The sequence below is a fragment of the Triticum urartu genome, chromosome 2A (assembly GCF_056163025.1).
Source record: "Triticum urartu cultivar PI428250 chromosome 2A, HENAU_Tu73, whole genome shotgun sequence".
Lineage (NCBI taxonomy): Eukaryota > Viridiplantae > Streptophyta > Magnoliopsida > Poales > Poaceae > Triticum > Triticum urartu.
Window position 1 is genome coordinate 634,655,105 of NC_141874.1, and position 72,089 is coordinate 634,727,193.

Genomic DNA, 72,089 nt, shown 5'->3' on the forward strand with positions numbered 1-72,089 from the left:
ATCAAGCAAAGATTGGCTAAGGACGAGGTGACGATGCGCGTGGGAAATGGTTCCAAAGTCGATGTGATCACGGTCGGCACGCTACCTCTACATCTACCTTCGGGATTAGTATTAGACCTAAATAATTGTTATTTGGTGCCAGTGTTGAGCATGAACATTATATTTGGATCTTGTTTGATGCGAGACGGTTATTCATTTAAATCAGAGAATAATGGTTGTTCTATTTATATGAGTAATATCTTTTATGGTCATGCACCCTTGAAGAGTGGTCTATTTCTGATGAATCTCGATAGTAGTGATACACATATTCATAATGTTGAAATCAAAAGATGCAGAGTTGATAATGATAGTGCAACTTATTTGTGGCACTGCCGTTTAGGTCATATCGGTGTAAAGCGCATGAAGAAACTCCATACTGATGGACTTTTGGAACCACTTGATTATGAATCACTTGGTACTTGCGAACCGTGCCTCATGGGTAAGATGACTAAAACGCCGTTCTCCGGTACTATGGAGAGAGCAACGGATTTGTTGGAAATCATACATACAGATGTATGTGGTCCAATGAATGTTGAGGCTCGTGGCGGATATCATTATTTTCTCACCTTCACAGATGATTTAAGCAGATATGGGTATATCTACTTAATGAAACATAAGTCTGAAACATTTGAAAAGTTTAAAGAATTTCAGAGTGAAGTTGAAAATCATCGTAACAAGAAAATAAAGTTTCTACGATCTGATCGTGGAGGAGAATATTTGAGTTACGAGTTTGGTCTACATTTGAAACAATGCGGAATAGTTTCGCAACTCACGCCACCCAGAACACCATAGCGTAATGGTGTGTCTGAACGTCGTAATCGTACTTTATTAGGTATGGTGCGATCTATGATGTCTCTTACTGATTTACCGTTATTGTTTTGGGGTTATGCTTTAGAGACGGCTGCATTCACGTTAAATAGGACATCATCGAAATCCATTGAGACGACGCCTTATGAACTGTGGTTTGGCAAGAAACCAAAGTTGTCGTTTCTAAAAGTTTGGGGCTGCGATACTTATGTGAAAAAGCTTCAACCTGATAAGCTCGAACCCAAATCGGAGAAATGTGTCTTCATAGGATACCCAAAGGAGACTATTGGGTACGCCTTCTATCACAGATCCGAAGGCAAGACTTTTGTTGCTAAATTCGGAGTTTTTCTAGAGAAGGAGTTTCTCTCGAAAGAAGTGAGTGGGAGAAAAGTAGAACTTGATGAGGTAACTATACCTGCTCCCTTATTGGAAAGTAGTACATCACAGAAACCGGTTTCTGTGACACTTACACCAATTAGTGAGGAAGCTAATGATTATGATCATAAAACTTCAGATCAAGTTACTACCGAACCTCGTAGATCAACCAGAGTAAGATCCGCACCAGAGTGGTACGGTAATCCTGTTCTGGAAGTCATGCTACTAGATCATGATGAACCTACGAACTATGAAGAAGCGATGGTGAGCCCAGATTCTGCAAGATGGCTAGAAGCCATGAAATCTAAGATGGGATCCATGTATGAGAACAAAGTGTGGACTTTGGTTGACTTGCCCGTTGATCGGCAAGCAATTGAGAATAAATGGATCTTCAAGAAGAAGACTGACGCTGACAGTAATGTTACTGTCTATAAAGCTCGACTTGTTGCAAAAGGTTTTCGACAAGTTCAAGGGATTGACTACGATGAGACCTTCTCACCCGTAGCGATGCTTAAGTCTGTCCGAATCATGTTAGCAATTGCCGCATTTTATGATTATGAAATTTGGCAAATGGATGTCAAAACTGCATTCCTGAATGGATTTTTGGAAGAAGAGTTGTATATGATGCAACCAGAAGGTTTTGTTGATCCAAAGGGAGCTAACAAAGTGTGCAAGCTCCAGTGATCCATTTATGGACTGGTGCAAGCCTCTCGGAGTTGGAATAAACGCTTTGATAGTGTGATCAAAGCATTTGGTTTCATACAGACTTTTGGAGAAGCCTGTATTTACAAGAAAGTGAGTGGGAGCTCTGTGGCATTTCTGATATTATATGTGGATGACATATTATTGATTGGAAATAATATAGAATTTCTGGATAGCATAAAGGGATACTTGAATAAGAGTTTTTCAATGAAAGACCTCGGTGAAGCTGCTTACATATTGGGCATTAAGATCTATAGAGATAGATCAAGACGCTTAATTGGACTTTCACAAAGCACATACCTTGAAGGTTTTGAAGAAGTTCAAAATGGATCAAGCAAAGAAAGGGTTCTTGCCTGTGTTACAAGGTGTGAAGTTGAGTAAGACTCAATGTCCGACCACCGCAGAAGATAGAGAGAAAATGAAAGATGTTCCCTATGCTTCAGCCATATGCTCTATCATGTATGCAATGCTGTGTACGAGACCCAGTGTGTGCCTTGCTATAAGTCTAGCAGGGAGGTACCAAAGTAAGCCAGGAGTGGATCACTGGACAGCGGTCAAGAACATCCTGAAATACCTGAAAAGGACTAAGGATATGTTTCTCGTATATGGAGGTGACAAAGAGCTCATCGTAAATGGTTACGTTGATGCAAGCTTTGACACTGATCCGGACGATTCTAAATCGCAAACCGGATACGTATTTTTACTAAACGGAGGAGCTATCAGTTGGTGCAGTTCAAAACAAAGCGTCGTGGCGGGATCTACATGTGAAGCAGAGTACATAGCTGCTTCGGAAGCAGCAAATGAAGGAGTCTGGATGAAGGAGTTCATATCTGATCTAGGTGTCATACCTAGTGCATCGGGTCCAATGAAAATCTTTTGTGACAATACTGGTGCAATTGCCTTGGCAAAGGAATCCAGATTTCACAAGAGAACCAAGCACATCAAGAGACGCTTCAATTCCATTCGGGATTTAGTCCAAGTGGGAGACATAGAAATTTGCAAGATACATACGGATCTGAATGTTGCAGACCCGATGACTAAGCCTCTTCCACGAGCAAAACATGATCAGCACCAAGGCTCCATGCGTGTTAGAATCATTACTGTGTAATCTAGATTATTGACCCTAGTGCAAGTGGGAGACTGAAGGAAATATGCCCTAGAGGCAATAATAAAGTTATTATTTATTTCCTTATATCATGATAAATGTTTATTATTCATGCTAGAATTGTATTAACCGGAAACATAATACATGTGTGAATACATAGACAAACATAGTGTCACTAGTATGCCTCTACTTGACTAGCTCGTTGATCGAAGATGGTTAAGTTTCCTAGCCATAGACATGAGTTGTCATTTGATTAACGGGATCACATCATTAGGAGAATAATGTGATTGACTTGACCCATTTCGTTAGCTTAGCACTTGATCGTTTAGTTTGATGCTATTGCTTTCTTCATGACTTATACATGTTCCTATGCCTATGAGATTATGCAACTCCCGTTTATCGGAGGAACACTTTGTGTGCTACCAAACGTCACAACGTAACTGGGTGATTATAAAGGTGCTCTACAGGTGTCTCCGAAGGTACTTGTTGGGTTGGCGTATTTCGAGATTAGGATTTGTCACTCCGATTGTTGGAGAGGCATCTCTGGGCCCTCTCGGTAATGCACATCACATAAGCCTTGCAAGCATTGCAACTAATAAGTTAGCTGCGGGATGATGTATTACGGAACGAGTAAAGAGACTTGCCGGTAATGAGATTGAACTAGGTATTGAGATACCGACGATCAAATCTCGGGCAAGTAACATACCGATGACAAAGGGAACAACGTATGTTGTTATGCGGTCTGACCAATAAAAGATCTTCGTAGAATATGTAGGAGCCAATATGAGCATCCAGGTTCCGCTATTGGTTATTGATCGGAGACGTGCCTCGGTCATGTCTACATTATTCTCGAACCCGTAGGGTCCGCACGCTTAACGTTACGATGACAGTTTCATTATGAGTTTATATATTTTGATGTACCGAAGATTGTTCGGAGTCTCGGATATGATCACGAACATGACGAGGAGTCTCAAAATGGTCGAGCCATAAAGATTGATATATTGGACGGCTATATTCGGACACCGGAAGTGTTTCGGGTGATTTCGGAGAAAACCGGAGTGCTGGAAGGGTTACCGGAACCCCCCGGGGAAGTATTGGGCCTTAGTGGGCCTGAGGGGAGAGAGAGGGCAGCAGCCCAGGAGGTGGCGTGCCCCCTCCCATGGGGAGTCCGAATTGGACTAGGGTTGGGGGCACGGTGCCTCTTTCCCTCTCCCTCTCCCTCTCTTTCCTTCCCCCTTCTCTCTTCCTAGTTGGACTAGGAAAGGGGAGTCCTACTCCTACTAGGAGGAGGACTCCCCCCTCCTTGGCGTGCCCCAAAGGCCGGCCGGCCTCTCCCCCTTGCTCCTTTATATACAGGGGCAGGGGGCACCTCTAGACACACAAGTTGATCTTCGTGATCGTTCTCTTAGCCGTGTGAGGTGCCCCCCTCCACTATAATCCTCGATAATATTGTAGCGGTGTTGGGGAACGTTGCAGAAAACAAAAAATTTCCTACGGTTTCACCAAGATCCATCTATGAGTTCATCTAGCAATGAGTGATCGGATTGCATCTACATACCTTTGTAGATCACGCGCGGAAGCGTTCAAAGAACGGGAATGAGGAAGTCGTACTCGACGTGATCCAAATCACCGGAGATCCTAGCGCCGAACGGACGGCACCTCCGCGTTCAACACACGTACGGTCAGCGTGACGTCTCCTCCTTCTTGATCTAGCAAGGGGGAAGGAGAGGTTGATGAAGATCCAGCAGCACGACGGCGTGGTGGTGGATGCAGTAGTCACCGCAGCAGGGCTTCGCCGTTCTCTACGAAGGAGGAGGAGGTTTTGGAGGGGAGAGGGAGGCGCCAGGGGCATGGGGGTGCGGCTGCCCTCCCTCCCCCCCTCTATATATAGGGTCCCCAGGGGGGCGCCGGCCCTGGAGATCCAATCTCCCAAGGGGCGGCGGCCAAGGGGGGTGGAGTGCCCCCCAAGGCAAGTGGGGCGCCCCCCACCCTAGGGTTCCCAACCCTAGGCACAGGGGGAAGGCCCAAGGGGGGGCGCACCAGCACACTAGGGGCTGGTTCCCCTCCCACTTCAGCCCATGGGGCCCTCCGGGATAGGTGGCCCCACCCGGTGGACCCCTGGGACCCTTCCGGTGGTCCCGGTACAATACCGGTGACCCCGAAACTTGTCCCGATGGCCGAAATGGCACTTCCTATATATAATTCTTTACCTCCGGACCATTCCGGAACTCCTCGTGATGTCCGGGATCTCATCCGGGACTCCGAACAACTTTCGCGTTACTGCATATACATATCTCTACAACCCTAGCGTCACTGAACCTTAAGTGTGTAGACCCTACGGGTTCGGGAGACATGTAGACATGACCGAGTGTTGGAAATATGCCCTAGAGGCAATAATAAAAGGATTATTATTATATTTCCTTGTTCATGATAATTGTCTTTTATTCATGCTATAATTGTGTTATCCGGAAATCGTAATACATGTGTGAATACTTAGACACCAACATGTCCCTAGTAAGCCTCTAGTTGACTGGCTCGTTGATCAACAGATAGTCATGGTTTCCTGACTATGGACATTGGATGTCATTGATAACGAGATCACATCATTAGGAGAATGATGTGATGGACAAGACCCAATCCTAAACATAGCACAAGATCGTATAGTTCGTTTGCTAGAGTTTTCCAATGTCAAGTATCTTTTCCTTAGACCATGAGATCGTGTAACTCCCGGATACCGTAGGAGTGCTTTGGGTGTACCAAACGTCACAACGTAACTGGGTGACTATAAAGGTATACTACGGGTATCTCCGAAAGTGTCTGTTGGGTTGACACAGATCAAGACTGGGATTTGTCACTCCGTATGACGGAGAGGTATCACTGGGCCCACTCGGTAATGCATCATCATAATGAGCTCAAAGTGACCAAGTGTCTGGTCACGGGGTCATGCATTACGGTACGAGTAAAGTGACTTGCCGGTAACGAGATTGAACGAGGTATTGGGATACCGACGATCGAATCTCGGGCAAGTAACATACCGATTGACGAAGGGAATTGTATACGGGGTTGCTTGAATCCTCGACATCGTGGTTCATCCGATGAGATCATCGAGGAGCATGTGGGAGCCAACATGGGTATCCAGATCCCGCTGTTGGTTATTGACCGGAGAGCGATCTAGGTCATGTCTACATGTCTCCCGAACCCGTAGGGTCTACACACTTAAGGTTCGGTGACGCTAGGATTGTAGGGATATGTATATGCAGTAACCCGAATGTTGTTCGGAGTCCCGGATGAGATCCCGGATGTCACGAGGAGTTCCAGAATGGTCCGTAGGTAAAGAATTATATATGGGAAGTCTTGTTTTGGTCGTCGGAAAGGTTTCGCGCATTATCGGTATTGTACCGGGAGTGCCGAAAGGGGTCCGGGGGTCCACCAAGGGGGTCCACCTGCCCCGAGGGGGCACATGGGCTGTAGGGGTGTGCGCCTTGGCCTATATGGGCCAAGGGCACCAGCCCCAAGAGGCCCATGTGCCAAGAGATAAGGGAAAGGAAGAGTCCTAAAGGGGGAAGGCACCTCCTAGGTGCCTTGGGGAGGATGGACTCCTCCCTGGCCGCACCCTTCCTTGGAGGAAGGGCCAAGGCTGCGCCCCCCCTCTCCCTTGGCCCTATATATAGTGGGGGGAAGGGAGGGCAGCCACACCTAAGCCCTGGCACCCCCCTCTCCCTCTCCAACACCTCCTCCTCCTCCGTAGAGCTTGGCGAAGCCCTGACGGAGTACTGCAGCTCCACCACCACCACGCCGTCGTGCTGCTGCTGGAGCCATCTTCCTCAACCTCTCCTTCCCTTGCTGGATCAAGAAGAAGGAGACGTCACACTGACCGTACGTGTGTTGAACACGGAGGTGCCGTCCGTTCGGCGCTAGGATCTCCGGTGATTTGGATCACGTCGAGTATGCCTTCATCATCCCCGTTCTTTGAACGCTTCCGCACGGGATCTACAAAGGTATGTAGATGCAATCCGATCACTCATTGCTAGATGAACTCCTAGATGGATCTTGGTGAAACCGTAGGAAAATTTTTGTTTTCTACAACGTTCCCCAACAGTGGCATCATGAGCTAGGTCTATGCGTAGTTCCTTTTGCACGAGTAGAACACAATTTGTTGTGGGCGTAGATGTTGTCAACTTTGTTGCCGCTACTAGTCTTATTTTTGCTTCAACGGTATTGTGGGATGAAGCGGCCCGGACCAACCTTACACGTACGCTTACGTGAGACCGGTTCCACCGACTGACATGCACTAGTTGCATAAGTTGGCTGGCGGGTGTCTGTCTCTCCCACTTTAGTTGGAGCGAATTTGATGAAAAGGGTCCTTATGAAGGGTAAATAGAAATTGACAAATCACGTTGTGGCTTTCACGTAGGTAAGAAAACGTTCTTGCTAGAACCCTATTTCAGCCACGTAAAACTTGCAACAACAATTAGAGGACGTCTAACTTGTTTTTGCAGCAAGTGCTTTGCGATGTGATATGGCCAAAGTTGTGATGAATGATGAATGATATATATGTGATGTATGAGATGTTCATGCTATTGTAATAGGAATCACGACTTGCATGTCGATGAGTATGACAACCGGCAGGAGCCATAGGAGTTGTCTTTATTTTTTGTATGACCTGCGTGTCATTGAGAAACGCCATGTAAATTACTTTACTTTATTGCTAAATGTGTTAGCCATAGTAGTAGAAGTAATAGTTGGCGAGCAACTTCATGGAGACACGATGATGGAGATCATGATGATGGAGATCATGGTGTCATGCCGGTGACAAGATGATCATGGAGCCCCAAGATGGAGATCAAAGGAGCTATGTGATATTGGCCATATCATGTCACTATTATTATTTGATTGCATGTGATGTTTATCATGTTTCTGCATCTTGTTTACTTAGAACGACGGTAGTAAATAAGATGATCCCTCATAATAATTTCAAGAAAGTGTTCCCCCTAACTGTGCACCGTTGCGACAGTTCGTTGTTTCGAAGCACCACGTGATGATCGGGTGTGATAGATTCCAACGTTCACATACAACGGGTGTAAGACAGATTTACACATGCAAACACTTAGGTTGACTTGACGAGCCTAGCATGTACAGACATGGCCTCGGAACACAGAAGACCGAAAGGTCGAGCATGAGTCGTATAGAAGATACGATCAACATGAAGATGTTCACCGATGTTGACTAGTCCGTCTCACGTGATGATCGGACACGGCCTAGTTAACTCGGATCATGTTATACTTAGATTACAGGAGGGATGTCTATCTAAGTGGGAGTTCATTGAATAATTTGATTAGATGAACTTAATTATCATGAACTTAGTCTAAAAATTTTACAATATGTCTTGTAGATCAAATGGCCAACGTAGTCCTCAACTTCAACGCGTTCCTAGAGAAAACCAAGATGAAAGACGATGGCAGCAACTACACGGACTGGGTCCAGAACCTGAGGATCATCCTCATAGCTGCCAAGAAAGATTATGTCCTACAAGCACCACTAGGTGACGCACCTGTTCTCCCTGCAGAACAAGACGTTATGAACGCTTGGCAGGCACGTACTGATGACTACTCCCTTGTTCAGTGCCACATGCTTTACAGCTTAGAGCCGGGGCTCCAAAAGCGTTTTGAGAGACACGGAGCATATGAGATGTTCGAAGAGCTGAAAATGGTTTTCCAAGCTCATGCCCGGGTCGAGAGATATCAAGTCTCCGACAAGTTCTTCAGCTGTAAGATGGAGGAAAACAGTTCTGTCAGTGAGCACATACTCACTATATCTGGGTTGCATAACCGCTTGACTCAGCTGGGAGTTAATCTCCCGGATGACGCGGTCATTGACAGAATCCTTCAGTCGCTTCCACCGAGCTACAAGAGCTTTGTGATGAACTTCAATATGCAGGGGATGGAAAAGACCATTCCTGAAGTATTTGCAATGCTGAAATCAGCAGAGGTAGAAGTCAAAAAGGAACATCAAGTGTTGATGGTGAATAAAACCACTAAGTTCAAGAAAGGCAAGGGTAAGAAAACCTTCAAGAAGGACGGCAAGGGAGTTGCCGCGCCCGGCAAGCAAGCTGCCGGGAAGAAACCAAAGAATGGACCCAAGCCCGAGACTGAGTGCTTTTATTGCAAGGAAAGTGGTCACTGGAAGCGGAACTGCCCCAAATACTTAGCGGACAAGAAGGCCGGCAAAACGAATGGTATATGTGATATACATGTAATTGATGTGTACCTTACCAGTACTCGTAGTAGCTCCTGGGTATTTGATATCGGTGCAGTTGCTCACATTTGTAACTCAAAGTAGGAGCTGCGGAATAAGCGGAGACTGGCGAAGGACGAGGTGACGATGCGCGTCGGGAATGGTTCCAAGGTCGATGTGATCGCCGTCGGCACGCTACCTCTACATTTACCTACGGGATTAGTTTTGAACCTCAATAATTGTTATTTAGTGCCAAGTTTGAGCATGAACAGTGTATCGGGATCTCGTTTAATACGAGATGGCTACTCATTTAAATCCGAGAATAATGGTTGTTCTATTTATATGAGAGATATGTTTTATGGTCATGCTCCGATGGTGAATGGTTTATTCTTAATGAATCTCGAGCGTAATGCTACACATGTTCATAGTGTGAGTACCAAAAGATGTAAGATTAATAATGATAGTCCCACATACTTGTGGCACTGCCGCCTTGGTCACATAGGTGTCAAACACATGAAGAAGCTCCATGCTGATGGACTTTTAGAGTCTCTTGATTATGAATCATTTGACACGTGCGAACCATGCCTCATGGGTAAAATGACCAAGACTCCGTTCTCAGGAACAATGGAGCGAGCAACCAACTTATTGGAAATCATACATACTGATGTGTGCGGTCCAATGAGTGTTGAGGCTCGCGGTGGCTATCGTTATGTTCTCACCCTCACTGATGACTTGAGTAGATATGGGTATGTCTATTTAATGAAACACAAGTCTGAGACCTTTGAAAAGTTCAAGGAATTTCAGAGTGAGGTTGAAAATCAACGTGACAGGAAAATCGAGTTCCTGCGATCAGATCGTGGAGGAGAATACTTGAGTCACGAATTTGGCACACACTTAAGAAAATGTGGAATAGTTTCACAACTCACGCCGCCTGGAACACCTCAGCGTAATGGTGTGTCCGAACGTCGTAATCGCACTCTATTGGATATGGTGTGATCTATGATGTCTCTTACCGATTTACCGCTATCTTTTTGGGGCTATGCTTTAGAGACTGCCGCATTCACTTTAAATAGGGCTCCGTCGAAATCCGTTGAGACGACACCGTATGAATTATGGTTTGGGAAGAAACCTAAGCTGTCGTTTCTAAAAGTTTGGGGATGCGATGCTTATGTTAAGAAACTTCAACCTGAAAAGCTCGAACCCAAGTCGGAAAAATGCGTCTTCATAGGATACCCTAAAGAAACTATTGGGTATACCTTCTACCTCAGATCCGAAGGCAAGATCTTTGTTGCCAAGAATGGATCCTTTCTAGAGAAGGAGTTTCTCTCGAAAGAATTAAGTGGGAGGAAAGTAGAACTTGATGAAGTATTACCTCTTGAACCAGAAAATGGCACAACTCAAGAAAATGTTCCTGAGGTGCCTGCACCGACTAGAGAGGAAGTTAATGATGATGATCAAGATACTTCTGATCAAGCTCCTACTGAAATTCGTAGGTCCACAAGGACACGTTCCGCACCAGAGTGGTACGGCAACCCTGTCTTGGAAATCATGTTGTTAGACAACGGTGAACCTTCGAACTATGAAGAAGCGATGGCGGGCCCGGATTCCGACAAATGGCTAGAAGCCATGAAATCCGAGATAGGATCCATGTATGAAAACGAAGTATGGACTTTGACTGACTTGCCCGTTGAGCGGCGAGCCATAGAAAATAAATGGATCTTTAAGAAGAAGACAGACGCGGATGGTAATGTGACCATCTATAAAGCTCGGCTTGTCGCTAAGGGTTATCGACAAGTTCAAGGGGTTAAATACGATGAGACTTTCTCACCGGTAGCGAAGCTAAAGTCCGTCCGAATCATGTTAGCAATTGCCGCATTCTACGATTATGAGATATGGCAAATGGACGTCAAAACGGCATTCCTTAATGGTTTCCTTAAGGAAGAATTGTATATGATGCAGCCGGAAGGTTTTTGTCGATCCTAAGAATGCTAACAAGGTGTGCAAGCTCCAACGCTCGATTTATGGGCTGGTGCAAGCATCTTGGAGTTGGAACATTCGCTTTGATGAGATGATCAAAGCGTTTAGGTTTACACAGACTTATGGAGAAGCCTGCGTTTACAAGAAAGTGAGTGGGAGCTCTGTAGCATTTCTCATATTATATGTAGATGACATACTTTTGATGGGAAATGATATAGAACTCTTGGACAGCATTAAGGCCTACTTGAATAAGAGTTTTTCAATGAAGGACCTTGGAGAAGCTGCTTATATATTAGGCATCAAGATCTATAGAGATAGATCGAGACGCCTCATAGGTCTTTCACAAAGCACATACCTTGATAAGATATTGAAGAAGTTCAATATGGATCAGTCTAAGAAGGGGTTCTTACCTGTGTTACAAGGTGTGAAATTGAGCCCAGCTCAATGTCCGACCGTGGCAGAAGATATAGAAGAGATGAGTGTCATCCCCTATGCCTCGGCCATAGGTTCTATTATGTATGCCATGCTGTGTACCAGACCTGATGTAAACCTTGTCGTAAGTTTGGTAGGACGGTACCAAAGTAATCCTAGCAAGGAACACTGGACAGCGGTCAAGAATATCCTGAAGTACCTGAAAAGGACTAAGGAAATGTTTCTCGTTTATGGAGGTGACGAAGAGCTCGTCGTAAAGGGTTACGTCAACGCTAGCTTCGACACAGAGCTGGATGACTCTAAGTCACAAACCGGATACGTGTATATTTTGAATGGTGGGGCAGTAAGCTGGTGCAATTGCAAGCAGAGCCTCGTGGCGGGATCTACATGTGAAGCGGAGTACATGGCAGCCTCGGAGGCAGCACATGAAGCAATTTGGGTGAAGGAGTTCATCACCGACCTAGGAGTCATACCCAATGCGTCGGGGCCGATCAAGCTCTTCTCTGACAACACTGGAGCCGACCTAGGAGTCATACCCAAGTGGGAGACTGTTGGAAATAGCTCCAGTGTTGTCACAGAAGAGCTTGATCGGCCCCGACGCATTGGGTATGACTCCTAGGTCGGTAATGAACTCCTTCACCCAGACTGCTTCGTGTGATGCCTCCGAGGCCGCCATGTACTCCGCTTCACATGTAGATCCCGCCACAACGCTTTGCTTGCAACTGCACCAGCTTACTGCCCCACCATTCAAAATATACACGTATCCGGTTTGTGACTTAGAGTCATCCAGATCTGTGTCGAAGCTAGCGTCGACGTAACCCTTTACGACGAGCTCTTCGTCACCTCCATAAACGAGAAACATTTCCTTAGTCCTTTTCAGGTACTTCGGGATATTCTTGACCGATGTCCAGTGTTCCTTGCCGAGATTACTTTGGCACCTACCTACCAAACTTACGGCAAGGTTTACATCAGGTCTGGTACACAGCATGGCATACATAATAGAACCTATGGCTGAGGCATAGGGGATGACACTCATCTCTTCTATATCTTCTGCCGTGGTCGGACATTGAGCTGAGCTCAATTTCATACCTTGCAACACAGGCAAGAACCCCTTCTTAGACTGATCCATATTGAACTTCTTCAATATCTTATCAAGGTATGTGCTTTGCAAAAGACCTATGAGGCGTCTTGATCTATCTCTATAGATCTTGCTGCCTAATATATAAGCAGCTTCTCCAAGGTCCTTCATTGAAAAACTCTTATTCAAGTAGGCCTTAATGCTGTCCAAAAGTTCTATATCATTTCCCATCAAAAGTGTGTCATCTACATATAATATGAGAAATGCTACAGAGCTCCCACTCACTTTCTTATAAACGCAGGCTTCTCCATAAGTCTGCATAAACCCAAACGCTTTGATCATCTCATCAAAGCGAATGTTCCAACTCCGAGATGCTTGCACCAGCCCATAAATGGATCGCTGGAGCTTGCATACCTTGTTAGCATTCTTAGGGTCAACAAAACCTTCCGGCTGCATCATATACAGTTCTTCCTTAAGATAACCGTTAAGGAATGCCGTTTTGACGTCCATTTGCCATATCTCGTAATCATAGTATGCGGCAATTGCTAACATGATTCGGACGGACTTCAGCTTCGCTACGGGAGAGAAAGTCTCATCGTAGTCAACCCCTTGAACTTGTCGATAACCCTTAGCGACAAGTCGAGCTTTATAGATGGTAACATTACCATCCGCGTCCGTCTTCTTCTTAAAGATCCATTTGTTTTCTATCGCTCGCCGATCATCGGGCAAGTCTGTCAAAGTCCACACTTTGTTTTCATACATGGATCCTATCTCGGATTGCATGGCTTCAAGCCATTTGTTGGAATCGGGGCCCGCCATAGCTTCTTCATAGTTCGAAGGTTCACCGTTGTCCAACAACATGATTTCTAAGACAGGGTTGCCGTACCACTCTGGTGCGGAACGTGTCCTTGTGGACCTACAAAGTTCAGTAGCAACTTGATCTGAAGTTTCATGATCATCATCATTAACTTCCTCTCTAGTCGGTGCAGGCACCTCAGGAACATTTTCTTGAGCTGCGCTACTTACCGGTTCAAGAGGTAATACTTCATCAAGTTCCACTTTCCTCCCACTTATTTCTTTCGAGAGAAACTCTTTCTCTAGAAAGGATCCATTCTTGGCAACAAAGATCTTGCCTTCGGATCTGAGGTAGAAGGTATACCCAATAGTTTCTTTAGGGTATCATATGAAGACGCATTTTTCCGACTTGGGTTCGAGCTTTTCAGGTTGAAGTTTCTTGACATAAGCATCGCATCCCCAAACTTTTAGAAATGACAGCTTAGGTTTCTTCCCAAACCATAATTCATACGGTGTCGTCTCAACGGATTTCGACGGAGCCCTATTTAAAGTGAATGCGGCAGTCTCTAAAGCATAGCTGCAAAATGATAGCGGTAAATCGGTAATAGACATCATAGATCGCACCATATCCAATAGAGTGCGACTACGACGTTCGGACACACCATTACGCTGAGGTGTTCCAGGCGGCGTGAGTTGTGAAACTATTCCACATTTTCTTAAGTGTGTGCCAAATTCGTGACTCAAGTATTCTCCTCCACGATCTGATCGCAAAAACTTGATTTTTCTGTCACGTTGATTCTCAACCTCACTCTGAAATTCCTTGAACTTTTCAAAGGTTTCAGACTTGTGTTTCATTAAGTAGACATACCCATATCTACTCAAGTCATCAGTGAGGGTGAGAACATAACGATAACCACCGCGAGCCTCAACACTCATTGGACCGCACACATCAGTATGTATGATTTCCAACAAGTTGGTTGCTCGCTCCATTGTTCCTGAGAACGGAGTCTTGGTCATTTTACCCATGAGGCATGGTTCGCACGTGTCAAATGATTCGTAATCAAGAGACTCTAAAAGTCCATCTGCATGGAGCTTCTTCATGCGTTTGACACCTATGTGATCAAGGCGGCAGTGCCACAAGTATGTGGGACTATCATTATCAACCTTACATCTTTTGGTATTTACACTATGAATATGTGTAGCATTACGCTCGAGATTCAATAAGAATAAACCATTCACCATCGGAGCATGACCATAAAACATATCTCTCATATAAATAGAACAACCATTATTCTCGGATTTAAATGAGTAGCCATCTCGAATTAAACGAGATCCTGATACAATGTTCATGCTCAAACTCGGCACTAAATAACAATTATTGAGGTTCAAAACTAATCCCGTAGGTAAATGTAGAGGTAGCGTGCCGACGGCGATCACATCAACCTTGGAACCATTCCCGACGCGCATCGTCACCTCGTTCTTCGCTAGTCTCCGTTTATTCCGCAGCTCCTGCTTTGAGTTACAAATGTGAGCAACCGCACCGGTATCAAATACCCAGGAGCTACTACGAATACTGGTAAGGTACACATCAATTACATGTATATCACATATACCTTTTGTGTTGCCGGCCTTCTTGTCCGCTAAGTATTTGGGGCAGTTCCGCTTCCAGTGACCACTTCCCTTGCAATAAAAGCACTCAGTCTCGGGCTTGGGTCCATTCTTTGGCTTCTTCCCGGCAGCTTGCTTACCGGGCGCGGCAACTCCCTTGCCGTCCTTCTTGAAGTTCTTTTTACCCTTGCCTTTCTTGAACTTGGTGGTTTTATTGACCATCAACACTTGATGTTCCTTTTTGACTTCTACCTCTGCTGATTTCAGCATTGAAAATACCTCAGGAATGGTCTTTTCCATCCCCTACATATTGAAGTTCATCACAAAGCTCTTGTAGCTCGGTGGAAGCGACTGAAGGATTCTGTCAATGACCGCGTCATCCGGGAGATTAACTCCCAGCTGAGTTAAGCGGTTATGTAATCCAGACATAGTGAGTATGTGCTCACTGACAGAACTATTTTCCTCCATCTTACAGCTGAAGAACTTGTCGGAGACTTCATATCTCTCGACCCGGGCATGAGCTTGAAAAACCATTTTCAGCTCTTCGAACATCTCATATGCTCCGTGTCTCTCAAAACGCTTTTAGAGCCCCGGTTCTAAGCTGTAAAGCATGCCGCACTGAACGAGGGAGTAGTCATCAGCATGTGTCTGCCAAGCGTTCATAACGTCTTGGTTCTGTGGGACGGGTGCGTCACCTAGCGGTGCTTCTAGGACATAATCTTTCTTGGCAGCTATGAGGATGATCCTCAGGTTCCGGACCCAGTCCGTATAATTGCTGTCATCGTCTTTCAGCTTGGTTTTCTCTAGGAACGCGTTGAAGTTGAGGACAACGTGGGCCATTTGATCTACAAGACATATTGTAAAGATTTTAGACTAAGTTCATGATAATTAAGTTCCTCTATTCAAATTATATAATGAACTCCCACTTGGATAGACATCCCTCCAGTCATCTAAGTATAACATGATCCGAGTTGACTAGGCCGTGTCCGATCATCACGTGAGACGGACTAGTCAACATCGGTGAACATCTTCATGTTGATCGTATCTTCTATACGACTCATGCTCGACCTTTCGGTCTTCTGTGTTCTGAGGCCATGTCTGTACATGCTAGGCTCGTCAAGTCAACCTAAGTGTTTGCATGTGTAAATCTGTCTTACACCCGTTGTATGTGAACGTTGGAATCTATCACACCCGATCATCACGTGGTGCTTCGAAACAACGAACTGTCGCAACGGTGCACAGTTAGGGGGAACACTTTCTTGAAATTATTATGAGGGATCATCTTATTTACTACCGTCGTTCTAAGTAAACAAGATGCAAAAACATGATAAACATCACATGCAATCAAATAATAATAGTGATATGATATGGCCAATGTCACATAGCTCCTTTGATCTCCATCTTGGGGCTCCATGATCATCTTGTCACTGGCATGACACCATGATCTCCATCATCATGATCTCCATCATCGTGTCTCCATGAAGTTGCTCGCCAACTATTACTTCTAATACTATGGCTAACACGTTTAGCAATAAAGTAAAGTAATTTACATGGCGTTTCTCAATGACACGCAGGTCATACAAAAAATAAAGACAACTCCTATGGCTCCTGCCGATTGTCATACTCATCGACATGCAAGTCATGATTCCTATTACAAGAACATGATCTCATACATCACAAATATATCATTCATCATTCATCACAACTTTGGCCATATCACATCACAAAGCACTTGCTGCAAAAACAAGTTAGACGTCCTCTAATTGTTGTTGCAAGTTTTACGTGGCTGCAAGAGGGTTCTAGCAAGAACGTTTTCTTACCTATGTAAAAGCCACAGCGTGATTTGTCAACTTCTATTTACCCTTCATAAGGACCCTTTTCATCGAATCCTCTTCAACTAAAGTGGGAGAGACAGACACCCGCTAGCCACCTTATGCAACTAGTGCATGTCAGTCGGTGGAACCAGTCTCACATAAGCGTACGTGTAAGGTCGGTCCGGGCCGCTTCATCCCACAATACCGCTGAAGCAAAATAAGACTAGTAGTGGCAAGAAAGTTGACAACATCTACGCCCACAACAAATTGTGTTCTACTCGTGCAAAGAGAACTACGCATAGACCTAGCTCATGATGCCACTGTTGGGGAACGTTGCAGAAAACAAAAAATTTCCTACGGTTTCACCAAGATCCATCTATGAGTTCATCTAGCAATGAGTGATAGGATTGCATCTACATACCTTTGTAGATCACGCGCGGAAGCGTTCAAAGAACGGGAATGAGGAAGTCGTACTCGACGTGATCCAAATCACCGGAGATCCTAGCGCCGAACGGACGGCACCTCCGCGTTCAACACACGTACGGTCAGCGTGACGTCTCCTCCTTCTTGATCCAGCAAGGGGGAAGGAGAGGTTGATGAAGATCCAGCAGCACGACGGCGTGGTGGTGGATGCAGTAGTCACCGCAGCAGGGCTTCGCCGTTCTCTACGAAGGAGGAGGAGGTTTTGGAGGGGAGAGGGAGGCGCCAGGGGCATGGGGGTGCGGCTGCCCTCCCTCCCCCCCTCTATATATAGGGTCCCCAGGGGGGCGCCGGCCCTGGAGATCCAATCTCCCAAGGGGCGGCGGCCAAGGGGGGTGGAGTGCCCCCCAAGGCAAGTGGGGCGCCCCCCACCCTAGGGTTCCCAACCCTAGGCGCAGGGGGAAGGCCCAAGGGGGGCACACCAGCCCACTAGGGGCTGGTTCCCCTCCCACTTCAGCCCATGGGGCCCTCCGGGATAGGTGGCCCCACCTGGTGGACCCCCGGGACCCTTCCGGTGGTCCCGGTACAATACCGGTGACCCCGAAACTTGTCCTGATGACCGAAATTGCACTTCCTATATATGATTCTTTACCTCCGGACCATTCCGGAACTCCTCGTGACGTCCGGGATCTCATCCGGGACTCCGAACAACTTTCGCGTTACCGCATATACATATCTCTACAACCCTAGCGTCACCGAACCTTAAGTGTGTAGACCCTACGGGTTCGGGAGACATGTAGACATGACCGAGATGGCTCTCCGGTCAATAACCAACAGCGGGATATGGATACCCATGTTGGCTCCCACATGCTCCTCGATGATCTCATCGGATGAACCACGATGTCGAGGATTCAAGCAACCCCGTATACAATTCCCTTTGTCAATCGGTACGTTACTTGCCCGAGATTCAATCGTCGGTATCCCAATACCTCGTTCAATCTCGTTACCGGCAAGTCACTTTACTCGTACCGTAATGCATGATCCCGTGACCAGACACTTGGTCACTTTGAGCTCATTGTGATGATGCATTACCGAGTGGGCCCAGAGATACCTCTCCGTCATACGGAGTGACAAATCCCAGTCTTGATCCGTGTAAACCCAACAGACACTTTCGGAGAAACCCGTAGTATACCTTTATAGTCACACAGTTACGTTGTGACGTTTGGTACACCCAGAGCACTCATACGGTATCCGGGAGTTACACGATCTCATGGTCTAAGGAAAAGATACTTGACATTGGAAAAACTCTAGCAAACGAACTATACGATCTTGTGCTATGTTTAGGATTGGGTCTTGTCCATCACATCATTCTCCTAATGATGTGATCTTCTTATCAATGACATCCAATGTCCATAGTCAGGAAACCATGACTATCTGTTGATCAACGAGCTAGTCAACTAGAGGCTTACTAGGGACATGTTGGTGTCTATGTATTCACACATGTATTACGATTTCCGGATAACACAATTATAGCATGAATAAAAGACAATTATCATGAACAAGGAAATATAATAATAATCCTTTTATTATTGCCTCTAGGGCATATTTCCAACAAGCGGTGCTTAGGCGAAGCCCTGCGGCGGTAGAACATCAAGATCGTCACCACACCGTCATGCTGACGGAACTCTTCCTCGACACTTTGCTGGATCGGAGTCCGGGGATCGTCATCGAGCTGAACGTGTGCTAGAACTCGGAGGTGTCGTAGTTTCGGTGCTTGATCGGTCGGGCCGTGAAGACGTACGACTACATCAACCGCGTTGTGCTAACGCTTCCGCTTCCGGGCTACGAGGGTACGTAGACAACACTCTCCCCTCTCGTTGCTATGCATCACCATGATCTTGCGTGTGCGTAGGAAATTTTTTGAAATTACTATGTTCCCCAACAGCTTGATACGTCTCCAACGTATCTATAATTTTTGATTGCTCCATGCTATATTATCTACTGTTTTGGGCATTATTGGGCTTTATTATCCACTTTTATATTACTTTTGGGACTAACCTATTAACCGGAGGCCCAGCCCAGATTTGCTATTTTATGCCTATTTGAGTGTTTTGAAGAAAAGGAATATCAGACGGAGTCGAAACGGAACGAAATCAACTAGAGAAGTTATTTTTGGAAGGAAAGCAACCCAGGGAACTTGGAGTGCACGTCAGGGGAGACACGGGCTGCCCACGAGGGTGGGGGGCGCGCCCACCCCCCCTAGGGCGCGCCCCCTGCCTCGTGGGGCCCCCGTGGCTCCTTCGACGTACTTCCTGCACCCATATATATCGTCGTACCCTAAAACTTCCAGAACAGAGAATAGATCGGGAGTTCCGCCGCCAGAAGGCTCTGTAGCCACCGAAAGCCAATCTAGACCCGTTCCGGCACCCTGCCGGAGGGGGAATCCTTCTCCGGTGGCCATCTTCATCATCCCGGTGCTCTCCATGACGAGGAGGGAGTAGTTCTCCCTCGAGGCTGAGGGTATGTACCAGTAGCTATGTGTTTGATCTCTCTCTCTCGGGTTCTTGATTTGGCACGATCTTGATGTATCGCGAGCTTTGCTATTATAGTTGGATCTTATGTTTCTCCTCCCCCTCTTCTCTCTTGTAATGAATTGATTTTCCCCTTTGAAGTTATCTTATCGGATTGAGTCTTTAAAGATTTGAGAACACTTGATGTATGTCTTGCGTGGGATACCCGTGGTGACAATGGGGTATTCTATTGATCCACTTGATGTATGTTTTGGTGATCAACTTGCGGGTTCCGCCCATGAACCTATGCATAGGGGTTGGCACACGTTTTCGTCGTGATTCTCCGGTAGAACTTTGGGGCACTCTTTGAGGTCCTTTGTGTTGGTTGAATAGATGAATCTGAGATTGTGTGACGCATATCGTATAATCATACCCACGGATACTTGAGGTGACAATGGAGTATCTAGGTGACATTAGGGTTTTGGTTGATTTGTGTCTTAAGGTGTTATTCTAGTACGAACTCTAGGGCTGTTTGTGACACTTATAGGAATAGCCCAACGGATTGATTGGAAAGAATAACTTTGAGGTGGTTTTGTACCCTACCATAATCTCTTCGTTCGTTCTCCGCTATTAGTGACTTAGGAGTGACGCTTTGTTGCATGTTGAGGGATAGTTATGTGATCCAATTATGTTAGTATTGTTGAGGGAACTTACACTAGCGAAAGTATGAACCCTAGGCCTTATTTCCTATCATTGCAATACCGTTTACGCTCACTTTTATCACTTGCTACCTTGCTGTTTTTATTATTTCAGATTACAAATACCTTTATCTACTATCCATATACCACTTGTTTCACTATCTCTTCGCCGAACTAGTGCACCTATACAATTTACCATTGTATTGGGTGTGTTGGGGACACAAGAGACTCTTTGTTATTTGGTTGCAGGGTTGCTTGAGAGAGACCATCTTCATCCTACGCCTCCTACGGATTGATAAACCTTAGGTCATCCACCTGAGGGAAATTTGCTACTGTCCTACAAACCTCTGCACTTGGAGGCCCAACAACGTCTACAAAAAGAAGGTTGTGTAGTAGACATCATGGAAGTAGCTAGTATGTGAACATTGGACATGGAACATTAACTTACATTTTGAATATAACTAACATTTTTAATATTACGTTAACTCAATTTCTAAACACCACTATCAGGTAGGAGTTGAATTTTTTGGTACTTCCCTAATTGAATTTGAGTTTTAAGGCCAAATCAACTTCATATAAACTATAAATTTGGGACTACCTATATGTTATTGGCCAGAAAATTCACATATTGTTGATTTTAATAGGTAACATATCCAAATCCATTGTTTTCTTTCTTCTACCTTTAGCCACCACCTCTGCCAATCTTCTTCCCTAACCCATTGTCATCTAAGGGCTACAACCACTGGTCCTACCATCGCACCTTGGCCAAGCCTGTTGAAAGGATCAATATAGTTGACTAGAGGGGGGGTGAATAGGCAACTAACAATTTTTAGCTTTTCTTTAACAATTTAAATCTTGCATCAAAGTAGGTTTGTCTAGATATGCAACTAGGTGAGCAACCTATATGATGCAACAACAACAAGCACACAAGCAAGCAAGGGATGCAACACAAAGTAAGCTTGCACAAGTAAAGGTACGAGATAACCAAGAGTGGAGCCGGTGGAGACGAGGATGTGTTACCGAAGTTCCTTCCCTTTGAGAGGAAGTACGTCTCCGTTGGAGCAGTGTGGAGGCAGAATGCTCCCCAAGAAGCCACTAGGGCCACCGTATTCTCCTCACGCCCTCACACAATGCGAGATGTCGTGATTCCACTATTTGTGTCCTTGGAGGCGGCGGCCGGACCTTTACAAACAAGGTTGGGGCAATCTCCACAACTTAATTGGAGGCTCCCAACGACACCACAAAGCTTCACCACAATGGAATATGGCTCCACGGTGATCTCAACCGTCTAGGGTGCTCAAACACCAAAGAGTAACAAGATCCGCAGGGGATTAGTGGGGGAAATCAAATTTCTCTTGGTGGAAGTACAGATCGGAGCCTTCTCAACCAGACCCTAGAAAATCAACAAGTTTGATTGGCCAGGGAGAGAGATCGGGCGAAAATGGAGCTTAGAGTAACAATGGAGCTTAGGGATGAAAGAGGTAGTCAACTCGGAGAAGAAGACTCCCCTTTTATAGTGATAGGACAAATCCAACCGTTATCCACTTACTCGGCGCGCGACGTGCGGTACTACCACACCAGACATGCGGTACTACCGCAAGGGCATGCGGTACTACCGCGGGGCACTCCAGTACTACCGCATGCGTGGCAGGAGCTAGACTAGCCCTGATGCGTTGAAGCAAAGAGCGGTAGAACCGCCGGAGCGGTACTACTGCTCCACCTTGCGGTACTACCGCAAAGCAGAGTTTGTCTGGGCTGGGAAGGCACGGACGAATAAAAATACATCCGTGGCTACTTCCGCTGAGTATCGATCTGTGCAAAACTCCGACACGGTACTACCACACACAGGGAGCGATACTACCGCGCAGGGCGCGGATGTAAAAAAATACATCCGCCCCTACTTCCGCTCGTGCTGTTGTGCCCGGCCCAAGGCCACGGTACTACCGCGCCCGGGGAGCGGTACTACCGCAAGGGCCTGCGGTACTACCGCGATCCCGGTTGGTACTACCGTGGGCCACTACGGTACTACTGCTCCCATGAGCAGTACTACCGCATGCCACAACACAATAAACACTAGGAGTCCTTCATTTTGCAGACACACGGATAAACGGTGGTTGCTCCAAAGGTGCAAAGGAAAGGGGTGCAAAAGGAACAGACGTGTACATGATGATTCCACCCAAACCTTTCCAACGCGGACCCCTCTTAATAGTACGGCTTTCCTATGACTCAAGTCCACCAAAAAGAAACGTAGGAAAAACTCCGTCTTCACTAGACTCCGAGGGGCAACGAATCGTCTTGTGCCTAAATCATGAGATATCTGAAATGCTCAATGCATACGATCAGTCCGCAAATGCATTGTCATCAATCACCAAAACCACTTAGGGATAAATATGCCCTTATACCTGTAACCTCGGGGATGGTTTTACTCTTCAATTCATCCCCTTCACCGCAAATTCCCTACCATGAACTAACCCTTGCACCGCAACCATGAATCTCCATCGTAATCGGCACTCACTCTAAACCTCATCGTTCTTGTCTCCAGCTTGGTTCAGGCTCGCATCCGCCACCATTTAGTTTGAATGGACATAAATCACCAAAATCAGACTATTAAGATACCGACTGTATTTTCTAAAATTTGGCCACACGAGCTTTAGCAAATTCATTAAAAATGTAGTAAATATTTGGTTGTTTTAGTTGCCATGCTTTGGCTAATGTTGACAAGGAAGACAAACCAAAATCAGCTAAGGATTTTGTACACAAAAATGCTAAACACACACGGCTTTACGAGATGTTTACGTGCCCTCCCACCAAATCAAAAATTGCACCTCTAACAACCCTGTAAAGATTCCGTGTGTGTAGCATTGCTGTTTTGTACACATGCCAAAATTGTGTGACGCCTCATGGTCAACAGGGCACCACTCACCATTCAACTTTTCTTTTGAGTGTACACTAACCATTCAACCTTTTTTTTAATGAGGCTTACCATCCAAGTCTTTTCCAGTGGAACTTAGCATTCAACATCTTTTTTAGACAAACTGAACTTTCAACTTTTTTTTTTGAGACAAACTTAACATTCAACTTTTTTTTGAGGGGAACTTAACGGCGAACTTAACATTCAACTGATTTAGATACTTCATTCCATAGTTTTTTTTCTTTTTGAGAAAAACTTCATTCCATAGTTGAATAATGTTTCAGGCCCAAGCCCAATTACACCTCCAAAGCCCGACAGCACTACCGGCCCGGCGGTCAGGGCGCCCACGTTTATCGATCTTGCCCCGAGGCCTCGCATCTCGCGCACTCCCGCTCCATTAAAAGCCCAGCCGTGCCGTACCCAAAGCTCTCTCGAAACCCTAGCCGCCACCATCCACCAAGGCACCAACCCACAGAACACATCACACGTACGCGCCGACGGCGTACGCCATGCAGCGCGCCGCCGTAAGGTTCGCTTCCATGGCCGGCCGCCGCTTCGCTGCGTCGGCCACCCGCCCGGGGCTCCCAACTGGCGCGGCTCCTCTTTGGCCTGCCGCGGCGGTGGTCAACGGTACCACGCGATTATCCATCCAGCCAGCTTTTGCTGCTGCCGCGGCGGCTCTGTGTGCCCGGCGCGGTTACGCGGGCAGGTCTCTGAAGACGAAGACGGTCAGCAAGGAGGAGGAGGAGGAGGACGACGACGACGACGGCGGCGGCGGCGGCGACTTCTTCGATATGTCCTGCGACGAGGACTCCGACGACGACTCCGACAGCGACGATTTGGAGGACGCTGATCTGTATGCTTCCGGAAGTGACGAGTAGGAACCAGTGAAGAAGCGCGGGAGGTGCTGACTGCTGAGAGCTCGGCTCCGTCGAGAGATTTTGTTGTTTCGTTTCTTTCTCGAGATGGAGAACAAAATAAGCCATGCCATTTTACCACCAGGCATGCTCAACATTAAGTTGTACTCGTCAATTGTTTGTAGTACCTAAATTTCAGCTTGTTGAATCGTCAATTTATTGAATTTCAGAGTGATATCTAGCCTACAGTCTGTAGGAAAATTTGGTACTTTGACAATGAGAATTAACTGTGCTCGTTGTGCAACAGATCAGCGGTGCTTCTTGCTTTTGTCTGCTAGTTCTCAGTGACAGTGCGCTGCTCCCTGGCTCTCAGTGCTTAGGCTCCGCTCCACGCTCATTTGTCGTTGTGCACCTTTTTCTTTGGAGAATCTCATGTGGTTGTGCATCTTTGCCCTAGCTTTTGTGTGCTGGTTTGCGAACGGGATCCGGGCAAGCCGATATAGGATGCAAACTTGTGAAGGGAATGCAAGCGAGCGAGGCTGAAGCTCTACAATGGACTGGGCTCGGTGTATGATAAAAAAAATCTCATGGGTTGGGCGGGCCACAACACGATTTTACCCTCTTGAAGCTCCGCCGGTGGACATAGGGCAGCAAAGCAAGGATACCAACAGGTAGACAAATCAATTTGAAAGAGGTGTGAATGCTAGACTGGCAAGAAAACAAAGGAGCCAGGATGGCAGGTTTATTTGATGATTGTACTAGCACTTTAGACTACCTACGGTAAGAGTAACATAGATGATAACATCATATTTGTCTAGATAAAATAGATGACATGACAAGTAATTAATGACAAAAGAGAGGCATGTAGTAACATAGTTAGTTACTCATATTATGAGCAACATCACACTCATCAAGACAAGATGAGTTTAGAACATAATAAATAAAGAGTTGCATGATGCCATACATACGTTACTCCCCACTAAAGAGATAGTAAGCATGTTACTGGTCTAATACTCCCCGCTATGTGGATGAGCTCTCAGCTCAGTGGTCAGGGTGTAGTGTTACCACCCAGCCGGCGCGAGTCGAACCTCGGTTCTTACACCGGGTCTCACATCTTCTTCTTTAATAAAAATCAGTAGGGCTTCTCCCCCTACTGGTCAAGTTTTTTTATTCCTCATTATGGATAGTCTTAAACACTATTTGCACCATTGCACGTGTTCCAAACTGGGCTCGATCGGGGCTCAACCCGATCCTGCATCCACCAATGGTCAATAACACTACGACACGTCAACCATTATTATTTGGTATTATATTTATTTTCTTTACTACCTTGTAATTTTTTTGAGGGGAATACTACCTTGTGTTGTAGGTGGAGGTGACCTCATTCTCCACTCTACCCAACCTCTCTCATCCATCTAGGCCCACTAGACCCTTCTAGCTTGGGAGAGTTAATTACCCAGTGCCCTTCAGTCTCCCTCATTCATCTGAATCCATCAGACTCTCTAGTTGGGAAGAAGAACATAAACCATAAAAAAGAGTAAAGAATAATGCAATCAGGGAGTCTCAAACCTCACGCTTGCCTCTACATGTTGCTTGAACAAACCAGCAAGCGACCACCTCAGTCTTGTTTTGAATGAAAAAAGTATTAAAACTACATGTCAACGCCTATTTATTCACCGAGACGAGAATCAACTAAACAATCCACCATTCTACTGCAAACCAACCTGTGGTTGGATGATTAGAGGGACAGTGGTATCCTCAGTCCACCAGGGTTCAAGTCCTGGTGCTCGCATTTATTTCTGGATTTATTTCAGGATTTCTGGCGATGCGCTTTCAGTGAGAGGTGCTCATAGGGGTAGGGTATGTGTGTGTGCATTCATAGGGGTGAGTGTATGCGCGTATGTATGAGCGCTTGCGTCTGTACCGATGTTCAAAAAATCCACCATTCTACCCCCTCCCCCTCCTTCGGGGCTCCTCCCCTATTTGCACCCTCCAACCGCCGCTCCTTCTCTTAATCTACGTCATTCTAGCTTCCGAATTTCAAAATCTTGGAATGGCTCCGCCGCTACAAATCTTGCACTGGTGCTCCCATGACCATGCAATTACACAAATGCAGTGTTGTAAGCTTGTTTGAGTTTTTCTTTGCAGTGTTGCAAGTTCATTGGTTGTTGTCTACCACTAATCCAATACAACTTCAATTAAAATACTTTATCTATAGCCACGATCCTTCCTGTACGACAAGTGTTAGAATTGTGTCGAATATTGTGTACAAGATAGGTTATAGTTGGACTAGGAGTTGTATTGTGTTTACATATGATGTGGAGTTGTGTCCTAATAGGACACTTGTATCATAGGCCTCTCATATATAGCGGGGGTAGACACACGATGTAACCTATGGCAACATAATAGCACAGGCGCGCAAGGGGGAGCCGGCGGCATGTGCCGGCGCTCGGGTGGGCGGTGTGCGGTATTGTGATGGTGTCATGAGAAGGAGCGCCCGTAGTCAAGCCCCGGTGATGTATCCATATCGGTGAACCTCGTTAACAAATCTCGGTGTCGTGCTTGTGTGATTGCTTGGTCCTCGAATGATCGAGGTATGCTTCGGATTTATTCTAACAAGTGGTATCAGAGCTAGGTTGTTCGGAGGCTGTGGATCGTTGATTCAGAGGAAGAATTGAGTTGAGATGCAGCTGGCTACGGCGTGGTTCTCGACGAGATTGGAAAAAGCAACCGAAAGAGGATTCGACGAGACTGGATCAGCGGAAGGCTACGCATGCCTATTGTGGCAGCAGTGACGTGTGGCGACCGATCGGTGCATCCATCGGGCGAGCGTACAGGCGATGCGTATGGACGCGCAGCGAAGGCGGCAACCCAGGCAATCGTGTGCGACTCAATCTCGTGGTGCAGTACGGAGGCGCGCGATGTGGGCTGGCCCAGCGGGGCTAGCTGGTGTGCGTGTTGTGCTTGCGGACCTGACTAGGTGCTGCGTGGAAGGGCTGTGGTGCAGATCCGATTGATAGTTCAGGAGATTTTGTTTTGGACGCAAGGCAACAAATCGATTTGAGCGGAAAGAAAAATCCATCAAGCGGCATATCCATCGGGAGCACTACGTGCATAAGGAATTGACACAAAAGGCAGCGCTAGCATCTGGAGTTGAGCACGGGAGCTACACACGTGAAGACCAGAAGGTTGTTTTTGGTTGCAATTTGCTAGTAGTACAGATTTGCTGTGTACTTGAGCATCACGTGAGAGGAAAGTTCGGATAATTTTTCACATCGTCAGTCATACAAAGAATTATGATGTCATCGGGCATCAGGTTTGAGGTGGAGAAGTTCAACGGAACTGAAAACCTTTGGTTATGGCAAATAAGAGTGAAAGATTTGTTGGCACAACAGGGATGCTTGAAGGCGCTGCGGGAAGTCATGACAGTTGAGATGGAAGTATCATGTGATGGATGAGAATTTGCCGAAGACGTTATGGGAGCCTTGAGCGTGTCATGCAGCCGGACAAGTTCGGCTGGGTCGGACTAGACAGTCTGACGGATCGACGCATGTCGGTTGGTACAGAAGACGGCGGTGAGATTGGCGATGACGACATAGGAGCGTGATGCTGATGGTGACCGACTTCTGGGGCGTGAAAACACGTGGCGCGGGCCTGAAGGCTTGTGTGGTTTCAACAAGACTATGGCGCGGGGTTGATTCAAGGTGCTGTGTACACGGAGCTTGAAGTCGACGAGGCGCAGGGGTGGATTGATCATCTACCATGGAGTCATGTTGAAGGTGGAGCTGGATTGAGGGGCTACGGTGTAAGGATCCATAGAATCGAAGCCTATTCAGCGGAAAAAGTGAGTGACATGCAGTTCGAACTAGAGCCCAGTGGTCTGATGGAAGCGTGAACTCGTCATCGGTCGGTGGTGATCGGTGGTACTCTGCAGTGGAGGTTGAGTGGTGTGGTTTTGTGACCCTTGAGAATCGACCGGGACAGCGGAGACTCGACGCGGTAATAGCGGCGGGGTGTGCGGTATGCACGGGGCATGGAGACGGGTCAGGGCTCTGGTGGTCATACATGTGGTGAGACAACTGCAAATTTGACTCGGGATGACTACAAGTAACGGTGAAATTCTTTCAAGTTTCAGACAGACGGTCAAGAAAGGAGCTGTGGCGTTGAGTTCAGGTAACTCTTATGTGTGACACCCAATATGTGAGTTGTTCAGTTTCACCCAGGTCAGTGATCAGTGTGTGATGGCGTTGGACGGATACTCTGGAAGTTGGGAGCACAAACTAGAGTAACAAGGAACTTAATTTTGCTCGAGTGTTGACTGTGGTCAAGAAAAGGAGGGACTACAAGTTGCAAGTGGAGTCGTATGAAGTCTTTGGAGTAGCAACAGTGCTTATGGGATAAACTCAAGTCCAAAGTACATGGAAGTTTGATGCATTGACGAATTCAAGGAGGTGAAGAATATTCGCCAAGGTGGAGTTTGTTAGAATTGTGTCAAATATTGTGTACAAGGTAGGTTACAGTTGGACTAAAAATTGTATTATGTTTACATAGGATGTGGAGTTGTGTCCTAATAGGACACTTGTATCCTAGGCCTCTCATATATAGCGAGGGTAGACACACGATGTAACCTATGGCAACATAATAGCACAGGCGCGCAAGGGGGAGCCGGCGGCATGTGCCGGCGTCCGGGTGGGCGGTGTGCGGTATTGTGATGGTGTCATGAGAAGGAGCGCCCGTAGTCAAGTCCCGAGGATGTATCCATATCGGTGAACCTCGTTAACAAATCTCGGTGTTGTGCTTATGTGATTGCTTGGTCCTCGAATAATCGACAATATGCCTCGGATTTATTCTAACAACAAGTGCCCGGTACTACAACAATCCGTTCATATGTTGTTCACTAACACATCAGACGGTGCATAGGAACTGCTCGTACACCTATCGGATGCACAACAATTTGATACATAGGATAATACTAGCAAAGCCCGTGCGGCGGCACGCCGCGCCCCGTTGATGCATCTTGGTGAAACGTGCTACATGGTAGTAATGTCGGGTTGCCCTTTTCTTTTATTGACGAATTTAGACTTAAGACAAAAACCATATGATGGGCCAAAGGCAAGTAATATAATGTCTGCAAGCAAATTTTAAAACATAGATTTAATCATCTCATTATCAATATATTTTTACAAAGTGGGAAGTACACATTGCGAATAGAAGATCAAACATGTTGTAGTCATTCATAGATTATTCTAGTGTGGCCTCAAGCAGCATTTGGGTTGTGATAAAGTGATACAGAGCTATTGTGATTAATGCACATAATTTTGTGGTGGTTTGGCACCGGTGTATGAAATAATTGAATATTTAGTTTTTGGGTGTCGAGGATACAAGTGCAATAGTATGATGTCCAAAAAATGGTTGCATATTTTGCTAAGATCTTTCTTTGTCTTGTGTATTCATTTTGCTGAGTATTTATTTACTGGTGGGCCGTGTTGAACTCCCATTGCTTGGTGTGGACACATTCATGTGTTGAAATCAGGATTATCTGATTGCTTCAACTATATGATAAATATGATTGTTACTGATAATGGTAAAGTATGTGTGATCTATTCTATGACCGGCACACAAAAATTATGTTTATGGTGACCGAAAGGATTATGTGCATGATTTTTTGATTATTTAGTTCGTTTTGGAAGTAATTTGTTTGTCTATTTGTGTAAGTAAATATACTTTAGTTGTATATGGTCTTTTCTATTACATTTTGGTACGTTGTAATACATTGTGCCTCTTTATACATGTGAGATAGAGAAAATTGTGAATTACAACAACTATACAACTTATTCATTGGACGATTGAGCATGTGTCTAGGGGTACACGTATTTATTTGAACTCATCTTTTTTTGCTTATAACCTAAATGCTACTCCCTCCGTTCCATAATGTAAGACGTTTTTGTAAATTATGTTACCTTGCAAAAGTGTCTTATATTATGGGACAAAGTAGTATTAGGTAAGTAGTCAAAAAACGATTGGAAAGTAAACAATTAGCACAAGCATGTGGTCACATCTTGTGACACGGTCGCTTACCCCCTGCATGATATACCTGATAAAACAGGAACTCCCTCAAAAAAAGATAAAACAGGAACTACCACCCGATAGAACGTGTTGTTGACCCGGAATCCAAATCACAATGAAAATGCAACACACACACACACACACACACACACCACACGCGTACACAGCCCGTCCCCCCACATCTGAAGTGTCCTCCATCGATTAAGCAGCCGAAGAATGTAAAAAATCTCTAGAAACAAGAAAAACACGCCTTATTTGTGCATTATGTTGAATACTTCTATGTGGTGAGAAGAAAATCTATGTGTTGGTTTTGTTGAATTTTTTATATGGGCAGACACCAAATTATTGTTTTTCATTTCATTCAAAGTAGAAATGGTACATCTATATATCCATTGATTTATGTTTTTTTAACTTCTCGTATTTTCGTGGGAGTTAATCTATACAAAATGCTTACCGATAAGCCATTGTTGCCATACTTACAATTGGTTGAGAATAATAAAAAAATGTCATACCCCTAGATAAATCTATATATGCTATGTTTAATTGTTGACCATGAAGTAGAAACTCAATTGCATTTTTTGGGGGGAAACAAAAATGCAATTACCTTTTTTTTTGCAGGAAACAGAAATTCAATTGCCTTGAACATAGCAAATTAAGAGGGAACAAATAATCAATGCAAACAGTAACAAACCATTATGGATTTCCCTGGCATCATGCTCTCGTCCTTTGGAAGTTCAACATCTCCACTTAAGTTACAACCTGTAAATAAAATAGATCTAGTGGAAATAAAAGAAAGATCTGATATAAAAATGAGGAGTCAATTCAGTCAAACCATTTTATTTTGAATTAGGCTAACCTGCATCACTCAATCAAACACTGTAATATGAAATACTGCACTGATCGATTCCTCGTGCAATTGATGTCAAACATGGACAATCAAGCGCATCCCTCTGGATCGTCGCGTCTCTCCAGCACATATATAAGTTGTACTCTCAATCGATCAATGACAGAGATTTCATTTTTGATCTCGAACACGTTATCAGCCACGTTAGCTCTACCAAAGAGCAAAGGAGAGAGGAGGAAAAGATTGGAACTTGCCGGTGAGATGTCCGGCCTCATTTCCTTCCTCCTCCACCCGATCCACGAGGACGGTCGCTGGTGCCGTCCGCTTCGTCGCCGCCATGGAGTTGGTGGCCTCCGTCGCTGCATCCAGGCCATCAGTCACTTCGGTCGCCGTCACTTCGGTCGCCGTGCCGCTGGATGTGGCCTCTGTGGCGGTCACCGCGCTGCTAGACTGGAGCCTGTGGTGGCCACTGCTCGGCTGGACGCGCCCCAGCGGTGCTCACCACGCCCTTGGATGTGGCCTCGGCCGCTGCTGCATGTAGTGCACGCGGACCGCCAGTGAACATGGGGCTTGACCCCTGGCTGGCTGGTGGCTGGCCCAAGCGCCCCATGGTGCACGAGGCCGCCCTCGCGCCTCCGGCAGCCCCCTGGGCTTCGCCTCGACCCCCTCCTCCGTCGGTGGAGTGGCTCATGCAGATGCCCGCAACCAAGTTTGTCGATTCAAGCCACAACCCGCCTTGTTTTTCCTCCTGTGCCGATGCGCTCCGCAGTGAACGAGGATGGAGCGCGCCCACGGCACCGCCTCTCCGCAGCCCAAGATGCCCGTAGGCTTGAGCAGCCACGTGGAACGGCGCTTCGGGCGCCGTCGCCGCCCTCGACCGCCGCTCCGGCTCGTGGGCTCCGGCGCGCCTATGATTTGCCGCCGCCCCGCTGCAGGGAGATCCTAGCGACCCCGTCGTCATCGCCTCTTCGTCGGACGAGGCGAGCTCCTCCTTCCGCGCCAAGCTCAGGGACTTCCGCAAGCCGGCCTCCCCCAGCGCGCGGCTCGCAAGATTCCTCAACACCATTTTCGCCGTCAAGCGCACGCCGTATGCGCGATCATCGGCCTCGTCGTCCTTGCGGTCCTGCCTGAGCAAGATGCATCATTGACGACGCACCATACCGTGCGGTTCATCGACAATGACCGAGAGACGCCAGTAACGGTGCTGGGGCAGACCTATGGACGGTGACGGCGCAGGAGGCGTCCTCCCGCTGGACTGGGGCTTGGGGACGAAACGCGGCAGCAACGACGGGAGCTTCGAGGTGTCCTCGAGTAGTGCCGCCAGGCCGTTCTGGGCATGTAGATGACTACGGTGGCCGACGTACGCTGCCGCTGGGAAGGAGAGAGCCTGTTCTTATATATAGGCTTGTGCGGCAGTGGCGGTGTGCTTCGATTTTGCTGGGGCCTTCCAGAGACGACGACCAGACACGCGGAGAGGATCGAGAGGATAGATGCAAACAAACGATCGCAGCGCAACGACAACAAAGAACAACAAAAGTCAGTCCGCACATGCACGAAGCCACGCAGAAGGATGCACGCAGCCTGCCGCACGACAGAGCCCATCCAAGCAGATCAACAGGACAGCGGCGGCCTGCACGTCCCCTGCCTGCCCCTGCCCCACATGCAATCAAAATTGCTAAACCAACCCAAAGAAACATGACGCTAGTTTAAAAAATTTGAATCAAAACACCGAATCCACAAGGCGTTTGTACACCGCCGTGTACCAAAATAATACCACGCGGCAAACTCAAAACTCACCAAGAGTCACTTTCATCCAAGTGGCTGAATCTCAAGGCAAAAACTTTGCCTGGAATAGAGGATTAGATACTACTCCCTCCGTTCCCAAATATAAGTCTTTTTAGAGATTCCAACAAGTGACTACATACGGAGCAAAATGAGTGAATCTACACTCTAAAATATGTCTACATACATCTGTATGTTGTAGTCCATTTGAAATGTCTAAAAAGACTTATATTTAGGAACGGAGGGAGTAGTTGCTAGACTAGAGTTAAAAGCAACTATATTATACAAACTCATGAAGACTCAAATGCATCGGTTGGTCACATTCTGTCACTTTTTTTTCAATATAAAAGCTGTAGCATCGGACTACTCCAAGTTTGTGTGGCGGGCCCTCATCTGGGCCGGGCTTTGGCCCAGAACACCCGCGAGCTCGAGCACCACCATCTCGAACAGCACAAACATGGCCCCCTCGTACAGGCTCCCCATCGGCAGCTTCGCCTGCGCCGCCGCGCCATCCTCGTCGTCAGCCATGGTCTGCGCGGGGAGGTGGGCCACCACGTCGGCCTGGCGCCCAGGGAAATCTCCCTCCGGCCTCGCGGTGAGCAGCACCACGCGCGTGCCGGCGCCTCGCGCCACGCCGCAGATGGCGTCGACGGTGGAGAACGCGCCCGGTCCCGCGGAGGCGACGAGGAGGTCTCCCGATAAGGCGGGCGGCGCCGTGACGTCGCCGACGCAGTGCGCGGGGAGGCCGAGGTGCGCCAGGCGCATGCAGAGGGCGCGCATCATGAGGCCCTCGCGCCCGACGCCGTGCACGAACACGCGGCCTCCCCGGGAGGACGCGGCGGCGAGCTCAGAGACTAGGACGGCGCGCGCTGGGGGGTGCGCGGATGGCGCGGCGAAGACGGCCGCGACCTGAGCGCATATGGCGGAGGCGTCGGCCGGCGCCGGGGAGGCGGCATCGCGGCCGCTCATCGTACAAGACCACAAGTTTATCTTATCCGCAGCTCTCGTGGAGTGGTGGAGCACTGGACTCCTTTGGTCAACGGCCTCAGCCCTTAGGATGCGGTTGATGGGGTATCATCACAAACTTCGGCCGCGCTTGGCATGGGGTATTTTTATACACCTGTATTTATTTATTTATTTTGCAGAGAATACCTGTATTTATTTTACAGGTGTATAATACTAGTACCATCCACACTTGGTTTTGAGCTGTAAAGGAAAACGACCAACGAATTGTGTATTTTGAAAGATAGTTCAGGAGCGAATGCAGATTATGGTCTACATTAACGGCATCTGAAAGATGATGGAACGTGTGTTGGGTTCATAGTTCGTGGATGGCAAATGGGCAGGGCTGGCCCTGGGCCAGGGCAGCAGGGGCGACGGCCTGGGGGCCCGACCCAGGCCATATATATACGCTTGCTAAAGGCTTTGGTACATCCGTACAAGCCCAATACTGATGGAAAACAAAAATGGCCTGAGAGGCCCATCCGTGATATCCATTAGATTAGAAGCCCAATAAAAGCACACATAGTTCAATGCGTTCCAGATTACGGATCGGCTGTACATGTGTGCATGTGTTTGCGCCGAGCTGTGGCTGTTTTTTTTTTCTGATGGAAGGACCTTTCCCGTGGCTGTTAGTTTGATTGCTTCTTCAATTCTTCAAACCCAATCTACCAATCTTCTTTTTTTGCGGGATCAATCTAGCAATCTTCACTCACTCAGGCTCGTGGCTTCGTTTCCCGTCACACATGCCGTGCAACATTATTGCTGCTAATTTACTCCAAAGTTGAGGTGTGGTCTTTTTTGTTTTTACAAACATGTTCCCTAGGTTAGAAGGAGGCTATGAATAAATTTATTTTTTGGAGTACTGATAATCTAAAGCAATTAGATGTCAAATACAACTTCTGTCCCAAATTATTTATTTTAAATTTGTCTACATACGGATGTATCTAGACAATTTGAAATGAAGTACTATTTATAGCAGAAAATTATATTATAGTTTATGACTTTACAAAAAAAATTCCATATCATTTTTAGTGGAAGAATTTTCCCATATCAAATTATGGAATTCCTATTTTCTCCACCGCAGCCGTTGGGCCCATTCTTGGAGTCCGCCCTGGGGCCCTTGAAACTCTAGGGCCGGCCTTGCAGATGGGTTTTCTCCTCCGGCATCTTAGTCGTGTGGGGACGACAGATCTGGAGTTCGATAGCGTGTCCGGAGTGTTGCTTCGTTCAACGGTAATGGTTTGGCTTCTGGTGAGCTACCTTGGAGGTCCGCAAAGCTGCATATCAGCGATAGAACCGCTTCAAGCTCGGTGTGAAGGTGATCCGTCATTTTTTTCGGTGGCTGCTATGGTGGTTCCAGAGGCCTGTGACGGGCGTTGGTGTCAAGTTCGAAGGTTTCTTCGGTCTTGACTGTAATTTTACTTCTTGGATGTTGTTCCTTTGTGCAAAGGCTGGCGTTTTGCTATCTTTTCTGTTTTAGCAGGTCCGTTGGTACGTGGCTGGCTTGTAATATGATCATACAAATGAGACACATATTGCCATGAAAAAAAAACGACCGACGAAGATTATATATGTAATTTTCAAAATTGAGACACCTATATGTAATTTTCAAAAAAGAAAAATGTATGCATACCGATCTTCATGCAATTGTTTGAAGCAATCTATCTCTATATCTATATTTATACCTAATAATAAAAAGAGGTGTGTTTCTCTTATTTTTTGGTTCATTCACCATACTCTTTTTAAAATAAAACTATAAAACCATTCGAGGTGGTACGATTATTTATCGCGGCAGGGAGCTCCTATATGTCGTACCCCGCATAGGGACGGCTCTTGACTGGGTCGGTCCATTAATCGCTAGAACAACGAAAAATTCAATGAAAAAAGTGAGCGCCCGTGTGGGATCAAACCCTGTAAGGGCTCGTCGTTCACAAGATGAGTTGATGAGCTTCGATATTAACTAGATGACCTGGTTGCGCCAATGGCGCAAAAAGCGAGTTAGAAGCGATGTTAGTAGTGAGTAAGTAGGAGATGTAGATGGAAGATAATGCAATGTGGATTGTATTACAAATAGTAGGATGACTTAAATTGATTTTCAGACCAAAAGAAGAATGTTTAGAAGAGGAGGTAAGCAATTTTGGATATGATGGCGGATACAATAATAGTGTTGGATTTCAGGAAGTATTAATTTCCCTTTTAGGTCTTCTGGGATATTGATTTACGATCATATATAGGGCAATGTAAATGGGTTCCTTTGGTCACAGAAGCAGAAAGCTTTTCCCTAAATATATGTAAAAATTGCATTATATATATAGGGTCACGCTATTCGTCACCCTGGGTGAGGAATAATTATTCTTCACCCCCCTCTATTTTATCATCAATGCACCGTAATTTTACGTTCTGTAAGTTTTGTCTTATTTCCGACGCAAAAAGGGACCTTAAGAAAAAAAATATAATCGCCATAAAAAATATTTTATGTTATGTAAAATTACAAACATAAAAACATAGTCTAAAATACACATAAACTGCAAATGTTCTTGTCTTATGACCTATATTTTTATTTTCTTATGTCAAATTTTACGTAGTGAATCAATAGGAATGTAACTATTTGAATTCGAAATGTAATTTAATTATCAACTGATCGTAAGATTACCTCGGATGAAGAATAACTTATTCTGCACCCTGGGTGATGAATAGTAACACTATATATATATATATATATATATATATATATATATATACATATATTACACGGATCTAACAAAGCATCATGGATTCCAAATTTATACATACCAGAGAGTAGTGCCAAAAGCAAACATGTTCTTAGGGTGAAGCTATACACAAAGAACTTCATAGGCTAATTACGTAGTTTAGTAGACTGAACACGATGCTCAGAGGGCATGCACGGTGAGACGCAAGCGCTTGTAGTTGTGCTTGAAGGCGAAGGCATATATTTCTCGTTCCTTCATATTAGCTGTGGGGGAGAAGCCTGCCCAGCCTCTGGTAATTGTTGCCCTGTTATCGACTCCTTTGATTAGATGGGCTTTGATGCAGGGATTTCCATCTCTAGATTTTATTGGCAAGTCATACAACGGCGGAGATATTTCTGGGTAAAACTGATCGAGAAATACTGCAAATGAAAGGTAACAACACTGAGAAAAGAAATATTGGAAATGAAAGGTAACAACACTGAGAAAAGAAACATTGGAAATGAAAGGTAACAACACTAAGAAGAATTGTATATATAATTGCAGGTGATGTGTATAGGGTCTTGGCATTCTTTGAGTGGCAAACGTGTGAGCCGCTTCATGTATAGCCTCACTTTGTTTCCCCATCTGCAGTGACCATTAAAGCTTAGAAAGTAGATAGTGTCGGGTGCCCGTATTCAATGGTATATAAAATGGTTGGTGTAAGCATATGCATGTACTGGTATTAGTAGAGCAAATGAACACATTGTTTGATCGTACGGGTTGTGTAGGCCTTGTTTTCAGCCTTCTTCAGTTTTATGTATTTAGTTGTAGGTGTTGTATGATGATAATCATGAAGAGGGTTTCAAAGATTAGTATGAATAGGAAGGCAAATAAAATTAGGTATAATGGCATGACAATGGTAATGGTAGACGATTTGTACCATGTGATGTATGCTCCTTTTTCTTTTTTTCTTGGCTTTCATGCAACGATGCGAAGGTCCTACATAGCTATAAACAGTAAGAGGTTTAAAGATGAGTATAAGCAGTAGGTTTTAAAAAGTAAATCTGTCGTGGTGTGCTTACCAGCATCATACTGATGTTGATAACAGTTGGTTTGTAGGTTGCGTTGTTAGGCTGAGGAAGCGATTCGGAAGACCCGCTATCATCACCACTGCCAGTAACATTATAGTTTTTCTGCAAGGAAATGTCGCAGTTGTTATTCTGGTTAACTACGGCCTTTCTTAATGCTATGTAATAGTCCTTGACATAAAGACAACTCAAATCAAAAGAAAGCCGGGTAAATACTTTCAAAGCATCCAGATGGTGTGCACAAGGACATCAATACAAAAAGTGATATAAAATATTAAGAAATTGTAGGTTCATTTATGTTATTCCAAGCCAAAATGTCCCAGCCAAAGAGTAGTTGTACCAGCAGAATAAACATACCAGGTTTTTTCTGGAACAAAGCAGTAAAGCGCCCATGGCCAGGAAGCCACAAGAACAAACGGTCGAACACAGTATCACTATTCCTACAGTCGCTATTGCTACAATAGAATGAGAAAATATTTCTTAATATTCTTTCTTTCAATGAAAAAACATGATGTTTGCAATAAGATGAAACGATGATAAATTAGTTGTAGCCCAATTGAGCATAGAGATTCATGCATTAGAGGATAGTGGGTTCAGAGATATTGTGTAGTTTCCAGACGAGCAGGCAGCCGACAACGTGTCCGGTTGTACCTCCTCGGTGAATCCAGCATTGGGCAGGTTGTCAATGGACGCCCTTGGCATATGCTGTTGGTGGCCTCGACCTCAAAAGTCCAGTGCATTCACCTGTGTCTAGAGAGACACGACATTGCCAGGCAAATGCAACATCGTGTAGGAACCAAAGGCATGACAGGGAAAGTTCAGCAGACCTCATGCTATAACGTCAGCTAAGCGACTTTCTACTGAGGAACAAAACTACAAAGTGGTGTTGTAACAACCTGGGTTCTGGTACTGTGGTCGAAATGAATCAGCAAGGATCCAATCGGAAGCTAACATTCTTTATAAGTTCTGGTACTGACCACACAAAAAAACTGGAAATTTTACTTATGCGCAGTATAGTGCCTGGCCATCAGAATTACCGAAACCAAACATTATGCATATTGAAATAACTAAATTTAGTTTTTCATACAATCCATGAGATTATTCCATTCTGAAACAAGTGAAAATTTGCGGAACACCTCTTTTAGTGAAGAAGCACACTCAAAGTCACTATCCAACCCTGATTACAAATAAATAAAATGAAAGGACAACTAACAAAAATGTTTGCAACAAAAGTATTCCGTTAACATGGGTCATTAGTAAAGTACCGGGGTTGTTGGGGAACATAGTAATTTCAAAAAAATTCCTACGCACACACAAGATCATGGTGATGCATAGCAACGAGAGGGAAGAGTGTTGTCTACGTACCCTCGTAGACCGGAAGCGGAAGCGTTAGCACAACGCGGTTGATGTAGTCGTACGTCTTCACGGCCCGACCGATCAAGCACCGAAACTACGGCACCTCCGAGTTCTAGCACACGTTCAGCTCGATGACGATCCCCGGACTCCGATCCAGCAAAGTGTCGGGGATGAGTTCCGTCAGCACGACGGCGTGGTGACGATCTTGATGTTTTACCGTCGCAGGGCTTCGCCTAAGCACCGCTACAATATTATCGAGGACTATGGTGGAGGGGGGCACCGCACACGGCTAAGAGATCAATGATCAACTGCTGTCTATGGGATGCCCCCCTGCCCCCGTATATAAAAGAGTGGAGGAGGGGGCCGGCCAAGGAGGGTGGCGCGCCCTAGGGGGGAGTCCAACTCCCACCGGGAGTAGGACTCCCCTTTTTCCTATTAGGAGTAGGAGAGGGAAGGAAGAGGAAGGAGGGAGGAAGGAAAGGGGGGGCCGGCCCCCTTCCCAATTCGGATTGGGCTTGGGGGAGGGGCCCTCCTTGCTCCTTTCCCCTCCTTTCCACTAAGGCCCAATAAGGCCCATATACCTCCCGGGGGGTTCCGATAACCTCCCGGTGATCCGGTATTGTCCTAATCTCACCCGGAACCTTTCCGATGTCCAAATACAGTCGTCCAATATATCGATCTTTATGTCTCGACCATTTCGAGACTCCTCGTCAAGTCCATGATCACATCCGGGACTCCGAACAACCTTCGGTACATCAAAATATATAAACTCATAATGAAACTGTCATCGTAACGTTAAGCGTGCGGACCCTACGGGTTCGAGAACAATGTAGACATGACCGAGACACGTCTCCGGTCAATAACCAATAGCGGAACCTAGATGCTCATATTGGCTCCTACATATTCTATGAAGATCTTTTAGGTCAGACCGCATAACAACATACGTTTGTTCCCTTTGTCATCGGTATGTTACTTGACCAAGATTCGATCGTCGGTATCTCAATACCTAGTTCAATCTCGTTACCGGCAAGTCTCTTTACTCATTCTGTAATACATCATCTTGCAACTAACTTATTAGTTGCATTGCTTGCAAGGCTTAAGTGATGTGCATTATCGAGAGGTCCCAGAGATACCTCTCCGACAATCGAAGTGACAAATCCTAATCTCGAAATACGCCAACCCAACATGTACCTTTGGAGACACCTGTAGAGCACCTTTATAATCACCCAGTTACGTTGTGACGTTTGGTAGCACACAAAGTGTTCCTCCGGTAAACGGGAGTTGCATAATCTCATAGTCATAGGAACATGTATAAGTCATGAAGAAAGCAATAGCAACATACTAAACGATCGGGTGCTAAGCTAATGGAATGGGTCATGTCAATCACATCATTCTCCTAATGATGTGATCCCGTTAATCAAATGACAACTCATGTCTATGGTTAGGAAACATAACCATCTTCGATTAACGAGCTAGTCAAGTAGAGGCATACTAGTGACACTTTGTTTGTCTATGTATTCACACAAGTATTATGTTTCCGGTTAATACAATTCTAGCATGAATAATAAACATTTATCATGATATAAGGAAATAAATAATAACTTTATTATTGCCTCTAGGGTATATTTCCTTCAGGGGTATCATGTATTCCTTGGCCTCTGCGACGGTGAGCACCTGCTAAAGCAGAGTAGAGCATGTGCCAGATAGCTTAGTTTTCTAAGCACAAGAAGAGTAATATGCCTTCTGGAAAGAAATAGTTTTAGCATAAAGGGAGATTGAACAAGCAAGTTGCAAGATCACATTCTTCACATGGAGATTAAAGGTGCCAAAGAATGCATCTAATATTCACAGAGGACTAAGCTTTGCTAACAAATTCATTATGGAGAGTATTTTCATCTAAAATGATCTACTATATATAGCTCAGTTTTTGGCAGATATAGCAGCGTCGTGGTATTACATGGAATCCACTGCAAAAGGCTTCACTACTTTTCTATCAAGATTTTTCATGAAGTAATATGTATGTCCTTTTTAGATGGTACTGCTACATGTAGCATCATACTCTAATACTGAGTGGTTAACCTGCTTCTTTTCTCCAAATATACAATTGCACTATTAGCGGTAGCACTGCCTGATATATGTCACTTTTCTGTAACCCCTAAAGACTGAATCGATGATCAATGCATAAAAATCCTGTTCTGAGCAATACAAAATCATGACTATGGTCTGTTCTGCATACATATATAGTGCATGCTACTGATACTTATCATAGTGGATGTATGTATTTCTTTCAGGTAATTTTTTCTCTTGCAACTGCATACACATACAGCGCATGCCACTGATATTTATTATAGTGGCTCTACCTATTTCTTTCAAGTAATTTTCTTGCCTTACTAAATCTACATATCCTCACAAAATTGCTCGAGTGCATTGAACCTGAATCTAACTAAATCTACATATAGTGATAAAATTGCTCGAGTGCACTGAACCTGAGTCTTGCTAAATCTACATATCCTGACAAAATTGCTCGAGTCCACCGTGAAAGATCGTGGATGTCGCCTAGAGGGGGGGGTGAATAGGCGTTTTAAAATGATTATGATTTAGGCTTGAACAAATGCGGAATAAACCTAGCGGTTAATTTGTCAAGCACAAAACCTAAAGCAACTAGGCTCACCTATGTGCACCAACAACTTATGCTAAGCAAGATAAGCAACTATGTGATAGCAAGATATATGACAAGAAACAATATGGCTATCACAAAGTAAAGTGCATAAGTAAAGAGTTCGGGTAAGAGATAACCGAGGCACGCGGAGCCGACGATGTATCCCGAAGTTCACACCCTTGCGGATGCTAATCTCCGTTTGGAGCGGTGTGGAGGCACAATGCTCCCCAAGAAGCCACTAGGGCAACCGTAATCTCTTCACGCCCTCGCACAATGCAAGATGCCGTGATTCCACTAAGGGACCCTTGAGGGTGGTCACCGAACCCGTACAAATGGCAACCCTTGGGGGCGATCACCGAACCCGTACACTTTGGCAACCCTTGGGGGCGGTCACCGGTACCCGTCAAATTGCTCGGGGCGATCTCCACAACCTAATTGGAGACCCCGACGATTGCCCGGAGCTTTACACCACAATGATTGAGCTCCGAACAACACCAACCGTCTAGGGCGCCAAGGCACCCAAGAGGAACAAGCTCTAGGGTGTCCAAACACCCAAGAGTAATAAGCTTCTCAAATTTCACTTCCACGTATCACAGTGGAGAACTCAAACCGATGCACCAAATGCAATGGCAAGGGCACACGGAGTGCCCAAGTCCTTCTCTCTCAAATCCCACCGGAGCAACTAATGCTAGGGAGGAAAATGAGAGGAAGAACAAGGAGAACACCAAGAACTCCAAGATCTAGATCCAAGGGGTTCCCCTCACATAGAGGAGAAAGTGATTGGTGGAAATGTGGATCTAGATCTTCTCTCTCTTTTCCCTCAAAAACTAGCAAGAATCCATGGAGGGATTGAGAGTTAGCAAGCTCAAAGAAGGTCAACAATAGGGGCAAAAACGAGCTCAAGAGATAGAGAACCATTGGGGAAGAAGGCCCCCTTAAATAGGCCCCCACGAATCTGCCCGTTATGTATAGAACAACATAGGAGCGGTACAACCTCTATGAGCACCGGTACAATCGGTAACAGGCAATAAGCGGTACAACCGACCCACAACCGCCCAACAACCGCACCACAACAGAGGCCAGTCCGGTGGTAGAGCGGTATATGACCGATACAACCTCCGGACCAATTCTGGAGCGGTACAACCGCTCCAAACACCGGTTGTACCGGTCAAGCGGTACAACCTCTCCATGGGGCGGTACAACCTCACTGTGTAAAACAGGCAATATCAAAACAGCCACAACTTACGCATACGAGCTCCGAATTCAACGAAACCAAGTTTGTTGGAAAGCTAATGACAAGGGCTAACACAATCTTGAGAGAAATATCAATAAGAAGCAAATGAGAAAAGGACCATAATAAAATGGTGAGAACCCTTCCTCGGATAAGACCGGTAAAACCTCCAACACCGAAAACATCATAGAAGATGCATGCGAACTCCATTTTCGATGAACTCAAGCTTGTCATAAAGATGACCATAAGCTCTAAGACTCACAAATGAAACCAAACAAGAACCAAGAAAGATGATGCAAGGATGCAATGGTTTGAGCTCTCGACTAATGATACGATCAAGCTACTCCCTAGAGAGCCCCCCTTGATAGTACGGCAATCGATCCTACAACCCGGTCTCCCAACTACCACTATGAGACCGGTAAAATATAAAACCTATCAAGGGCAAACCTTTGCCTTGCACATAGTCCACTTGAGTTAGATGATGACGATCTTGACTTTCTCAAGTTGGACCACCTTTCTTGATTGTGTTGGCTCGATGAAGACTAATTGATTGCTCCCCCATACTCCACTATGGGTGAGCCACTCTTTGGCACATCTTCACAATTCCATTGACACCACAATGGACAGCAAGCTTCAAGCTTGATTGCTCCCCCATAATCCATTATGGGTGAGCCACTCTTCGAGTTGCTCCACTTGAACTTGCACACTGCAAACTTGATGACGATCACCACTTGATGTCATCCTCCATGGGTTGTATGAGATCTTCCTCTTGACGCAAGACCATGGAAACATACCTAACCCCACAAAGAACTTTCACGTAGACCATGGGTTAGTACACAAAGCGTAATGGACAATGCTTACCGTACCATGGGATCACTTGATCCCTCTCGGTACTTCTTCTACGCTTTGTGAGTTTATCAACTTGATTCACTCTTGACTTAGTCTTGATCAACATTGAATCTTTCCAACTCTCATTTGGATGATGTCTTGAAGGTAACCATGAATGATCACACAATCTTCTTCTTCAAGACATGCTTGCAATAAGCTCAACTCACACATGACCAATCTTTGGATAATTCCTTAAAAAGCACTTTGGCCATCTCAACTCACACATGACCAATCTTTGGATAATTCCTTGAAAAGCACTTTGGCCATCTCATAAACTCTTTGAAACCAACACATGGACTTCAAGACAATCCTATGGACAAATCCTTCAAATATAACTCAAGGCAACCGTTAGTCCATAGAGATTGTCATCAATTACCAAAACCACACATGGGGGCACGGCATGTCCTTTCACACCGAGCATGGCAAATTGTATAAATAAAATAAGTAGTATAAGAAACCAAAACACAAAAGTAAAGCATGCAGGCAATACCCAGTTAGTCACCAGAATAAAACAATAAGTAATCAACAGAAACAAAAGAAGAAAAACTAAAAACACATATGCATAGAACACTAACCTTAATAGCAAGACGGGGAACCACCGAGGTAACAGAGCGGCAGACGACAAAGAAAGTGAAGGGAACCACAACATGACCTATAAAACAAAAGGAACCAGGGACCTACATGAGAGGCAGGTCCAAAGAGCAAGCACAAACCTCGCTAGGAAATACAGCAGCCGAGAAGCTGAGCAAAGGATACAAAAAACAAAAAGAACAAAGTCATCATGCTTCAGATAAGCACATAGATGACGATATGAATAAACGGCCAAAAAAGGACCTACTGGACACTGAAATAATGGCTCATTTTATTGGAGTGTCCACTAATTTGCATGTATTAATGAGCAACAAGAACCATTATGTGGACATATAATAGGAAGTGGTGCTGCGTCGGATTCTAAAGAACACACTAAAGCAACAGAAAGAGATGGCCCACTAAATTCCGAAGCACACATATCAAAGCAGCAAGCATTGGTCTATGCACACGCAAGCGATAATGCCTATTACACTGGATTCTGCAGCAAGCATCATTAGCAAGACAGGAACAAAATTTGGGCACATCCTACTTGTAAGGATATGCCCGGAAAGGATCACGCAACAAGAAAATCACCAGCACAAGCATAAGGAAAGACGGCCTAATGCACAATGCAACCATGGATCAAGTAACTTTCATATGTCAACGAGCTGCAACCATGAATCAATTAACTTGCATGTGTCAATGAGCAACAAGAGTAAATCCGTACAAGTGCAAATAGCAGGATGTGGCTTGGTAGATCACAAAGTACACATATATAAGCAGCAGCAACTGGATTGCCCTTACACAAACAAGGAGCAACAAACAGCAAGGATTGTAGAAGAACGGTCAAAAGCTATAACCTGCCCATGCAAGACAGGGTACTGAAAATCAAGTAAACTGCACAAGCATGGACCTGAACCTAAATGAATATACGCCTCCGAAAGCAGCAAGCAGGAACAAAAGAACCGAAGCAATCATAAGCAAGAAAGGATGTGCTTTTTTTCAACAAGATCGGAAGGATAACCCCACAAGCAGCAGGATAGGCACACACAACTAATAAAGCAATCCAAGGAAAGCACGACTAACCTTGCTAGCCAACAACACAGACGGTCAACGAACAAGCAAAAGACCTGGACAGGTAACGAAACGAGAAACAAAGCCATGTCAGTTCACATGCATTTCGTCAAACAGGACACGAGCAAGGAAGAACTCACCTTCTCGAGCAGCAAGGCGAAGGACGAACAACAGAGAGACTGACCCTGCACAAACAACGGAAGGAGGAGACTACCAATTCAACTACCATCGGCCACTCTTGCTCTCCAATTGGACTATCTGGCACTTGTGTTGAGACACCGAAGTTCAACATGCCGAGAAAAGTCTCGTCGCACTCCATCTGCAGAAAATTCGACACAAGTTTCATATAGCACCACATCATATAGCCTACCTAGAAGCACCAATATCAAAGGAAAATCTTTATATAAGTAGCAGTAGCAACATCAGTAGCACTGAACATATTTAGCAGTACACCATTTGAATAAATTTAGCTCGGTAGCACTGAACATATTCAATTAACCACCTAGCCTGAACATATCTAGCGACAGAGACCCCAAAGGCCATCCCAGTCCAGCGACAGAGATCCCATAGGCCATCACCATGCTCCCCGTCCCTGCTGCGCGGCGACTCCTGCTGGAGTCCATCCGCGGCAACCCCGAGCACGAGCTCCCGAGGGTCCAGCTGCTCCAGGACACAATTTTGGGTCAAATTAGAAAACCCCATCCATCTCCCCATGAACTGCAAGAACTTGCAGAAGGGTTGGCGAGTATCAAACCAATCCATTCGAAGAACCTACGAACGCGCCATATGCTACAGCCAAGAACCCATTCCCCTCATGAACTGGGCACCGCACCTGACCAGACAGCCAAGAACTCATATCTCCGATAGACTGGGCGCAAGAAAGAGGCCAAGAAGGACATAGAGAACACCCACCAAATTTCACCAACCGAACCGAGATGCTAGAGGACGATGGGCACGGACGAGAAGGTAAAGGGGATTACAGAGAGAAACTCACGGGCGTGTCGGCTGGTGTGCGTGGCTGCTGCTCTACTCCTCCTGCCGAGTCCGGATCAAGGTCATGCTCCTCGGCTTCGGCTCGAGCTCCTCCTGCTGAGGCCAGGTCAAGGCCGACGGGCGCCTGCAGAGCGCAGGGCGGGGGCGGCTGGCTGCGCCCGTGCCCCCCGGCGTCCCGCCGAGTCACCCCTCGGCTCAAGCTCAAGCTAGGTGGCCACGGTGAAGAGGTGGAGAAGGGGGCTCAGAGGCCGCTGGTGCGGCGGCGGCAAGAGAGAGCAGGCAGACGAGGCCGAGGAGGCGGCGGCAGGAGAGGAGGTGGCTGCGAGGGCGCGGGCGCAGGCGGTGGCAGTGGAGGAGGCAGACGAGGCCGAGGCGGCGGCGGCGGCAGGAGAGGAGGCGGACGAGGCCGAGGCGGCGGTGACGCCAGGAGAGGAGGCGGCTGCGGGGGCGCGGGCTAGGTCTGGTTATTTTTGCCTCTTCTCACTGCCGCTTCCTCTTTTCTTTGTGCCCCCACGCTGCCAGCTTATCGTTTCTCTCCACACTATAGCGAATAAAAGGAGACGTGTCCAGTGCCGCTAGTTGGGCACACTGACTCATTCTTTATATGTTTTCTCTCCATACTATAGCGAATAAAAGGAGACGTGTCCAGTGCCGCTAGTTGGGCACACTGGCTCATCCTTTATATGTTCAACTAGATGATCCGGTTGCGCCAATTGCGCAAGAAGCGAATTAGAAAGAATGTTATTAGTGAGTAAGTAGGAGGTGTAACTGGAAATATAATGCAATGTGGATTGTATTACGTCATGTATTAACCACAAATCATGAAATCAATACCAGAGAACCAAATAATGTCACCACCTCTGTACTAACAATCAACATTTTAGCATAAGGAGTATCACAGGAGTGTTTACTTGCACATCAGGAGTATCACAATTACAACTAAAGAGGCATAGTCCTCACTGCTGTCCCTGAGCCCTTCACAAGGAGAGTCTCAAGCCTCGCAACTTCTTCCTCCAGCTCTGCACATGACCCTCAGTTACAAATCTCATCCCTCAGCTATGATTATTTTAAGATGAAATCAACATGCTATTTCTCTCACATGGAACATGTTCAAAATTTACTCAGTCTCACTAATCTTTCAGCTACAAAGGCGGAAAGAATAATGGCATGATCAATAACTGAAAAAACTGGAACAATAACGCTTGTAGCATTAAAAAACCGAAAGTGAATTGAGGACAACAGAACAATTATTTACAACAACGGCAAGCTTGGCTGATGCAAAATGATCACTCTAAAACTATATCTTTAGAACCAAATTAAAAAGGAACAAAATAATCTAATATTCCCTCCTTCAAAAATAACTGTCTCAACTTTGTACAAAAACATCATGTATCTTTAGGACCAATTTTTACACCATGGCACCACAAATCAAGAATAGACATATCAGATTGCAACGTATTCATGATCAGTTACCAATGATGTCACACCAAGGATTTGCACATATAACCTGAAATAACTGCAGCTAGCTTGAAGTCTGAAATCTACCGAGTGACAGACAAAAGCAATACCACCAAACCTTATTCTTATTGGACGAGCACAAGATTTATGAGAAGATAACACATAAAAAAATCCTATTTGGTTTCTGGATGCATGCACTTTCTGGATTGTGCACATCAAAGCATGGAAGAACATTCCTAGGAGAGCCATTGTAGCACAACGAAGTAAACCAAAAATCAAAAAAGAGAAGTGAATTTGTATCATGCAATTTAGCAATGCATCAGCCCATATCACCATTTATTTTTCAGAGACCAAAGAAAATGACAGAAGTTTCCCTATTCTTTCCTGCACCTTTCTACCTACGAGCGCCACATAGACTGTTTCCACTTGGCGTCAGGTTGGACACAGCAATCCTCGGCGCGAGCTGCAGAAGAACCACACACGCACATAGTCAGGCCAGGAGACACAAACACGGGCGCCGTGAGGGGGGAACGGAACGGACCGGAAGGGGAGAGACAGATCGAAAGAGGGAACGTACAGAGGCATAGTCAGGCTGGGAGACGTGGAGGGCTTTCTCCTTCCTAGTAGTTCTTGAGGGTTTCTCATTCCTAGAGATTTGCATACATGGACAACATACCCATGCCCTTCGTTTGGTGGGCATGTTTTTTTTTCAAAAATTGTGTTGCTGGTGCTCTCAAATAATTAAATGGATTAGTTTGAAATTCCAAATCAATCTAATGAAACTCCCAAATATATCTATAAATATTCCAATTTACCGAAGCTTAGCTTTGAGCCATAGGTTTTACATAACATTTTAGTAAATGTTCTTTTACAAAACTTCCATAGTATACATGACTTAAAAAATAGCTTGAACCGACAATAAGTTTTCAGCCCAACATAAAGAAACACACAAAAAGTACTATGAGATCATATTGATGTATAGGTTAATAAATAAAGAATCATCTACTCAAAAGGAAAAACATGGCATCATTATATGGATGTGAAAAGCGTAGATAGGATATGTATGTTAGTTAGCGAGTCTTGAAGGTGACCTAGTAAATACCAAAAGGCATATGCAGAAACAACTCAAAAAATTTCTTTTAGTAAATTATGTTTGGATGCAGATCGACACTTTGGGTGAGCGTGTTCCGGTAATCAACTGCAACACACCGAGTCAAAAATCATGAACTGAGAAGTAGGTGATCTAAAATGCATTTGTTTAAACTAAGCCAGCAAGAATAACATATTATATTTTAATCTGGATCCTTCATGTAAAGAAATAACATAAAAAGAATCAAGAATTTCTCAATTTATTCAACAAAGAGCAGTGAAAGTGAAACATAGCAGGCACACCAAATAAATCTGGGCACATATAGAAACATTCCTAACATTCTCACACATAAAAAAGCAGCTAATCACTCGTTGCGCCGATGGTACAAAGGGCGACAGCAAACCAAGCATTCAAATCATGCACGTAAAATTTGTTTAAGGACTGATAATAAAGTATAAAGAAATAGATACTTAGGTAGCATGTTAATACACAGTGATATATGTTACAGTGCATGCTAGCATGATAGCCCAAAACAAAGTTGTCAGCAGTTCATGATAGGAAAGCAAAGCTATACAGGTATTCTGAACTATGATTGGACTTGGTCTAGTGGGGTTTGTATAAACAGCATGCCCAGCATTTACAAAAGCATTAGCCTACAAAATAAAAAAGCTATCAGAATACTTAAACCTTGTGAATCACTTGTGTGATAGTGACATAGTAGAAAAATGCATACAGGAGATGGCCCCATTCTAAGCGTCATCATTGTCCGTCCAAGCTCAAAAAGCATAGCCCCCAGATGTTGTATCGCTACTCCCAACTCTGTCGACTCATTCTGGATCTGGCTTCACACAGATGTATCACAAGTGGCAGCATCTCTCTGAATACATTGTGCGAGATGCTGAAATAGGAATCAGGTGAATGGAGGTAAGTCTACACAAAAGTACCACTTAGCTCTTCCGTTGTCTAATAAATTATTTGAGAGTAAAAAATAATTTAGAAGACACAAAGCTACATCATAGCACTACATAATCAGTTGCCGAAAAACAAAGCATGAAATTCTAACAGTAGAAAAGCATCAACAGTCCTATGAGCATTGTGTTCAGAGAGTAAGATGTGTTACCAGGAAAAAACACATAAAACTGAAAGAGGCATGGTTGTATATAGATAGATCGATACAACCTTGTACAGTCGGTCTTCGGGCAAGCATCGCTTGCAGGTTCACTTCAATTACAGTGCCTCACATGAAACCAACGATGAAAAGTCTACCATCAACTGCTAAGCTATCCAGATTGCCTTGGAGATAAGATATGCCTACGTTGTACAGAATGACAACAAGGTTTGGTAGAGCTATTCCACATATTACAGTTAGAATGTATATGAAATTGACGGGTATAACTTGGTAAAGCGAAATAATTTTATTTTACTTTTGCATCAGGGCATCAAGCGTCACAAGAGGATGGCAGGATAATACCATTTCCATTAGTTTCTTCTTCGATACGTGCTACAAAGGTTTTGTAGTTTCTGCATATGTCCACACCTTAAACGTCGCAAGCAGTTAGTTTCTCTTTGGCTTTCTAGAGCGGCATAACAGAGTTGCTTTCGGAAAACATCTTTGTACCATATATACTGTATCTATCTGAACCAATAAACCTGCAGTGAGAAAAAACCTTGATTCCAAGGCGCTTTGCAATCTGTATAGCAAATGTGCTAGTTCCGCTTGATCCACTGTGGATCTGCATACGACTGGAGATAGGTCGACATGAAAAAAAAACATAGGCATGAAAATTCCGTTCCAGTTCAATTCTCACAACACCAAATTGCGCACCTCTTTTTGCATACAAGTGATTACTAAATCATTCCATACTCCATTCGAGTAGCACTATTCAATACTTTGTTGTTTATCAGTTAGTCAGAGCATGTCAATTTGGTGATGACTAAGGAAGATTCACGTTCTGCAATCCTAACAAACAAATTAGCCAGAGAGATTTTCTTAAAGGGAAGGGATTCACCTGGGGAGATGGCTGGTCATGAAGCGTGCAGGACACCTTGGGCAAGCCGGCGGCATCGGTCAGCGACACCCTCTCTGACACCGGGAGCAACAGCCTCGCCGGCACCACAACCTTCTCCGTGTACCTGCGTAAGCAACGAGAGCAGCTGCATGACCTCAAGCCAATACAAAATATTCAAGAAATCAATCAATCAGTACACAATATTCTCTTAGTTGTCCCAATCAATCAGGAATTGTGTACCTTTTGAACAGTTGTAGGAAAATCCTCTTCTAGCCACTTTGTATCTTTGATGACTTCTTTTACTGGCCTCCCATTAATTTTGGCATTCAAGAAATTAGGAACCTACTCAAGTGGAAATTATCAAATCAGTACTCCAAAGCACTACCAATAGAGTAGCCATGTTTGTAATCATATCTTCACCTGAGTTGTTGAATGGTTTCCCCAAATAGTCATATTTGTCACTCTGTCATAAAACACACCAGCTTTTAATGCTAGCTGCAAAAACATTGTGAATGACAGATTAGTCTTGTCATTTGTTGAAATAAAATAACTGAAACATATCAGAAATAATTAAGATTCATTGAGAGTATAACACAGCAAGAAAATGGCAGTGCCTGGTCCTTCCAATTGTAAACAGGTCTACTGTTTTTTTTACCGATGACACAAGTCATAAGTTTCTTTTGCAGCTAGATGAACATACACAAGTTTTCTGATGGCCTACATATGACAACAAATTTAACATATGGCAGAAAAATTAACATTATGACCAAGGCAGAATAAAAGGACTGGAACTTGTAGTTTTGGGAACCTGGCTGGCAAAGACTAATGCAAACTTTATCCATGCCTGCAGGATAAAGTTGGCAGTGGATAAATTCAAGAGATAACAGAGTCTTTGCATGGCAGCTCAGAAGCAGGTATACACCATTAACCTGTCCGTGGAAATTGATAAGCGTATGATTATTTGAAACAAGTGTATGATCATGGGTCATATAGCTGACACAAATTTGATTTTGCAAAAATGGAGGGATATTAGGAGATAAGTTTCAGTTTTTTTGTCACACCTAACCTTCTAATTCAGCCTGAGCAAGAGCAGAGCATGAGAGACCTTGAAGAGTCGGAGAGGAGCAGCACTCTTGTCCTGTAGGTGGTGCTGACCTCCATTTCCAGATCCAGCAATCTCCTCTCTCGTCTCCTCACTGAAGAAACCAACATGGCCATGTAAATGCTTCAGTTTTTGAGAATCAGTGCACATGAACTGCACATGTTCGCTTGCATACTGAAACTGAACAAAAGGGAGGGTGCTACCTGCAGCAGGGAAGGGAGCAAGGACCTTGTGCGGTGCATTGTGCGGGACATAAGGGTATTGAATATTGTGCTGAAATATGGAACATTGGATAATCTGATGTTAACATTGCACAGCAAAGAGGAACCAGCACAGTTTTAGTGGTACAACACTGAATTTCTACTTCTGAATATTGACAGTACAATATACTCAGAAGTATAATTTCTTCTACTGAATATTGACAGTACACCAGTATTCAGTTTATATAAACAACAATATATTCTCTGAAGTTTTAGTTGCTTTCTTCAGACAATCTTACCCGATGCAGTCAAAATTTTCAGTTTTGACAAGTCTTGCGATAATTCTAGCAAATTAATTGTCAAGATTGATGGCACTGCTTACCATCTCTCTCAGGAGCACATTGTCTTCTGCTTCCTTTGCAGTTTTTTCAAATATACCCACCGGCATTGACGAACAGGACACATTCATCTTCATGAGAGCAGGCACTGAAAGGGTAATAAGAAAATGTTCAGACAGAGCTAACAAAAGCATTATAAGATGAAGGTTTCTTAGCAGGGAGCAGTACACAAAAATGAACCTGGATCGGAGGGAACAAAAATGAAGGCTTTTTAGCAGGGAACAAAAACTTCAGTCATAGCGTGTGAAATAACCTAAGAAAGGTTAGCTCTAAACCTAAATCAGGGCCATTTTCAAGCAGGGGAGCAGCCAAGGCTAACTCTGAACCAACTCAAGGATTTGGGGGCTGCACGATTCCTAGTGCTTATCAATCCGAGCCAACTCAAGGATTCCTATCCAGATTCTTATCAATCCGACCTTATGAATCCACTTGTCAACTTACGGACCGCAACAGACTAATCCATGGCAAGACCAGCGAAGGACGGTAACTTGACACGGCGGAGAGCACGACCTGCGCAGCAGTCGGCTCGCCTCAGCCCGGAGACGGCGACGCGCGGCCCGGAGACCAGCATCATGGACTCCGCCTCCAACCCCTGCGGCGCCGGGTTGGTCGGGATCGGGGTTGGCGTTGCAGGCTGGCAGCGCCGCCTCCCAGCCCGCGTTCCAGGCGAAGTCCATGGGTGGCCGACGGATCCGGCGACCCATCGGCTCCTTGGACCGAAAGCACAGCCTTTTCGGTGGCAAGCCGGAGCAGAGTGCGGCAGAGGCGAGAGGAGCAGAGCGTGGCGTCGGCGAGAGCCATCCTCCTGCGTCTTGTGACAAGAACTCTCCGCGCCGTCCACCTACTAGCCTGGGGCGCGGCGGACGAGAAAGGAAGAGGTACGGCAGCACAAGAGCAGGATGGAGCCGGCCGCCTCTGCGTCCCGCGGTCCTCCTGCTGAGGACGACAGTGATAGCGCCATGGACCACCGTGAGGAGAAGACTGGAGCTGCGGCGTCATCCTGCAGGACGTACCCGCGAGCGCCGGCCGGCGTCACGTATCCCGCTTCACCGCGCACCACGGATCTGCTTCTCCGGTGCCGATGCCTCACCACCGCGCACCCCCTTCTCCCATCTCCTCTGCAACGGCTCGCTCCCTCCTCGATCTCACATCCTCTTCTTTGCTGCACCATCATCGATCCACACCTCCCCTGCCTCTGAACTCCGACGCAGGGCTGGGAAGGGGGCTCCTCCGTCGGCTGGGAAGGGCTCTAGATGAGGAGGGCAGGGGAGAGGCGGCGGCTGCGCGGGGGAGGGTGGGGAGTGGAGAGCGGGGGAGGAGGATGGACGCGGGGCTCGAGGAGCACGAGGGATTGGCTGATAGGGTTTCACCCCACGTTCTTCGTCGTCCCCACTGCAGTAAAATTCGCTCACGTACGCAAAATTAAAGCAAAACCACCTAATTCTCTGGACCCCATAGCCAACGAGCCCCACCCGTCACTGACCTATGAAGTTGCTGCTGATGTACAGAAGGACCAACGGTTGACCAAACGCCAGCAGACAAAATCGATCAACAGTAAAAGATCAAACAGACGACGAAGCTCAGCGCGCGCAAGGCCTCCAGAATGGCGGGTTGCGTAGAAGGGTTTATATGTTCAATTAGGAGGATTGTGTTGTGCAACCACTACCATATCTAAACAGCGAAAAAATCACTGAAAACAAATCCACCAATGCGAGGGATCGAACACTGCACCACCCACTTGTCCGGCTCATCATTCACCGCACGAGGTGATGAGCTTCAATATTTAATTATCGAAGGCGGATTATAAGAACTGGAGCAACCACCAAACCTAAAATATTGTTTTCAATTTTGAAATGCCTTTTCTTTTGTTTGTTTCTTTATTGGTTTTTCTTTCCTTTTTCACTTTTTGTACCACTTTTTCTAAAATGAAAATTTTGAAAAGAATTCAAAAAATATTCGCTTTTCTCAACAGACTGTTTGCAATGACATAAACTGTTCGCTTTTCAACATGTTCGGAAATTTAAAAATTATTTGGATTTTCATCAAATGTTCCAATTTTCAAAAAGTGTTTGGAATATCAAAAATTGTTTGCATTTGTTTCCATTTTTTTGAAAAATTGTAAAAAATGTGCATATTTGCAAAACATAGTTCCCAGGTGCCAAAATTGTCCGGTCTTGAGTTTGCGGGAAAGTTCCACGTGGGAACATTTTTTGTCATTCTGAACAATGTTTCTAAAACATGATTTTTTCGAAAAAAAAGGCCAAACAATTTTTGAAAAAGCAAGCTTTTTTTAGTTTATGAACAAAAATTAGAAAACCTGCAAAATTCTTGAGAAACACAAACATCTTTTGAAAAACTAGAGCATTTTTTTAGTTTACGAACAGAATTTTAAGAAAACTAAACAGTTAAAAACACAAACATTTACTTCTGCGAGAGGCACAACCTCTCGGAAAGAGAGAGGAAAACGTGTTTTTTCTTCTTTTGTGAGAGGCATTGATTTACTTCACATGGAGGGGCACAGTTGTGCCTCTCAGAAATAGAAAAATAGTGGGAAAAAGTCATGCTTCCGGCTTTGTTTTTTTTGGGGGGTTTTCATGAAAAAAGTTTCTCAAAATTTATTAATATGGGATCTAGTTTCAAAGATCTCGACACGAGAAATTCAACGGTGAAAACGATTCACGCTTTGAATGCGCGATTTAAGAGGTAAAACATTTGGAATAAATGAATCTTCGAAAAAAAAGAGAAAAAACTCCAAGGTTGCGACACATGCAATAAGCCACCTGTCGAACCTAGGAAGATGTGAGCGACCTTTCCAAGGGGTAACCCTGATTTCAGCCTTTTTGTCCCAAGCCCTGTTTGGCGCCTTAAATGTCACTTAAAGATCACTTGGTAACTAGCGTGCACCTCATCTTCACCTTGGGCTCGGCCCATCTATTTGTTTTTCGTTTTTAATAGCGTAAAATTTGAACCAGCATTGGTTTTGGGGGACCTTCCAACGAACGATTAGATATTTTTTGAACGATTTTCTTTGTTTTTTGTTCAGCACGAGTTTTGCTCCTTTTATTTTTTATCTTCTCTTTATTTTTTTCATCCTTTTACCCTTTTTAAAATGTGTGAATATCAATTTCATGAACTTTTCCCAAATCCTAATTTTTTACAAATTTCCCAAGCTTATTACAAATTTCTAAAATTGTGAAATTTTCAATTTTGTTTACTTTTAAAAACCCACAAACTTTTTTCAAATATGTGAGTTTTTTTCATATCCGCGATATTTTCCAGTTTTTGCAAAAAAAACATCCAATATTTTTTTACTAATCCGCACACTTTTTTTTTCAAATTTGCACTTTCTTTTTCAAAACCATAAGGTTTTAAAATTTTATGAACTATTTCATATATGTGCACTTTTTTGAAATTTATAAATTGTTTCCCGTATTCATGAACATTTTCCAAATTCATATTTTTGCCCAATATATAATATATATGTATATGTTAAAAAATTGAAATTTTCATATACAAGTTTTTTTTAAATATGTAGTCTTTTTCAAATCCATGATTATTTGCCAAAAAAAATGCTAATTTGTTTTCCAACGAATTTTTCCAGGTCATTTTTAGCAAAAGTCAGCCATCAACTGATTCACCTATCAACCCATCGGAGGTCCATTTGCCAACCAGGCGTAGCTGGACCAACCAAGTACGCGCAAGAGGGGGGGGGGGGGGGGGGTGGGAGTGCGGTAATTGGCCTAACTACTTCTTAAGGTGTTGGTTAGGAGCTCTCCATTTTTTGGTAGGATACGTCCCCACGCAAGCACCTATGATAGAGGCCCCTTTAGCGGGCCTCTAGCGGTTCAGCTCGATCGCCTTTCTATTGGAGAAAATTGTTGGTAGAAAAACACATCATGAAAGTTCATTAATTTACCTAGATAGTATGAGAAAAAACAAAAAAAACATACATTTTGGCTTTCTTAAAACACAGGAAAAAAGTTTCCATGCTTGTGTAAAAAGTCACATATATGTTGAAATGTCAACGTTTTGGCGTGTTTAAGATTCATGTATTAAAAAATCATCTTAAAGTACAAAACGAAAAGTTGCCATGTTAAATTGCCTACCCAAATGCTAGATATGCCTTAGTAAAAACACAAAATGGTTGTTATGGTGTGTGTTATGATAAAATTGCCATGCCATGTTCAAATAATTTTCAGTGGTAATAAAACATTACCATAGTTTGCTCAAATAAACAGCAACAACAACAACAACAACAACAACAACAAAGTCTTTAGTCCCAAATAAGTTGGGGTAAGCTAGAGATAAAACCCATCAGATATCGCAACCCATCATGAAAATTAAGAAAAAAAAAGGAAATTTCCATGGCCCGAAAATAAATCTAGGGCGATGGTCTAGTAGGACCGTGGCCTTGATGACTTCTCATTCGCGACAAAAAATGACATGTTGGTTTTGGCGCAAAGGTCACGAGGTTTCACGACAAAATTCGATGTACTTTCTTTAATTTTTAGGGTTGCTTGTACAACTAACTCCTATTTGATGCTTCATGCGCCCTTTAAAGGCAAATTAGTACAACGTGCACACACCCTCCCTGCAGTACAACCTTTAAGGGCCGGCCCATATAAGGCACTAGCGGGAAGCTCTTGTTCCCGGTTCTATGAAGCTTTTGTCTGATTTTTCTTAATTCATGTTTATGTTTTTGGACCTTTTCTTCTTTTCTTTTCCTTTTCCTTTTTATCAAATGTGTGAAACCTTTTTCAAGTAGAAAACCTTTTCAAATCCGTGAACATTTTACAAAATCTGTAACATGTTTCAAATATTTGAACTTTTTTTGAATCCATGAACGCTTTTTTAATTGCATGAATGTTTTTCAAATCCTCATTTTACCCCAATTCTTATGTTTTTTTTAAATCCACGAACTTTTTTCCAAGTCTAAGATTCTATTCACGAAATTGATGAACTTTTTAAAAATCCACAAAGTTTTTTTACAAAATACATGAAGTTCTTGCCAATTCATGAATTTTCTTTCATATTCATGAAGTTTTTCAAATCCAGGTTTTGTGATTTTTTTACAAAAGTCAAATGCTCGACCATCGACCGAATGAACAAAGGACAAGCAACCCGAAGGAAGAGACATGTACCGTGCAACCCTGTATTGGGCCGGCCCAAGCAAGTGGAGCGCAGGGTGGCGCATTGGCGCACAAGGCTGCTAGCGACAAAATCACTAATTGAGGAGTACTCCTTCCAAAGATCAGTTGCACCTCCTTGGGTTGCGACAAGTGGCGTGCTGCATGTGCGCATTTGTCGCAACCTGTGAGTTTTCCCTTTTTCGTAGATTCGTTTATTCAAAATGTTTTATCTCTTAAACCATGAATCCAAATGTTCAATTTTCACCATTGGTTCCTCGCGTTGTGATCTTCAAAACTAGATCTCATGTTAGTTGGTTTTGACGATTTTTTTTTCACGAAAAAACCAGACAAAAAAACCCACACCGGGAGCACATTTTTTTCCCTTTTCGAAAGCCTGCCGCGCCTCTCACAGAAGCAAAACAGTGTCTCTTGCAGAAGGAAAAACGCTTTTTTCATTCGTAAGAGTCACGGGCGTGCCTCTCGTTGAAGGGAAGAACGCGTTTTTTATGTTTCCAAGAGGCACGGTCGTGCCTCTCTTGAAGCAAATATGTGCCTCTTGCGGTAGCAAAAAAAACGAGTTATCCTTTTCCGTTTCTGAGAGGCACGGTCATGCCTTTCGCGGAAGCAAAATCATGCCTCTCACGAAAATAAACCCGTGCCTCTTGCGAAAGAAAAAAAATGTGTTTTTCTGCGCAATTTTTTTGTTGAGAAGCTAAGGAAGACTGGTGGAAAACTGGAAAGGCAAAAAAACCATCTAAAAGCCAAAAATGCGTGCAGAAAATAAAAAATAATCAAAATACGGCGGGAACGCCCAGAGCGTGACACGTGGCAACGGCTCAGAGCATGCTAGCCCACCCCAAGTAACCCTTGGGGAGGCTCCCGAACGAGTGCTCCTCAGTTAGCTGCTCCATGCTAGCAAGGGCAGATCCTGGTGCTTAAGGCGCCCTACATTTTGCTAACGGGCGCCTGAGACCTCCAAGACCGGCCGGGCCATTTAGCTATTTTTAAAATTTTTGTTTTATTTATTTTCGTGAACTTTTTCCAAAATTGGTGAGGTTTAATAAAGCGATGAACTTTTTCAATTTTGTGAACTTTTTACAGAATTGATGATATTTTTTCAAAATTGACAAACTTTTTTAAAAATTGATGGTTTTTCACAAAAAGTTCTACAAAACAGATGAACTTTTTTAAAAAAAATTATGAACTTTTCTTATATTCATGAAATGTTTTTTAAAATCTGCGAACTTTTTAAAATTCATGATTTTTTTCGATTTTTTCCTGTTTTTCTTTCTCAAATGAGAACGTGTACATGGGCTGGCCCACCAGCGCAGGCGCGTGGGCGCCAAGGAGCTTCGCTGGCGCCTGAAGCGTTGAATAGGAGCTCCCGCTAGAGAGGAGCTCTCGTTTGCACCGCTGTTGGTTAATTGATATGGGCGTTTTTTCCTCTGACGACGAGGGCAAAGCCATTTTATCGTGTGGTCGGCTCCCATTTTAACGTGCAAGTAACATCGTGCCAGTAGTAAAAATCGGGGGCAGGGGCAGCATCAGAGGCAGAGCTCAGATCTCAATCCTCCTCCTGCCTCATTGTTTGCCCTTTTTTTTCTGAGGGCAGGGTTTAGTTCATCGTACCGTACGCCAGGGGGTTCACATACACGCAGTGCACCCGTGTTTCTCCTTCCACAACTGGCCCAAATAGGCTTTTTTTTTAGTAACGACCCAAATGAGATGTGTCACATGGTCACCCGCACGGTTCCTCGGATAGGGAGAGAGGCCTGTGGACCATGGGAAGAAATTCGAAACTAGCTGCTCAAATCCGAGAGGCCCTTTTCTCAAAAAAAAAAAAGATCCGAGAGGCCCCGACCACAAAACCGTAGATCCAACATTTCAGCCATGAGAATCCCACTAGAGCTATTTTATCGCATTAAGTGATCGAAGTGGTGGCGCTCACTGAAGCTTTCCCCTCGCTTGCATTGTACTCGGCTGGCTCGTTAAGCGCGCGCAGTGCTAAAAATAGATAGAAGAAAATGGGGTAAATTGGATTCGATCCAGGGTCTAGTGCAACGCACGTAGCCATTAGGCTACACTGAAGATCATGTTATACTAGCTAGGCGCGCCACTTGAGGTATAAAAATAGCTTGGCCCGCCCTATTATCCTTTTCTTTCTCAATTTTCTTCTACACTATTCGGGTTTTCTCCCTTTTTTTCGTTCTTTTATTTTTCTTCTTCATTTGTTTTCATTGCTTTTTGCATTTGTTTCTTCGGGTTTAATTGTTTTCTCGTTTTATTTTGTTTCTTTCATCATTCTTCTGCGGTTTAGTTTAGTTTTAATTTTTTAAATTCTTTCTACATTTTTTTCTTCCATTTTTTCTTTTGTTTCAATTTTTTCTTCTGTGTGTTTTCCGTTCTTTCTTCTTTCTTCTCAGATTTGTTTCATTCTTTTTTGTTTTCTTTTGTTTCATTTTTTATTCTCCGACTTTTTCATTATTTGCTTTGTTCTTCTTCATTTCTTGTTTGGTTTTATTTTATTTTGGGTTTTCTTTTTCTTCTCCATTTTTTTCTTTTGTGTTTTCTTATGTTTGTTTTCATTTCAGTCTGCAGTTTTGTACATGTCAAAAACATTTTTTGTACACACCTTCAACGTTGTTCGAATGCCTATTCAACATTTTTCAAATACTTGTTCAACATTTTAATAGTTATTCAATATATTTAGAATTCTTGTTCAACATTTTCTATACTTATTCAACATCATAAATACTTATTCAGCATTTTCAAAAACTTTTCCAACATTTTTCCTATACTCGTTCAACATTTTTGAATACCTATTTCAACATTTTTTAAATATTTGTTCGACATTTTTAATACTTATTCAGTATTTTTAAACACTTGTTCAACATTTTTCAAATTCCTGTTCAACATTTTTTAATACATATTCAATTTTTTTCAAATACTTGTTCAACATTTTTCAATTACCCGTTCAACATTTTTTTAATACTTATTCAAAATTTTCAAACACATGTTCAACATTTTACAAATACTTGTTAAACATTTTTGTAACACACACACACACACACACACACACACACACATATATATATATATATAATATTTTTAATGTATAAATAAAAGTACAAATTTCTTGCATGGATGAAAAAATAGTTCATGAAGTGAATATTCTACAGCCAACATGGTTCATGTTACCTTGATCTATTAGTAGAGCACGTTCCAAGCAGTAGCTGAGATGGATAGCAGCAGCAGCTCATAACGAAGCGACCATTGTTTGAATCGTGAAACAGGTTTTTCAGATTTTCGGTTTTATGCATTTACGCTGTATATATAAAACCTCGCGGGCCGGCCCATCTGGGGCACCTGCCCGACGCGAGGCTTCCCATGCGCTCGCGTAAGGCGACAAATAGGGGCGCCCGTGAGAATCCCAACCCCGCCGTACCGCCGGGCTGTCTCCCGCTGCCACTACAACGCCGAGACCATTTCCCCGGACCCGCGAGCCTTTTCCCCGCAGACCATATCCCTCACAGGATCTACTATCTACCACAGCCCTATATATATTTGAATCCAGAGAGAGGGATAAACAAATGGTGGCTTGCCAAAGCTGGAGCATGGCGGTGAATCTAGAGGGCCGTGGTCTCCACTTTTGATGCCACAATGCACAGCAAAGTAGGCGCACACTGCATCTGGCTAAATCCGGCAGTGCTGGCTTAGCTAACTACGTCGATCATGACGTTAATAATAACCAATGCAGTGCACCCAGCTCCGGCTGCACTTGCACATGCAGGTAGGGAAAAAAGGGCTTCTGCATTATACTCCAACTAAACACAATCATTAGGCCGTGGTTAGAAGGGACAGGCTTGCACCGGAAGCACCAGCACCACCAGGGATGAGGAGTGCTGCTGCTGCTGCTACTCGACTTTGTCTAACTGTTGCTACTACTCTTTTCTTAACCTGACGGCCTTGTCGCGCCTATCAGTTTCTTCATTGCAGTAGGCAAACGGATGATATGGGCAGGAGCATGCAGCAGGCACAGTGGAGCAAGCAACAGTAACTGGTCAATTACTTCAGAGAATCTTGACCACTGAGAATCAGAGTGGCTGCTGGTGTTCGTTCTTGGTTACTCAATGATGCCGGATTTAAGCTAGGTAAAGCTAGCTAGCCTGTGTTGACCAGCAGCACGTCTTGGTCAGTTCCAGGTGAGTCCCAAACCTTCCGATAATGGACCAAACTGGTGTGCAGCAGCAGAGATGCTTGCTTAAACCAGCGCCTAATTGGACGCGAAATGCCTCTAGAAGCACTGCATGACCATTATTATATACTAGTACTAGTATAATCTAATAGCGACGTGAAGCGCCGTTGAACTGATCGAATCTCAGTGGTCAAGATCAAGATGCTCTGTTCTAGCTAGCTTGTCCAATACTACATGATATTCCTTCTTCTGATCTGAATCTCTACGGCCTGTGCTATGCGAAGTTGCTAACCACCCTGGATGGGAGTTGACGAGGGAGGACGCAGCGAAGCATTGCACGTCCGCCACCATTATCTGCACATTATTCGGTGAACCTATTATTCCTAACCACGTGAAGCCATGACGCGCCTTCTCAAAATAGTACTGCTACTATAGTTTGCTTCGGGCAGTAATGCAGGCGATGCTGTAGGGCGCAAAAGCTAGGGGAGACTCATGTGTTGGGTCCATGAAAATATCAATTTACGAATCATTTCGCGTTTTTGCTGCTTAAAGTGAGCTGTCTGCAGTTGATCGTGGGGTTCAACTTTTAGACCAGACGTATAAAATTAGCTGGAAGTTAACCACGAATGGATTATTCTCGGTGAAATTCATGTATTTAGACTTAATTGATTCCGCGTCATTGTCGAGGTCTTTGCACAAATGAAAGATTAAAGTTCCACTCCGCATCAAGATCTTTATGTGGTTCGTTCACAAAGGAGTCATCTTAATCAAAAACAATCTGATGAAAAGGAATTGGGTTGGTAACCCCATGTGTTGTTTTTGTGATCAGAACGAAATGATTAGACAGCTCTTTCTCTAGTGTCCACTTGCATAATTTGTTATGGCGATTAATTTATATAGCTTTTAACGTTCATCCTCCAATGAGCATAAACACGTTATCTGGGACGTGGCTTAATGGAGTAGACATATATATAGCTAAACATATTCAGATAGGGATATGTGCATTATTCTGGGCTATATGAAACACTAGAAATGATGTGATTTTTAATGAGGAACAATTCACTAATTTTTTGCAGGTCATCTACAAAGCTACAACTTGGATCTGTATGTGGTTGTTACTCACTCATGCGACTAAAGGGAGCTTATGGTTATTGGGTGCAACCGCTGGGAGAGCACGGGCTATCTTCAGTCGATTTGGATGGCGAGTCAATAATAGGCTAGGTGTGTAGGCATCGTAGCCTGTTCTTTATCGCCGGATGTAGCGTTTTCTTGCAGGATGTGGCGCTTTATAGATTTATTTTCTCGTTTTTGCTCGGATTTTGAGCTTTCTTGGATGTTAAGACTTTGTTACGCTTTCTAATAATATGGCTGCATGCATCGACTGATGTAGAGGCCGAAGGTAATCCTCCTTTTCTAAAAAAACTACATCAGGGCGCACCAAACCACCCCCAAACGCCCGGACGGACGGCCCGGCCATTGACCGGTCATGAAAACCCCGACCCAAATGGGGTCTTTAAACCGTCCTCAAATGCCCGAACTGTCCGACACCCCTCATATCTAGCCCAAATATGGTGTAGATATGGGGCGGCCCGGACGCGTCTACCATGTCGGTTTGACCTAGCCTGGCCCACGCGTGCCCCACAAAATCCCCATCCGGAAAACCCTAAACCGCAGTCAATCTGAACTCCACTGCAGTCCCCTGCCTGTCCACTCCACTTCCAATCCCCTCTGAACCCATTTGAAGGCCGGAGACCGAAGCAGCGCTGCCTCCGGTGGGAAATCCGGCTCCGACGACGACTGGGCGAGCCTCCTGCATGAAGCGGAGCCCAACGATGTGGAGGAGGTCACCCTCTGCTTTGCGTTGAGGCGTTCGCAGCTCGACCAAGGCAGATCCGGCAATGGCGGATCTACTTCAGCAGCCCCACCGCTCGATGACGCAGTGTCGGTGACGTCGCCGGCCCTTCCCGCCCGGCGCGTAGCTCCGACCGCTCCGCTCCTTCAGGTACGCCGCGCACCTCCACCACCCTCTGCTTTAGAAGTGGTACCCGGTCGCCACTAGGTCCTCGTGCCTGTGTCGGGGCTGGCGCGCACGAGAACGTCCGATTCTGAGGCACGTGTAGTCCGGTATGAGCGGCACCGGGCAAGGGAGAGGGCGGCGGTGAGGGAGGCTTTGTCCACGCGCTGGTCACGCGTAAGCGCGCCGGTAGGTCCCTAGGCCGCGCTCCTCACGTCGGTCCTCTGATGCTCTCTCACGGCGGTGGAGATGAATCCGTGGCGCCTCCACTGCAAGAATGCCAAGGTGCTCCGACTCGCCATTGAGTTGTCGGAGTGCTAGGCAAACAAGGAGGCAGCGGCGAAGGCGAAGGTGGCCCGACATGCGAAGGAGCAGGACCGCCTGCTCTGTAGGCTATCGGGCAAAAGGTACAGCTTCGACTCCTCCGACCTGATGGACGGCTCCAGCTCTGACGATGATGCATCTCAGTACACTGATGCCTACATGGACGAGGGGCACAGCCATGTCGACAGCTGGAAGGGGAAGGGGCCGGCGAGGAAATGGTGATTACCTCCGCCCTTGCCCGTTTTATTTTCTTTTTATCTATGTTCTAAGTATTTATTGTATGAATTTGCACTATCCGTCGTTGAACTATGTGGTTTTGTTCGGCGATGCAATGACGATCCAGCTAGTTGACCGTGTTTTACACTTTATATGTATCGTTGCATTGATTGCATGGTTTTGAGGTTTTGGATATAAGGGACGCGGGTGTGGAAGCCAACATATGAGGCGTACCCGGTCAGTGCCCGCGGATGCGTCTGGGTGCGTCCGCGGGCATTTGAGGGGCCAGATTTGCCAAGTTCGACTGTAGATGCTCTTATCCTGTGATCGGGCGTACGAGTGGTGGTTCTCATCAAAGCATGTCTTGCCAGCATTCATGTCTATCCTTTATCTATTACCAAGTTCCCTTCTTGGGTCATTAGAGCCATCGACTCTCAAATGGCGCATTGTCGTTAGGATGATTTTGATGGTCATGGAAAATACCATTTAATTGTAAGGTCAAAAACATTTATCTAATTGGGGATCGATGAGTATGAAAAGAGAGTTTTGGAATTTGGTTATCCCCAAAATGAGATATATTAACATTGCTCTTTGAGTTCGTAGATTGCAAGATAAAACTTAGACGGAGAAAAATATTGGAAGCTAACATTGACTATAAATACAAACACAAGAGCCAAACATCTTTTGTTGATGGTAAATTGATGAGATTCTATGAGTATTAGCGGTTTGATGGTTCCAATTTGGTAATTCGGTTTTTTGAAATATTTTTTACGTGCAACGAACCTAATATTTCTATTCAAGAGGCTTGTGTTGGGAATCAAACTAAACTAAACTTTAGGAGAGGTTTTAACAAAGATATGATGCAAAAGTGGAATCAACTAGTGCAAATAGTATCATGTTTACATTGAAATTTTGTACCTGGTCAAATGGTGTGGAAATTAAATAGCTCTAGGATATATGAGGCCCAATCCCTCTAGGTCGTTATATACTTCACAGGGGTTATACGTCTCAAACGTATCTAGATTTTTTTATTGTTTCATGCTATTATATTACCACTTTTCAATATTTTATAGCATTTTATATTATTTTCTATACTAAAGTATTATTCTAGTGCCCAATGCCACTTGTTGTTTTCTGCATGTATTTGACTTTATAGAAAATCCATATCTACAGAAGTCAAAAAAACTTGGCGATTTAATATGATATTTTTGGAGCACGATGGTTCCGAGAAAAATTGGAGGGAAGTGAGAGGCCGTGTGGGCCCCATAGATACCACCTTTTGTCCATTCCACCGCCATAAATTCCTATAAATGTAGAAAGCCTCCGAGATATTTTTATCTGATTTTTTTCGCCATCGCAAGTTTCTGTTCCGAGGAGACCAATCTGGAGGCCTGTTTCGGTGCTCTGCTAGAGGGAGAATCCATCCCGAAGGCTTCTTCATCAACATTGCTGCCTACATGACCATGTGTGAGTAGTTCCCTTAGGACCTTAGGGTCCATAGTAGTAGCTAGATGGCTCTCGATCTTCAATACCATGTTCCCGTGAGCTACCTCACATGATCGGGACCAATTTGATGTAATCTATGATGTGTTTGTTGGGTATGATGAATTTTCACTTTATGATCAGATTGTTCATTGAATTCAATTGAATCTTTTGATGTTTGCTCATTGTATAATTAAATAGTTTTGTATGCTTTCCGATGTATTTGTCTACCCTGGCCAAGTTTGATGGGTATTTCTTCAGAGGGAGTTGTGCATTGTAGTGGGTTCTAATCTTGTAGTGATCTATATTCAAGTGACAAAAGGGACAAGGCACGTATGTATTGTTGCCACTAACGATAAAATGATGGTGTCTCATATATTGCTTGATGTTTTCCTGTCTACATTGTGTCATCATGCTTATTGCAATGCTCTATTTCTTCTAAACATAATACTTTGATATGCATGTTGGATAGAGGTCTTAGGGTGGAGTATTATTAGTAGATGCAGTTCGATTAATGGTCTACTTGAAGAGAGGATAGAAAGAGGAGACCTTTGCTCTACCTCCTTTTTTCTCTTCTAGGGGCCCCGGAGGGGTTCTTTGGCATGCTCTATTGAAGAAGCTAAGTGACTTTCGTCACTCAAGTAATGAGTTTGAGAGTGACCGTTAGGGCGACCACTTGTACTTATAGGCCTTGGCGACCTATATGTTACACAACACAACTTATCACAGACATAATGCCTATATGGGATTATACCATGAATTATTATAGTCATAAATATAAAAATTGCAATTTAATCGATTCCCAACTGTAATTTGTACACCACACCACCTACCTATTTAAGAGACATTCCACTAGTGAACCTATGGCCCATGTGTCTATTCTCCTCTACTGAAAACAAATATATTTTGTTGCCCTATTGCTTGTACTTTTACTTTGCTACCTACTATCTCTATCACTTCTAGTTTAATCTTCTAACTAGCCAGACAAGGGGATTGACAACCTCTTGCCATGTTGGGGACAAGCCTTGTTTTGTGTTTTGTGTGTCGGCCCGTTCACTTTGTTTGCGAGGAGGCTCCTATTAGTTCGATAAACATTGGTTCTCTAACCGAGGAAAATACTTACTAATAGGTTACTTCACCCTAACCTTGGGGGGTTACCCAACCACTCTTACGAGAGAGCAAGTGGGGGGTTATCCTTGTGTTTGTTTTGGTAGATTGCAAACTTCTAATCACTCCTAGAGTCCAGATGTCTTTTTGGTTAGGATCACACAATAAGCTTCATGGTAGGGGTAAGTCTTTGTAGATGACAGGAGAAAAATGATAAGAATTGCTTGTTGTATAATGAACTAGAGTCTTGCCATCATTAGTTGTTTGAGTGTGACATCTTTAAACTGTTATAGGACGAGGGAGCAAATATGCTATTGAGACCTATCTGTAGGAATTATGAAGTTGTTTCTTCATTGTGGTTGTCTAACAAAAATAATGCAATTCTGAATATGATTGACATAGCTTTAATGTGGTCTACTTGGAAATTAGGACATGTTCTTTGGCCATGTTACATGTGAAGGAAATATGCCCTAGAGGCAATAATAAGTTGTTATTTTATATTTCCTTATTCATGATAAATGTTTATTATTCATGCTAGAATTGTATTGACCGGAAACCTTAATACATGTGTGAATACATAGACTAAACACTGAGTCCCTAGTGAGCCTCTACTTGACTAGCTCGTTGATCAAAGATGGTTAAGGTTTCCTAACCATGGACATGAATTGTCATTTGATAACGGGATCACATCATTAGGAGAATGATGTGATGGACAAGACCCATCCGTTAGCTTAGTGTTGATCGTTCAGTTACATTGCTATTGCTTTCATGTATGTTAAATACATATTCCTTTGACTATGAGATCATGCAACTCCCGGATACCGGAGGAATGCCTTGTGTGCTATCAAAAGTCACAACCATAACTGGGTGATTATAAAGATGCTCTACAGGTATATCCGAAGGTGTCTTGTTGGGTTGGCGTGAATCGAGATTAGGATTTGTCACTCCAAGTATCGGAGAGGTATCTCTGGGCCCTCTCGGTAATGCACATCATAGTAAGACTTGCAAGCAATGTGACTAATGAGTTAGTTGCGGGATGATGTATTATGGAACGAGTAAAGAGACCTGCCGGTAACGAGATTGAACTAGGTATGAAGGTACCAACGATCGAATCTCGGGCAAGTAACATACTGATAAACAAAGGGAATTATGTATGTTGTCATAATGTTCGACCGATAAAGATCTTCGTAGAATATGTAGGAGACAATATGGGCATCCAGGTTCCGCTATTGGTTATTGACCAGAGAGGTGTCTCGGTCATGTATACATAGTTCTCGAACCCGTAGGGTCCGCACGCTTACATTCGTTGACGATATAGTACTATATGAGTTATGTATGTTGGTGAACGAATGTTGTTCGGAGTCCCGAATGAGATCACAGACATGACGAGGAGCTCCGAAATGGTCCGGAGGTAACGATTGATGTATAGGATGATATGGTTCGGCCAAGGGGTGAAGCCCACGAGGCTTTAGGTCGGTGCAAAAGGTGTTTTGCGGAGGCAAGGGGGCCAAACGCTGGAGACCCTGGCGTCTGGCCTTGGACCAGATGCCGAGGCCCATGGCGTCTGGGCCAGATGCCAAGGACCGTGGCGTCTGGTCCTGGAAGTCCGAGAAGGACTCTTTCTTGCAGGCAAAACCGACTTTGAGGAGGCTTTTGCTCCAAGTTTTGACCCCAGGGCTCAACATATAAATAGAGGGGCAGGGCTAGCACCTGGAACACATCAAGTATCACCAAGCCGTGTGCCGGCAACCTCGTCCCCTCTAGTTTATCCTCCGTCATAGTTTCCATAGTGCTTGGCGAAGCCCTGCGGAGATTGTTCTTCACCAACACCATCACCACGCCGTCGTGCTGCCGGAACTCATCTACTACTTCGCCCGTCTTGCTAGATCAAGAAGGCGAGGACGTCATCGAGCTGAACGTGTGCTGAACGCGGAGATGCCGTATGTTTGGTACTTGATCGGGACGGATCGTGAAGGTGTACGACTACATCAACTGCGTTGATAAACGCTACCGCTTTGCGATCTTCAAGGGTATGAAGATGCTCTCCCCCTCTCGTTGCTATGCATCTCCTAGATAGATCTTGCGTGATCGTAGGATTTTTTTTGAATTACTACATTCCCCAACAGTGGCATCCGAGATAGGTCTATGCGTAGACGATATGCACGAGTAGAACACAAAGAGTTGTGGGCGGTGATCGTCATATTGCTTACCACCAGCGTCTTATTTTGATTCGGCGGTATTGTTGGATGAAGCGGCCTGGACCAACCTTACATGACCACGTTCATGAGACTGGTTCGACCGACAGACATGCAACTAGTTTTGCATAAAGGTGGCTGGCGGGTGTCTATTTCTCCGACTTTAGTTTAATCGAATTTGACTGCGCCCGGTCCTTGATGAAGGTCAAAACAGCAAACTTGATAAATCACCGTTGTGGTTTTGATGCGTAGGCAAGAACGGTTCTTGCTAGAAGCCCGTAGCAGCCACGTAAATTTTGCAACAACAAAGTAGAGGACGTCTAACTTGTTTTTGCAGGGCATATTGTGATGTGATATGGTCAAGACATGATGTGATATACGTTATTGTATGAGATGATCATGTTTTGCAAAAGTTATCGGCAACTGGCAGGAGCCTTATGGTTGTCGCTTTATTGTATGAAATGCAAATGCCATGTAATTGCTTTACTTTATCACTATGTGTTAGCAATAGTTGTAGAAGCAATAGTTGGCGAGACGACCACAACGCTACGATGGAGATCAAGGTGTCAAGCTGGTGACGATGGAGATCATGATTTTGCTTTGGAGATGGAGATCAAAGGCACACGATGATGATGGCCATATCATGTCACATATTTTGGTTGCATGTGATGTTTATCTTTTATGCATCTTATTTTGCTTAGTACGGCGGTAGCATTATAAGATGATCCCTTACCAAAATTTCAAGGTATAAGTGTTCTCCCTGAGTATGCACCGTTGCGACAGTTCGTTGTGCTGAGACACCACGTGATGATCGGGTGTGATAAGCTCTACGTTCACATACAACGGGTGCAAGACAGTTTTGCACATGCGGAATACTCGGGTTAAACTTGACGAGCCTAGCATGTACAGACATGGCCTCGGAACACTGAAGACCAAAAGATCAAACGTGAATCATATAGTAGATATGATCAACATAGAGATGTTCACCATTGAAAACTACTCTATCTCACGTGATGATCAGACATGGTTTAGTTGATATGGATCACGTGATCATTTAGATGACTAGAGGGATGTCTATCTAAGTGGGAGTTCTTAAGTAATATGATTAATTGAACTTTAATTTATCATGAATTTAGTCCTGATAGTATTGGCAAACTATGTTGTAGATCAATAGCTCACGTTATAGCTCCCCATTTATTTTTGATATGTTCCTAGAGAAAATAAGTTGAAAGATGATAGTAGCAATTATGCGGACTGGATCCATGATCTGAGGATTATCCTCATTGCTGCACAGAAGAATTATGTCTTTGATGCACCACTAGGTGACGGACCTATTGCAGGAGCAGATGCAGACGTTATGAACGTTTGGCAAGCTCGGTATGATGACTACTTGATAGTTTAGTGCGGCATGCTTTACGGCTTAGAACCGGGACTTCAAAAACGTTTTGAACGCCACGGAGCATATAGGATGTTCCAAGAGCTTTGGTATTTCAGACTCATGCCCGAGTCGAGAGGTATGAGACCTCTGACAAGTATTTTGCCTACAAGATGGAGGAGAATAGCTCACCCAGTACTACAATCGCTTGAATGTCTAAGTACTACAATCGCATGAATGTCTGAGCCGCTTCATCCAACAATACCGCTGAATCAAGAATTGACTAGTGATGACAAGAAATATGTATATACTCACGCCCACAACTCCTTTGTGTTTTACTCGTGCATATAATATCTACGCATAAACCTGGCTCGGATGCCACTGTTGGGGAACGTAGTATTTCAAAAAATTCCTATGATCACGCAAGATCTATCTAGGAGATGCATAGCAACGAGAGGGGAGAGTATGTCCACATACCCTCGTAGACCGAAAGTGGAAGTGTTAAGTAACGCGGTTGATGTAGTCGAACGTCTTCATGATCCAACCGATCAAGTACCGAACGCACGGCACCTCCGCGATCTGCACATGTTCAGCTCGGTTACGTCCCTTGTACTCTTGATCCAGTTGAGGCCGAGGGAGAGTTTCATCAGCACGCCGGCGTGATGACGGTGATGATGAAGTTACCGACGCAGGGCTTCGCCTAAGCACTACAACGATATGACCGAGGTGGAAATCTGTGGAGGGGGGCACTGCACACGGCTAAGACAACTGTCAACTTGTGTGTCTATGGGGTGCCCCCTCCCCCGTATATAAAGGAGTGGAGAAGGGGAGGGCCGAACCTCTCTATGGCGTGCCCCAAGGGGGATTCCCACTCCTAGTAGGAGTACGTTTCCCCCCTTCCCTAGTTGGAGTAGGAGAAGAAGGACAAAGGAGAAGGAGAGAAGGAAAGGGGGTCCGGCCCCCTCCCCAATTCAGATTGGGCTTGGGGGGGGCGTGCCCCCACTTGGACGCCTCCTTATCTGTCCCACCATGGCCCATTAAGGCGCATTGACTCCCTGGGGGGTTCCGGTAACCCCCCGGTACTCCGGTAATTGCCCAAACTTATCCGAAACCATTCCAGTGTCCAAACATAGCCTTCCAGTATATCAATCTTTATGTCTCGACCATTTAGAGACTCAACGTCATGTCTG

General features: G+C 44.7%; 3 protein-coding genes across 35 annotated transcripts; 1 reads left to right on the plus strand and 2 right to left on the minus strand.

Annotated features, from left to right (window-relative positions):
- The first annotated feature begins 23,905 nt into the window (after window positions 1-23,905).
- Window positions 23,906-24,597, plus strand: LOC125533831 (uncharacterized). The gene has a single exon (XM_048697169.2). The coding sequence runs from the start codon at window positions 24,015-24,017 to the stop codon at window positions 24,384-24,386; it is 372 nt and encodes a 123-aa protein (XP_048553126.2). The 5' UTR covers window positions 23,906-24,014; the 3' UTR covers window positions 24,387-24,597.
- A 6,635-nt stretch (window positions 24,598-31,232) lies between these two features.
- Window positions 31,233-34,322, minus strand: LOC125539327 (Sugar isomerase (SIS) family protein). The gene has a single exon (XM_087544645.1). It carries the CDS (start codon window positions 34,021-34,023, stop codon window positions 33,418-33,420), a length of 606 nt encoding a protein of 201 aa, XP_087400771.1. The 5' UTR covers window positions 34,024-34,322; the 3' UTR covers window positions 31,233-33,417.
- Window positions 34,323-36,818: 2,496 nt separating this feature from the next.
- LOC125539328 (uncharacterized) lies at window positions 36,819-54,242 on the minus strand. 33 transcript variants are annotated; one of them, XR_015617207.1, is made up of 11 exons: window positions 51,583-52,234; window positions 51,403-51,504; window positions 51,163-51,286; window positions 50,625-50,803; window positions 47,517-50,464; window positions 45,753-45,931; window positions 45,625-45,668; window positions 39,200-44,620; window positions 37,829-37,939; window positions 37,687-37,753; window positions 36,819-37,391 (listed from the first exon to the last, which is right to left on the minus strand). XR_015617207.1 is itself a non-coding variant. In XM_087544661.1 (11 exons), exons 1-5 carry the CDS (start codon window positions 53,434-53,436, stop codon window positions 52,067-52,069), a joined length of 354 nt encoding a protein of 117 aa, XP_087400787.1. In that variant the 5' UTR covers window positions 53,437-54,242; the 3' UTR covers window positions 44,544-44,620; window positions 45,625-45,668; window positions 45,753-45,931; window positions 47,517-51,286; window positions 51,403-51,504; window positions 51,583-51,657; window positions 51,971-52,066. The 33 variants fall into 33 exon arrangements, 15 of the variants coding, with proteins under 15 accessions (XP_087400772.1, XP_087400787.1, XP_087400782.1 ...); XR_015617204.1 differs by having other exon boundaries at window positions 47,517-50,051; window positions 50,333-50,464; window positions 50,625-51,286; XR_015617197.1 differs by having other exon boundaries at window positions 47,517-49,806; window positions 49,887-50,051; window positions 50,333-51,286.
- Between the last annotated feature and the right edge of the window lie 17,847 nt (window positions 54,243-72,089).

Excerpts from the sequence above, each read along its gene's own strand:
- LOC125533831 (XM_048697169.2), top strand. The coding sequence starts at position 24,015 with ATGCAGCGCGCCGCCGTAAGGTTCGCTTCCATGGCCGGCCGCCGCTTC.
- LOC125539327 (XM_087544645.1), bottom strand. The coding sequence starts at position 34,023 with ATGAGCGGCCGCGATGCCGCCTCCCCGGCGCCGGCCGACGCCTCCGCC.
- LOC125539328 (XM_087544646.1), bottom strand. The coding sequence starts at position 38,227 with ATGGGCGCTTTACTGCTTTGTTCCAGAAAAAACCTG. Across the intron at positions 37,940-38,191 it reads TTTGTTCCAGAAAAAACCTG|AAAAACTATAATGTTACTGG; the intron begins GTATGTTTATTC and ends ATTTCCTTGCAG. Across the intron at positions 37,187-37,686 it reads AAAGGAGCATACATCACATG|TATTTCTCGATCAGTTTTAC; the intron begins GTACAAATCGTC and ends TTTCATTTGCAG.